Source organism: Bidens hawaiensis, unplaced genomic scaffold (genome assembly GCF_021521415.1).
Source record: "Bidens hawaiensis isolate Kalapana, Puna unplaced genomic scaffold, B.hawaiensis_p1.1 tig00003698_1, whole genome shotgun sequence".
In the NCBI taxonomy this organism is placed as follows: Eukaryota; Viridiplantae; Streptophyta; class Magnoliopsida; order Asterales; family Asteraceae; genus Bidens; species Bidens hawaiensis.
Genome location: NW_027491212.1, coordinates 1474914 through 1547002, shown reverse-complemented (window position 1 = coordinate 1547002; position 72089 = coordinate 1474914). Strand labels below are relative to the sequence as shown.

Below are 72089 nucleotides of genomic sequence, written 5' to 3'. Positions count from 1 at the left end.
GAATCACAAAGTCATCGGAACTAATCTTCGCGAATATAATACAAAGTTCCATGAGTACTGTCGCTTGGTTCCCCAGCTGGTTACCCCTGAGTCCAGCAAAGTAACACGTTATATATGGGGATTACCGCGAGAAATTCGCGACATGGTGAGGTCTCACTTGCCACAAACTGCCGACTCCGCGATGGAATTGGCTGGTTATTTAATGAGCGGAATGATCCGCAACAAGTAGGAGGATAAGAAAGTTGTAACAACTCACGATTCAAGAAGAATGGAAGGAAACAATCGATTTAAGGGCAAAGGCGTAAATCAACAAACTAGATTCAACTCAAATTCTACGCCATGCAAAACATGTAAAAGATATCACAAAGGTCGATGCAACTACGCTCCAACCAAAGTCTGTGAATCGTGTAATAGACCCGGCCACGTTACGGCTGATTGTTGGAAGAAGAAGATGACTTGCTATAACTGTAAGGAGCTAGGGCATCTTAGCTTTGAATGCCTTAAAAACAAACCCGCGACTAGTGGTGCGGGTGGTAGTGGTCAAAAGAATGAGCCCAAGAAGGGCAATGCAAGAGTTTTCGTTCTAGACACCAAAAAAGCGGCTGACATGCCTGAAACCATCACCGGTACATTCCTAGTTAACAACACATATGCTAGAGTCTTGTTTGATTCGGGTGCCAATTTAAGTTTTATAGATTATAACTTTTGTAGTCTATTAAACGAACCTTTAATCAAACTTAATAAAACTCTAAGCGTCGAGACCGCTAGTGGCGAAATTGTTAAGATCTATGAAGCTCTAGAAAACGGAAGAATCTTATTAGCTGGTTACGTTTTGCCTATTCAACTATTGCCTATGAATCTTGCTGGTTTTGATATTGTATTGGGTATGGATTGGTTATCCGACAACCATGCACGTATTCTTTGCAATAGCAAAACTATTGAACTACATGCCCCCGATAAACGAACCATTCGAATTGAAGGGGATAAAGACGCTGGCCAAGTTAGCCTAATCTCCATGATAAGGGCTAACAAATGTTTAAATCAAGGATGCTTAGCATTCATGGCCTACGTCACTAAAGAATCTAAACCCAAATAAATCAAAGGCGTTCCTGTTGTTTCCGATTTTGCTGATGTCTTTCCCTATGAACTTCCTGGAATCCCTCCCGATCGTAAAGTAGAATTTAGAATCGATCTCATTCCCGGTACCTCTCCGATCGCCGAGGCACCATATTGTCTAGCACCAACCGAGATGAAGGAATTAAAGAAACAACTTGACGAACTTCTTGAGAAAGGATTCATACGACCAAGTTCATCACTATGGGGTCCAATTCTTTTTGTCAAAAGGAAAGATGGATCAATGCGCATGTGTATCGATTATCGTGTCCTAAACAAAGTCACAATCAAGAACCGTTATCCACTCCCTCGAATCGATGATCTTTTTGACCAACTTCAAGGCGCAAGTTTCTTTTCCAAAATCGATCTTCGTTCCGGTTATCATCAACTCAAATTTCAATCCGAAGACTCTTTAGGAAGATAGCAACATATTTTGGACAAAACTTTAAACATTTAGGGACAAAGATGAAAGAACAACCTTCTTTTTCTGCCTAGACATAAACCAAAACATACTCCTTTTGGCCAAAGATGGTGGATTTGGTGCTACTTGTTGATCAAGATTGTTACCACATGGTGTTTCATGATCATCACATACCACCTCCTTTAATTCATCTATGGTGACATTCGGGTTCATTGACGGCAGCTCAATGGCGGCTGCCATTGCCACCGTTGAATTAGGCCTTTCTTTCTTCCCTCTAAGCCAAATCTTGGACAATTAAAAGCTCTCCCTCTTGATACTACCACCATTAACACTTTTAATTGCTTCAATGCCTTTAAGATCCCGTCTAGAATCGCCGCCACATTCCGACATTGCTTGTTTCTTGATTTGGGTCATAATTTGTACATGTAATGATGAATTATCATCCATCACGTACTCAAAAGATCCCATTGAGAAACACCTCCTGCCATCAATGTTACTCTTCTCATCACCACCACCGCCGTCACCACCATGGTCTACATTCTTGAATTTCCCTAGCTTAACTGTCACCACTTTCTCCTTATTCTCCTCTTCTTTGATCTCAAGTTGACCCGAATTAGAACACGTGAATTCGGATTCTTCAACGCTAAATTGTGAATCCACCCTTTGAATTGTGGAGTCAGCCACAATTTCTCTAGAACTCTCAACTCTCCCAGATTCAAGAACAAACACATATGGTGAGGAACAAGTGTTTGGAGAATAATCAAACAGCAAATTACTTCTACAAAGAGGGCAAGTAGAATGCGACAAAAGCCACGTGTCAATACAATCCATATGAAAAGCATGGCTACACTTAGGCAACAATCTAAGACTGTCATCACCTTCAAACTCACACAAACAAACAGCACAATCAAAAGGGTGTTTCACACCTTTAATTGTTTTGTAAGTAAAAACCGGAAGCTGGTCAATGAAAGATTGGTCAACTCCGGAATCATGGAGAGTGAAGAGTTGTTGTAATTGACCTTGAAGAGCAGTCACATTGTCAAATTCATCAGGGTCTCTATTTGATGGTTTTATAAGAAATCTAACAAGAATATGAAGTAAACCAGATATGAAGAAGATGATGGCAAGAATTATTATTATTAGCAATACACTTGGACTCACACTGCTGCTTAAATTTGAACCGGCTTCGGTTGACTGAAACGGCGGTGGTGGCGGTGGAGACAGAAGGATTTTTCGATCCATTTCTTGACAAGAATTGAAGCTTTGAGTGAACCCGTGTTTTAAATCATATGAACCCAAGAACCCATGTGTGGATTTTGTTGATTTGAAGGTTTTTGAAGTGAGAGAAACGGAATGAAGGAGACAGTCTGTATGGGTAGAAACTTTGTATTAATGGAGATTTTTTATAATTAATTCCCAGGAAATAATGCATCAGATGAGCTAGCAATGGTATTAATATTATGTTGATGGTGCTGTGTTTGAGTTGACTTTATGAAACCAATAACAGAAAACCACCCACATCAATGCACATGTAGCACACGCTTATTATAATAATGATGCAACCAATAATAATGTTTTCGAAGCAACTCAAGAAACTAAATAAACTATTTCAAGACAACAAAATCTTGGAGTATGCTTCTTTTTTTCTTCCAAGTAAATTCTGTTTTCACACTTTTATCACGTTCTGTGTGATTTTTGTAAACTATAACAATATCAACAAATAAAGTTTTGCTATATGTGATAACCGAACTGTAAAAAGGACCTCATACGCATGTAACAAAAAAAAGTGCTAGGTAGTTCAAGCCCGCCATCTCTTATTGAGATCGAATTTGAATTTAAGACTTTGTGATTTTCAACCCAAATCTTCACTGCCTCTATAATGTCAGTTGAGCTAAAGTTTATTAACACTTCTATGTAATTTACTTTTATTTTACAGCAAATTATTAAAACAAACGGGCCAACGCCCAGAACAAAATCCATGTGATTTTTTGTTCTATCTAAAAAAATATGTAATTTTCAAAAGTTTCAAAATAACGCTTTTTCAAATGGCTTATTTGTTTTTCAGAAAGCAAATAAACAATTTGTAACATCCGTTAAATATTCATATTTGAAAATTAATTTGTTTTGTTATTCGATGTAACCTGACTATTATTCAATCAATAAAGTGTTGGAATTTTATGTTATTATCTACGTTATTTCATAATTTATGCTAGTCATGTCAATTCAAAGTCTAGCATAGTCTATATACAAGATTTATTCATGTTATATTCATTAAATCATCGTTAAATCTTGGTTAATCAAGTTCAGGGACTAAATATGTTAAATTCTAAACTTTCTGAGAGTTCTGGCGTGTCACGACACATAGTACTACTTTTTAACCCTCACGAGACGCAACGGTTTTGACTAGGGGTGAGCACGGTTCGGTTTGGTTATTGGGTGAAACCCAAACCTAAACCTAAGCTATCGGTTATTTTAGAATACTAACCAATCGGTTTTCGGTTATTCGATTATTCGGTTATTCGGTTTTTGGTTATTTTCGGTTTCGGTTTAGGTTATTTTCGGTTTTTTTTATTGCGAGAAGACATTACAAAAAAAAAAAAAAAAAGAATTCAAAAAAAAAAATTAGAGTACCTCATACGTATTGAATTCAAAATATAAAAATAGGCACGTGTTATGTGAAACCAAACAAATACAAAGTTGTTTGAGTAGTAGAGTTTAAAATTCAACAACGTTCTAAATAACAAAAACTAAAAGTTTTCCGAATCTTCATTCATTGTCTTATATCTTCAAAGTTTAGACCCAATCTTGATAATCTTCATAATCTTCATCACCATCAATGGTAGATTATTTTGGTGTTTTGTTTCCGGTCATAACATCTTAAAAAAACACGTAGAAAACATAGGTTCGATTAATCGGTTTGGTTCGGTTTTTTTAAAATGGATAACCTAACCTAAACCCAAAAATCAGTTTTTCGAAAAACTAAAAAATTAACCGTCGGTTAATGCTTCGGTTCCGTTATTTCGGTTATTCGGTTGTGGTTCGATTAATTCGGTTTTATGCTCACCCCTAGTTTTGACCTAGTTAATATTTGATTTCATAATTGGTCCGCGACATGCAACGGGATTAACCCAAATCCTTTGTGCCACGGGACGTGTTGATGAACTCAAAATACAAATGGGTCACGAATGCAATGGACTTAGCCCTCACGCGTCGCATGTCAGTTATGCGAAAATCAGTTTGTCGTCAAGCTTGTCTTCCAGCTTGACCAATTAATACCATATCAATTCATGTTGACTCGCTTATAGCAATGGTATTCATTTTCTAGAAGTTAGACTATGCATTGTGGTGGCTTCATAGGAGCCGCGAGAGGCCGGCACTAGCCATGTCGGTGGCGAACACCACAACGGTGTTCCGCGAGTGGAGCCACGAGCGACCGGCCATGAGTGAGTCGCGATGGGTGAAGGGAACGTTGGGCCTCGGGATTCGTTTATGATCGTTGGCTGGGTGAAAACAAAAAACAAATAATTTTTTTATTTTTTTATTTTTACCTATATAAACCCTACTATTACCTTTAAAAAATTACCAACACTCTCAACTCTCTCTAAACTACTTCAAAAACAATATATTTCATATTACTCATCTACATTTTTTAAAAAGTATGGATCAATAAGGTGGTTGTTACCGACCGGAAATGTCTTTTGGTCAAGACGACGATAACGTGTTTCGCGCCACCGAGATGGAACAAAACTTGAGTCAAATGCCACCACCGTCTCCCGACTTTTTTGTTCTGGAGACACAAGGGGTTCATAAGGAGGCCGGTAAGGGAAAACGAGCCCAAAAAAAAAAGAACCAAGAAGGAACGGGAGGCTCGAGCCGAGCGGACGAGGAAGTCGTTCCAAAATGAAAAACAACTCCTTGGACAAAAGAGGAGAAAAAGGATTTATGTTGTGCCTGGGTTGAAATATCCGAAAATCGAAACGCCGGTGTTTTTTTAAAACTTTTTTTTAGTTTCGCATAAAATTTTGAAAATATGCTTGTAACTTATCTTTATGTAATTGTAGCGGACTATAAAAAGCACCATATATTTTGGGCAAAAGTAACAAAGTTATTGTAACATCACGGAAATTTCAAGCAAAAAATGTCAAATTCCAAAGTCAATGGACTAAATTACCCAAAATCCAAACCTGAGGGTTTAAAATAAAAATTCTGATTCTTCGGCCCATCGAGATACGCGACGGCCTTAAAATCAAGGTCATCGCGTATCGCGGTGACTATCCTGACACGTTGTGACACGTGCCACGTGGCAGGCGGTGGCATCGTGGGTCGCCACGTGGCAACACGTTCGCCACGTGTCGCCACTTGTAAACACGTGGCACAGCACCTACCACGTGTCACCACGTGGCAGGTCTACGTGGTGACTGGCCAGGCCTACGTCGCGATACGCGACGGGCTAGACAAGGAGGCCGTCGCGTATTGCGACGAGCTCTAATTTTTGCCTATAAATAGAAGGCCACGGGTTCAAACCCAAATCACACCAAAACTTGTTCTCTCTCATCTCTCTAGGATTCCATCATCAAGCCCTCGATCCACCTCAAAAAGCGTTCCCCGATTTCCTCGATTTTCACACCCAAGATACCTACGCACCTCGATATTCGTGCCATTTCCCGACGATATTCTAAACAAGAAGGTGGTGCTATTTCGACGTCCCGATGATCATCTCGAAGTACGTGCCGTGAAGTATTGGTGTCTCAACAAGCGTGCCTAGAGAAGGTGTTGATCGAGAAGGGAAAGAATGCAAGGAGACGACGAAGTGCTGCTCATTTGAACAGGGTTTAATAAGCCGACGAAGGTAAGCATAATGCCCGAATAAAATAATAATAAAATATTATAAAGGCTTAATACCCTAAGTCGAGGTTATACTCGATACCTCGATATATAAAAGAAGTATATAACAAAGAAAAGAAAGAAAAAGAAAAGAAATATAAATATATACATATATGTATATATATGTGTGTATGATTATTCTTTGTTATAAATATTATTTAAGTAATAAATGAGTATTCTTAAATAATAAAGAAAAGAATATGTTACTTAAATAAGAAGAAAGGTAGGGTTTTATAAATAAACTAAAGGTTTATAAATATTACTTTTTAACTAAAGGTTTTAAAGTAAAGTATAAATAATCGAGGTGGCGCTTATAAAAATAAGACTAAAGGTCTTAAGCCTGATTGTATATCCGACTAACAAAAAGTTATACTCGTACTATAGGTGCGAGATAGCAAGGGAAAGACCTAGACCCACGGACGGTGTTTGAAGCCGATCCCAATTGAAAAGGTGAATATGCCCCAACTTTTACAAACTTGTTTTCAAACGAGTCAATGTGTTATATGAAAAACTTTACGTGAGACTAAGTGTCTCTAAAACATTTATAAACAAGAGTAAAAGCTTATCCCTCAGGCTGTCGTGTACATTTTTCTGGATCCTTGCATATGTGGTAGTACGCGGTGTGCGCATCGCACCACACCTGGTCGTAGTACGCTTTCTGCGGGGAGCACGACCTTATGTATACGAACGGTACTTAACTAAGTTGAACGTTGCGGTGTTTGCTGGGGGTAAGGTAGAGACTTGAGTTTGTAAATTGTATTATAACTTTGTTATTCCTAAGCCAATATGGGCCGAGGCTTGCGTAACCCTCGAGGGGTAATGAAGTAAAAGAAAATATTTTAGCGTCAACATATTCACCAGCATTCGTTGCTGACGTATTTTCTAACATTTTGCAGGTAACCAAGAACAGGGCTTAAAGAACGAAGAGCTCAAGAATCCGATGGCTCTGATAATTTTTGTTTTAAATATTAAATATGGTGGTTTTGTAAAACTATAAACAAGTAAACCTATATGAGACATTCGTCTCATATTTTGTAATGTAAATATTTATAACTTTGATCCTTATGTTTTTTAAAATCTTCCGCATTAAACCGTAACTCTCATTTACTTACAATTATGGTACCAACTGTTGGTCGCACTCCTAGGCCTAAGATGGGGGTGTGACAGGTTGGTATCAAAGCCATCGATCTTAGCGAATTGGGTATTAAAAGATAATACCCAAGCTCCGATCCAAGCATAGGAAAATAATTTCTATTACTTGTTTATAAATAGGGATATGATTGGTTTGTAACCTTTTCTTTCCCTCTCCTGATTCTAAACCACCCATCAAATATGTCTTTCGAGAAATTAATGGATTCTTATGAACGTGAAGTAAGGAGAGCCAGAAAATATTACAAATGTCCAAAGGATATTATGAGCAAAGATTACTATGAAGCATTTTTCAATTCCGACGAGGATCACAATCAAACTGAGCCATACCATCATCCCGGCACTGAACAAAGTCCAATTAACCTTCCTGATAATAACTTAAACTATGAATATCAAGCACTAAGACACTCAAGCTACTACCCGTCAAGTTTACCCATGTATCAACCATCCGAAGTCCCAATGTATCATCCTTCCGAGGTTCCTACCTACCAACCATCTGAGGTCCCTCCATACTACCCATACAGTGTTTCGACATACTTACCACCAAATCCTCATCCTTCATACACTTTCCTCTCCAACCGACCAATCAAGGAGGAACCAAGATCTCCCTCATCCGATTGGATGCAATGCCACTCAGATCAGCGAAGGTGGAATACCGGAACTTCTATGGATTCTGCTGACTCCCGCTTCAACAAAGAAGGGCCATCTCATAAGCCCAAAATGAGGGTGATAACGCCATACGAGAACTTTCGCATGCCCACAATATCAAAGGAGACTTCCCAAATTATGGAGGAAGAGAATATAGAGGAAGAGGACCCAGAGGAGGAGGATTCAGAAGAAGAAGAAGAAACAGATCCAGATGAGGAATACCCCGACAATCCGAATGAAGTAACCACACCGGTGGAAGAACCATTCTCTCATCAAACCGCAAGTTATGGTTCTACTGATCCCTACATACAGTTTCTCCAAGAACTCAAGGGCAAGACGTCATCAAGTTTCCCACCGTACCAGGGCAAGATCCCATCCGTTGAAGGCCAAGCGAACGAAATCCGAGAGCAGAACGAGGCTGCCGAAGTTTTCTTCAACTACCAATCCAACGTGACTGCATCACCATATCCGAACCCGAAGAACCATTTCGATGTTGTCATGATGGGGTACCGTGATCCACCACCCCGCTATGGATATCCCAACAACATTCCCCAGTCACAGGAGGAACATCTGGGTTGAGCTCTACATGAGACAGATGAATTAAGAAAGAAGATAGCTGTTGATGGGAAGAAAAAGAAGAAGATAGGAGTGACGCTTCTTCGGAAATGCAACAAGTTGACCAAGGTTGTGAAGAAATTCATGAAGGATTGAGATGATGGTGATGAAGGTGTGTTTTCAAGAGATGAAGTTTATGTGTTAATGTAACATATGATGTAATAAGGATAGGAGTTTATATATCGCATAAACGATATATAAGTATGTTGTAAAAAAAATATATATCATTTTATGATATATATATATATATGTGTGTGTGTGTGTTTAATAAAATAAAACTTGTATTTAAGAAATGAAATTGTTTAATTTCAGATTTAAAGAAAAGATTGAAAATAAAAAGAAAATGTCTCATCAAAGCAATAATTTTGAGGCTTCCCGAAAGGAAGCTGATAACAGGAAAGAAAAAGGGAAAGGTCCTGAAAAAGAACAAGAGGAACCAATCCATGATAAGTACATGAAACAAATCCAAAGAATAGTAAAAGATGCCGCGAGGGCCGAAACTGAATTTAGATCTCAATCTAGACAAAATAAACATTCGAAATCTGTTAACCCTTCTCAAAAATCTGTCTCTAAACCTCGTTCGAGACCTTCTCAAACGGAGGAAGGTGTTCATGAGTCAAATGCCGATGGTGGAATCCGTCGAGAGTTTAAGAAATGGAAGATTGGAGGATGTTCTTTTAAAGATTTTGAGTACTATGGACCAAAAGAATTTCATGGTGATAAAGGAGCCAACACAACCGTAAGGTGGATTGAAGAAATGAGACAATTGTCATAACAAGCAAATGTTCTGACCAAGAGAAGATTCAATATTCTGCCCCTATGTTCAAAGGGGAAGCGCTCGAGTGGTGGAATACGATGATCATGAGTAGAGGAAGGGAGGTGTTGTACAATCTAACTTGGGGAGAGTTTAAAGAAATGTTAATGGCAAAGTTCTTTCCAATGCACGAGACTAACCAAATACAAACCAAGTTTCTGAATCACAAAGTCATCGGAACTAATCTTCGAGAATATAATACAAAGTTCCATGAGTACTGTCGCTTGGTTCCCCAGCTGGTTACCTCTGAGTCCAGCAAAGTAACACGTTATATATGGGGATTACCGCGAGAAATTCGCGACATGGTGAGGTCTCACTTGCCACAAACTGCCTACTCCGCGATGGAATTGGCTGGTTATTTAATGAGCGGAATGATCCGCAACAAGTAGGAGGATAAGAAAGTTGTAACAACTCACGATTCAAGAAGAATGGAAGGAAACACTCGATTTAAGGGCAAAGGCGTAAATCAACAAACTAGATTCAACTCAAATTCTACGCCATGCAAAACATGTAAAAGATATCACAAAGGTCGATGCAACTACGCTCCAACCAAAGTCTGTGAATCGTGTAATAGACCCGGCCACGTTACGGCTGATTGTTGGAAGAAGAAGATGACTTGCTATAACTGTAAGGAGCTAGGGCATCTTAGCTTTGAATGCCTTAAAAACAAACCCGCGACTAGTGGTGCGGGTGGTAGTGGTCAAAAGAATGAGCCCAAGAAGGGCAATGCAAGAGTTTTCGTTCTAGACACCAAAAAAGCGGCTGACATGCCGGAAACCATCACCGGTACATTCCTAGTTAACAACACATATGCTAGAGTCTTGTTTGATTCGGGTGCCAATTTAAGTTTTATAGATTATAACTTTTGTAGTCTATTAAACGAACCTTTAATCAAACTTAATAAAACTCTAAGCGTCGAGACCGCTAGTGGCGAAATTGTTAAGATCTATGAAGCTCTAGAAAACGGAAGAATCTTATTAGCTGGTTACGTTTTGCCTATTCAACTATTGCCTATGAATCTTGCTGGTTTTGATATTGTATTGGGTATGGATTGGTTATCCGACAACCATGCACGTATTCTTTGCAATAGCAAAACTATTGAACTACATGCCCCCGATAAACGAACCATTCGAATTGAAGGGGATAAAGACGCTGGCCAAGTTAGCCTAATCTCCATGATAAGGGCTAACAAATGTTTAAATCAAGGATGCTTAGCATTCATGGCCTACGTCACTAAAGAATCTAAACCCAAATAAATCAAAGGCGTTCCTGTTGTTTCCGATTTTGCTGATGTCTTTCCCTATGAACTTCCTGGAATCCCTCCCGATCGTAAAGTAGAATTTAGAATCGATCTCATTCCCGGTACCTCTCCGATCGCCGAGGCACCATATTGTCTAGCACCAACCGAGATGAAGGAATTAAAGAAACAACTTGACGAACTTCTTGAGAAAGGATTCATACGACCAAGTTCATCACTATGGGGAACGCCAATTCTTTTTGTCAAAAGGAAAGATGGATCAATGCGCATGTGTATCGATTATCGTGTCCTAAACAAAGTCACAATCAAGAACCGTTATCCACTCCCTCGAATCGATGATCTTTTTGACCAACTTCAAGGCGCAAGTTTCTTTTCCAAAATCGATCTTCGTTCCGGTTATCATCAACTCAAATTTCAATCCGAATATATCTCGAAAACCGCCTTTCGAACAAGGTATGGACATTATGAGTTCACGGTCATGCCGTTTGGACTTACTAATGCTCCAGCTGCGTTCATGGATATGATGAATCGAATCTGTAAGCCTTACTTGGATAAATGTGTGATCGTATTCATCAACGACATATTAATTTATTCTAAGTCTAAGGATGATCATGAAAATCATCTTCGAACCTTGCTTGAAATTCTAAGGACCGAGAAGTTGTACGCTAAGTTCTCAAAATGCGAATTTTGGCTTCCCGAAGTACAATTCCTTGGTCACATCATCAACTTCAACGGTATTCAAGTCGATCCCGCTAAGATTGAAGCTATATCTAAGTGGGAGATCCCAAAATCGCCAACCGAGATTCGAAGTTTCTTAGGATTGGCCGGTTATTACCGTAGGTTCATTGAAAACTTCTCCCGAATTGTTGTTCCCTTAACTTCTTTGACTCGCAAAAATATCAAGTATGAATGGGGAACGAAACAACAAGAGGCATTCGATATACTTAAACAAAAACACACCCAAGCACCTATACTGGCTTTGCCAGAAGGTACTGAAGATTTTGTAGTCTTTAGTGACGCGTCTCATTCCGGTTTGGGATGCGTACTAATGCAACGAAAGAAAGTGATAGCTTATGCCTCTCGTCAACTCAAGGTTCACGAAAAGAACTATACAACTCACGATCTAGAGTTAGGCACCATAATCTTTGCATTGAAGATATGGAGGCACAATCTCTATGGAGTCAAGTTTGTCGTGTACACTGATCATAAAAGTTTGAAACACATATTTAAGCAAAAATAGCTTAAAATGCGTCAAAGACGTTGGATGGAAACATTAAACGATTACGATTGTGTAATCGTCTATCACAAAGGGAAGGCTAACGTCGTGGCCAATGCTCTAAGTCGTAAAGAACATGAAAAGCCAAAAAGAGTCCGAGCATTAAGATTAGAACTTCAAATAGATCTCATCGAACAAATCAAATCCGCTCAAACTCAAGCGATCAATGAAAACAAAATCTCCGACGAGAAACGTAATGGCACCATTGACTCGCTAGTCAAAGGTGATGATGGTATCCTTAGAATGGGAAACCGAATTTGGGTACCAATTATTGGGGATTTGCGTGAAAGGATAATGAACGAAGCTCATAAGTCCAAATACATGATGCACCCCGGTAGTGACAAAATGTACCAAAATCTTAAACCCAACTACTGGTGGAATGGGATGAAAAAGGACATCGCTTCGCATGTGGCGAAATGTTTAACTTGTTTGAAAGTCAAGGCTGAACATCAAAAGCCTTTGGGATTGCTCCAGCAACCCGAACTTCCCGTATGGAAGTGGGAGTTAATAACCATGGATTTCATCACCAAACTCCTGAAAATGACTCAACATAATGCTATTTGGGTAATTGTGGATCGACTAACAAAATCCGCACACTTCATACCCATCAATGAGTCGTATTCAATGGATAAACTAGAGCGTATCTATGTAAACAATATTTTTGCTTTGCATGGAGTACCGCTATCTATAATCTCTGATCGAGACAGTCATTTCACGTCTCATTTCTGGAATAGCTTCCAACGAGCGTTAGGCACCAAGCTAAACCTTAGCACCGCTTATCATCCACAAACCGATGGGCAAAGCGAAAGGACAATTCAAACGTTGGAAGATATGCTTCGCGCTTGTGTGATAGACTTAGGTGGAAGTTGGGATGATCACTTACCCCTAATGGAATTCTCATATAACAATAGTTATCACACAAGTATTCAAGCCGCACCATTTAAGGCTTTATATGGTCGAAAATGTAGAACGCCCGTGTGTTGGTCTGAAACTGGAGACAATCAATTGTCTGGACCCGAAATAGTCCAAGAAACCACCGACAAAGTCTTTCAAATCCATGAACGACTTAAGACAGCACGTGACCGCCAAAAGAGTTACGCCGACGTCCGTCGTAATCCGTTAGAGTTTAATGTTGGTGACAAAGTTCTTTTGAAAGTCTCGCTATGGAAAAGCGTAGTTCGCTTCGGCAAGAAAGGAAAGCTAAGTCCTCGATTCGTTGGACCCTTCGAGGTACTTGAACGAGTTGGTACTGTTGCATACCGTTTGCGACTGCCCGAGGAAATGCAAGGGATACACGATGTATTCCATATTTCGAATCTGCGTAAGTGTTTAGCTGACGAATCTCTATCTATGCCTTTAAAAGACGTCGAAATAAATGAAAACCTAAAATTCGTAGAACGTCCAATTCAAATTGAAGATTCGAAACTAAAGAAACTAAAAAGACGAACATCGAAAATCGTGAAAATAAAAGGCGATTCGAGAAAAGGGCCCTGTCACACCCTCAAAATCCACTAACGGAGTTTTACCGTCAGAGGGTGTGTACTAACAGGATCGGAATCATTAGTTATAATCAAACCATAAAACAAAGTTTTAAAACCATGAAAACGTTTACGAGTAATTAAATGCGGAAGCGTAAAACCATAGAAACCAATGTTGCGTCACGCAGGACGACTTAAAACCCAATGATAACAGTTTAAAATAAGTTTGCATAATTAAAAGTGTTTCAAGCAATGCATGATCCTAAACCGCGCGCCCGCCTCGGCTACCTGAGAATAACATACTAAAAGTGTCAACACAGGGTTGGTGAGTTCACGAGTTCAAATAAAATAAAGCGTTAGCGTTCAGCGTTTTGCGTTCAGCGTTTTGCGTTAAGCGTTACCAGATAGTGTTATGTCAATTATATATCTATAGGTAGCTAGCCTATAAAACAAGTATTACTAAGTGTTCGACACCGAAGCTGACTGTTTATCATTTGCCTTGCCACCAGGTCTATCCCGACCATGGTATGTGTTTAGCCAAGATTACACCCACTTGACCTCCAGTCGAGTTTAGCGTTGGGTGGGGTTTGTCAAACCCAGTAGTACTACTCAACAATGACTCGCTATTATCCAATATTAAACGGTTCGATGTGAATGAAGGACTTTAGTTAACGCGTTTGCCACTTAGTCTTTACAAGTGATATATAATTTACACTAACAAAATCTTAAATGCGTTTTTCGGAGTATGTTATCTCCCCCAAGTGAAAAGCGTTTGAAAACAGTTTAGAAGGGGTAAGTGAACTCACTGTTTGCGAAGTATTCCCAAAATAATTCACCAAGATGCGCGTCACAGAAAAACTCTCTCTAGCGTTCTAAAACAACAAAGAGATTTTTCTAAGTGTCGGAATATTATCGAGTCTCTAGACCCGGCACATAATACCTATGCACACAACATGTTTCGTGTTTCATTTGTGAATCGTGTGTGACTTTAACAAGTGTATTTGTGATACGTTACATGTGTGAGCAATTATTTACGTGTCATGTATTCATAATGTACATCACTAGCAATTACTCCCCGTAAGGGCAATTTGGTCAACACATAACAATTAACTAGCAATTATTCCCCACGAGGGCAATTTGGTCAAATCATGACAATCAATTAGCAATTATTCCCCGCAAGGGCATTTTGGTCAAAACACGACAATTAATTAGCAATCATTCCCCTCAAGGGCAATTTGGTCAAAACACGATAATAAATTAGCAATCACGTTGTTTCATGCAACTTTCACAAAATTCAGCAACTAGTTTCTTAACGACAGAATTTCTACTTGAAAAACTAGTCTATCCCACCGATCATAGCATCACAATTAATTTACCAAAAATCATCACAAAAGCATATATGTCCTAGGTTTCCAGAACATATTTTATTATATTTTTATTCCACATAGGTTTCTCACAATAATCAAATCATTACAGCAAACTCATAACAGTCAAATTCATGTGCAACAGAATTTTATTTGAAATTCCCGTTAAATGAAAAATCCAACAAATGCAAGACCACTTGGGTTAGGTTCCTAACTCAATAAGTCAACTTCCAGAAGTGGAACCAACCCAATTGGTCTCGTAGTTCATGAGATATAACATTTACAAAACAACCTAACAGCAGGTCTAACAACTCAGCTTTGCACAACGTTTTTGTAAAATCATAAAAGTTAACTTTTACACGTCCAAAAATTGCAAATTTATATTCTTTAGAAACTAAACTCGACTTAGTTTACTGTAGTATCAATAATCTCAACCAATTTTCACATTTACACCCCGTTACAGTCAATTAAACATCAATAACACAATCTGTCCAGAAACTGTTTGCATCCAAACTCAACATATTAACTATCTATGGACCATAATTCATTCATATAACACTCTAGACTCCATAATCACTATCCATGCACATCAATTACACATTACATACATGATTAGGGTTTTTGTTTGAACTCAAATCAAAGACACAAACAATTAACATGTAACAATATCAATTCTAGTTATCAAATCATCATCAATACACCATCAAATCAAACAAAATCATATGAACACAATAACATATAGAAATCGGACCTAGGGTTTATAATTAACCCATGAAAATCGAAAATTAAACATAGAGGATGCATAGAATAGTTGTTTATACCTTCCTAGCACCTTAATCTTCAATCAAAAGCTTGAAAGATTGTTTGTATGTGTGTATATGAGGCCGATCGCAAGGGGGGGGGGGGGGCTTAGAGCTGCCGCTGGGTTTGGGAGGGAGAGAAAGAGTGTTAGGGTTTTAGTTTATGTTATTATTTATAATAACATGTTACACTTTAGTCCCTAAACTTCCAAATGTTACATCTCTAGCTTAATTAATTGGGTTCTTGTTTCTTGTTTAGCATTCCACATAACATAATCAAGTAACACATATGTCTAACACATAATTATCACATAATTATTGTTTTGACGTTTTTTGTTTATTCACTAATCGTTTGCGTCAACTCGTTTGCGTTTCGGTGCAATTCCCGAAAGACTACACATGTAGTAAGTGTTAAGCGTCATTTAAACCCTAGTTTAAATGTAATGAGGTGTGCGTTATAGATTCCGTGATCTTTAAGTTTGAATTGACGGAGTTGAGTTAACGGAGTTAACGGAGTTAACCAGAAATTGACGATTGTCACAGGCCCGAATATACTTAGGAACTTGAGTCCAAGGTGAAGAAGAAATACCCCCACTTATTCACGTAAAGCAATCTCGATGACGAGATTTATTTCAAGGTGGGGAGGATGTAACATCACGGAAATTTCAAGCCAAAAATGTCAAATTCCAAAGTCAATGGACTAAATTAGCCAAAATCCAAACCTGAGGGTTTAAAATGAAAATTCTGATTCTTCGGCCCATCGCGATACGCGACTGCCTTAGAATCAAGGTCATCGCGTATCGTGATGACCTTCCTGACACGTGTGCCACGTGGCAGACGGTGGCATCGTGTGTCGCCACTTGTCACCACGTGGCAGGTCTACGTGGTGACTGGCCAGGCCTAAGTCGCAATACGCGACAGGCTAGCCAGGGAGGCCGTCGCGTATCGCGACGGGCTCTAATTTTTTCCTATAAATAGAAGGCCACGGGTTCAAACCCAAATCACACCAAAACCTGTTCTCTCTCATCTCTCTAACATCTCTCTAGGATTCCATAATCAAGCCCTCGATCCACCTCAAAAAGCGTTCCCTGATTTCCTCGATTTTGGCACCCAAAATACCGACGCACCTCGATATTCGTGCCATTTCCCGACGATATTCTAAACAAGAAGGTGGTGCTATTTCGACGTCCCGACGATCATCTCGAAGTACGTGCCGTGAAGTATTGGTGTCTCGACAAACGTTCCTAGAGAAGGTGTTGATCGAGAAGGGAAAGAATGCAAGGAGACGACGAAGTGCTGCTCATTTGAACAGGGTTTAATAAGCCGACGAAGGTAAGCATAATGCCCGAATAAAATAATAATAAAATATTATAAAGGCTTAATACCCTAAGTCGAGGTTATACTCGATACCTCGATATATAAAAGAAGTATATAACAAAGAAAAGAAAGAAAAAGAAAAGAAATATAAATATATACATATATGTATATATATATATATATGTGTGTATGATTATTCTTTGTTATAAATATTATTTAAGTAATAAATGAGTATTCTTAAATAATAAAGAAAAGAATATGTTACTTAAATAAGAAGAAAGGTAGGGTTTTAAAAATAAACTAAAGGTTTATAAATATTACTTTTTAACTAAAGGTTTTAAAGTAAAGTATAAATAATTGAGGTGGTGATTATAAAAAAAAGACTAAAGGTCTTAAGCCTGATTGTATATCCGACTAACAAAAAGTTATACTCGTACTATAGGTGCGAGATAACAAGGGAAAGACCCATGGACAGTGTTTGAAGCCGATCCCAATTGAAAAGGTGAATACGCCCCAACTTTTACAAACTTTTTTTCAAACGAGTCAATGTGTTATATGAAAAACTTTACGTGAGACTAAGTGTCTCTAAAACATTTATAAACAAGAGTAAAATCTTATCCCTCAGGCTGTCGTGTACGTTTGTCTGGATCCTTACATATGTGGTAGTACGCGGTGTGTGCATCGCACCACACCTGGTCGTAGTACACTTTCCTGCGGGGAGCACGACCTTGTGTATACAAACGGTACTTAACTAAGTTGAACGTTGCGGTGTTTGCTGGTGTACTTAGGCAGAGACTTGAGTTTGTAAATTGTATTATAACTTTGTTATTCCTAAGCCAAGATGGGCCGAGGCTTGTGTAACCCTCGAGGGGTAACGAAGTAGAAGAAAATATTTTAGCGTCAGCATATTCACCAGCATTCGTTGCTGACGTATTTTCTAACATTTTGCAGGTAACCAAGAATAGGGGTTGAAGAACGAAGAGCTCAAGAATCCGATGGCTCGGATAATTTTTGATTAAATATGGTGGTTTTGTAAACTATAAACAAGTAAACCTATATGAGACATTCGTCTCATATTTTGTAATGTAAATATTTATAACTTTGATCCTTATGTTTTATAAAATCTTCCGCATTAAACCATAACTCTAATTTATTTACAATTATGGTACCAACTGTTGGTCGCACTCCTAGGCCTTAGATGGGGGATGACAATTATTCTATAGTATGGTGGGAAGTACGGACCGTACCGACAATATGATATCGGGAAAATGGTATGAAACCCGCAAAGTTGTCGGACTTTTACAAATTTACATAACAGAAACAGTCGTCGAATGCGACCCGGCAGGAGCGATGATTTTCAAGTCAACAAATTCACATGCGACGAATTGAAAGCCGAAGTGTTCAAAAAGTACGGAATGGTAAAAACGTGGGACGAGGACAAGTTGTGGCAAATAATCAAGTTGTGCTCGAAATGGATCGAGTTGTCTACATCGGACATTGATGGTGGCTCAATGCCAAAGCGTACGAACTCCTTCGTCCCGTGCATATGTCTCATTTAGTAGCTCGGATGCTCATGTAGGGATCGACCTAAACGTGTCCGGGTAAGAAGATCAACCACAAGTCCTACGTCGACCACCCGAAAGAGGCCGGGGAAAAAGATCAACCACAAGTACCGATGTTGATCCGGCACTTGTCGAATACGTACACAAAATATCGACTATTATCGAGGCGGCGGCCGGGGTGAAAGTTTTAAAAGACAGTTTTAGGATGTTAGATTTGCTTACCAAGGACATTAGCAGCCTCAGCCCCATGCGCCGAGAGGTATCCGAACAAGAACAAACGCTTGTTCTTGAGGAAATCAAAGAAGATCAAAAACGAAGACAAAGAGCTGGAGGCGGCGGATATCAGGAATAATTTGTATTTTTATTCTTATTTTTTATATTTTTTATATGTTTAGGATGTTTATTTTTTTAAGTTGTATTTTTTTATATTTTTAGGATGCGTAATGTTTTTTATTATACAGATTAGCTTTTAGTTATATTGTTATGCTATACTAAAAAAAACAGATAATTCGCTGAAGTTACCACTCACCTGGACCACAACAGGCTCAGACGACTTCAGCGAGTGTCCAGTCAGCACTGCATAGCACAATATTATTTGATGAATTCGAAGTCCGACTTCAACAACAACACACTGTCTTATGGTCAATACCAGATAACTATATCCATCAATTCTTGATCAAGAAACTCCCCATTTGTTATAATACCTAGATTAAGACCCGTTGACTCATTAACACAATTTGACCAATAGTTGAACGAATTGAACTATATAAACCCATTCAATCGTTATCTCTGAGTTTACCATGCTTAATCACACTCTCAATTTGGTGCATTTGCTATTCGAAAAAACGATTCAAGTCTTGTTCAAGCCAAAGTCAAACCGAGTCATTTTCCCTTGAATTCCTTGAACAAATATTTGTTGTTTCTGATGAATCTTCTTCCCTAGAACTAAACTCCTCCGTCAATTTCAATTAACAGAGATGTTTACTTATTCAATTTGAGGAATTTCTAAACTAGGGTTGTTAGCAATTTGGGGTTTTTCATTTGAGTTGTTTATAAATTTTCAGAACCAAATTATGATCAAGTGATAAGATAGTCCAGTTGGTGTACACTCATGTGGTTTGATCTGAACTAGACAGACTCGGTTTGAGTCCCACCACACTCAAATTATTGTTTTCACTTTTATACTTAATTTTAAATACAATTAATAAATCTCTAATATATAAATACATCATTTTTAATCATTTTGTTTAATTTTAAGTAATCCCTTGTTTAATTAAAACGAACCGAAACCGTTCACACTTTAGTATATATCTTGGCTCGTTCGTTAATAAACTATATACCAATTATTAATCAATCGGTCAAAACTAATAAACGTTCTTTTAATTCTAAGTTAAATTGTTAAATATTATTTGTAATAATTATTAAACCATTCTAGATTGTTTATACAAGGTCATCAAAAACCTGAAATCGCTAAACAAATCCTAGACATCCCGAATCCAGTACGTATCTTGTTTCATTTAGACTTGCTATTTATTCTAGCATACTTATATTTTTTAGGATAAACCGAAGCGTCTCTCCGCTTCGCTTATTTCAATTTGCCTTAGTTTAATTCTCTACCACTTTCATATTTTATGTGAGCAATCATACCCCTATCATTGTGACCAATGACTTGTTAAGTTAATGATTCACATTAGATTGATTGTTTGAATACCAACTTGAAAAAAAAACCCAACAAATATAAAATAAATAAAATGCATAAAATTAACTTGTAAGACCCCGTTACCGGTAGCCCTACTTTCGTGTTTGATTTACTCATGAACACAGTTCTAAATATCAGAGTTAATTAAAACCTTCGCGGAACATTAAAAACATTCAAACCATTACATTCCATAACCATAATTCTTGTCTTATCGAGCATTCATAGTCATTTAAAAACAAAACATAGTCTTTTAAAATAAAACATCATAGCAAAATCTTCAGATGCCAGCTTCGTCCAACTCTGCCATGTGTCCTCTTCAAGCTACCTGCCTCATTCTACTCACCTGCGTGCATACTAAAAGTCAGCTACGCTGAGTGAGTTCTAGTTAATCACGTACTCATACAATACCTTCTTACATTTCATACTTAACCTCTTAACTTTCTTTCATACACACATAAGTGCATATACTTTCATTCTTACCTTCATACTTTCTTTACATACATAATCATACGTTTTAAAGAGCCTTTCGCCCTATAACCTCACAGATATTATAAGGGTCTGGTCCCTGACATCACAGATATTATAAGGGTCTGGTCCCTAACATCACAGATATTATAAGGGTCTGGTCCCTAACATCACAGATATTATTAGGGTCTGGTCCCTAACATTAGGGTCTGGTCCCTCTTCGTTACCATACAACCATGCCTTTCCTTCATTTGTTAACCTTATCGCATTCATACATATAAGCAAATACATTATACTTACCTTATACGTAACACTACAACCTGACAGTACGTGCAATATCCGAAGATCGTTCACGTACTAACAAGCAATCATTCATACATTTCACATCATTCATATAAGGCATACGCTTATCACTTAGGATAAGTGTATTAACAAACATATAGAGTATGCACACAGCCCCGAAAACATAACACAGAAGTGGGGCTAGAAACTCACCCGAATCCTGTTACGCTCTCCGTTAATCGTTATTCCCTTCTTGAGCTGTGCACGGCTAACTGTATAATATTTACATGTATCAATTAACTACTACTACTCATGTTGTATTTCTATCTTTATATAACCCACAACGAACGGGGGTCCGGGGGCAGCGCCCCTGGCAGCGGGGTCTAGGGGCGGCAGCCCCTAGCAGGGTCCAATGGGCAGAGCCCCTGGCTGGGGTCGAGCTGCCAGGTCAGCTTGGAAAAATTTTATTTCCATTAACTGTCTTAACACATTTTTCATTAGGTTTTTAATTTATTTTCTAATTTGCTAACTCCAGCGAACTTATCATTAAGCGAACTTAACAATAAGCGAACTTACTGTAGGCGAACTTAGTGTTAAGCGAACTTAACATTAAGCGAACTTACTGTAAGCGAACTTAGTGTTAAGCGAACTTAGTGTTAAGCGAACTTAACATTAAGCGAAGTTAAGCATTGAGCGAACTTATCACCAGGCGAAGTTACAGTTAGGCGAACTTGCTTGCAAGCGAAGTTAAGCTTGCAGGCGAAGTTATTCAGTTCAGCTACGGGTTTGGTTTTTATCAAGCATTTTGGCGATTTTAATACCCTTGTTATGGTTCGACATCACCCACTAACGTTCCCTAACCGTTTTCGTTCGTATATATATCCCGTATATACTATAAAGCTTGGACCTTTAAGCTTAAGGACGTTCAATACAAGATCTACGGTTTATCTTAAACGAACCGTACATGTTTAAGGGTTTATTTGGTTCGTCCTAGCATCAAGTTCGCTACTTTACGCTTCGTTTAGATCCGATCTATTATCGTTTCAAGTTTCATGGCCAACTGTCTATAAAAACATGAACTTTAAGATCGAAATCTTACCTTTATGTGTTTGGTTTGCGTGGTTATCTCGTATCTAGCTCGTATGTCGAAGATCTAATAATGGTTGGCTCGATTTTGGTCTCGGATCCCGTTCTCTCTCTCGCGGCCGTGTGAGGTGGAGGATGTGTGTGTTTTTTGAGTGTGTAGAGATTAGGATGGAAAGAAATGAGGGTTTAGGGTTTTAGGTTGGTTTAAGAGAATATTTATATTCCCCAAGGCCCATGGACCTAAAGCCCATTACCCTTTAATCCATCTTATTTAATCCCAATCCATGATCTTTTCTTTATTTAGCACAAATTAATTATTAACACTCGATAACTAAACGCAACTTTCTTTATTTAATACTAGAATCATTTTAGGATGTTACAAGTCTTCTCTCCTTAAAGAGGTTTCGTCCCCGAAACCTAACTATTACATAAACAGACTAGGGTAGAACTTCCGCATCTCATCCTCAGCTTCCCAAGTAGCATCTGATCCCTTGCGATGTTTCCATATCACCTTTACCAAGGGTATAACTTTGTGACGAAGCTGCTTCTCCTTGCGGTCAACAATCTCTATTGGTTGCTCGATGTAGTTCAATTGTTCATCAACCTCAATGTCTATCAATGGCACGTGAGACGTGTCATCAGCTAGACACTTCCTCAGATGAGAAACATGGAAGGTTGAATGAATTCCTTCTAACTCATCGGGTAAATCCAGCTTATAAGCTACTCCCCCCACACGATCTAAAATTTTAAACGGTCCAATGTACCTCGGACTCAACTTCCCCCTCTTTCTAAAACGGATAATTCCTTTCCAAGGCGAGACCTTAAGCATCACATTGTCACCAACGTTAAACTCAATCGTTCGTCGTCGCTTATCGGCATACGATTTCTGTCTGTCTTGAGCAGCCTTCATTCTTGCTTTGATCTGATCGAACTTTGAAGACGTTTCTTGAACCACTTCTAGGCTTCCCATTTCTTTCTGACCAACCTCACCCCAACACACCGGGATTCTACATCGTCTACCGTAAAGCATCTCAAATGGTGGCATACCAATACTTGAATGGTAACTGTTGTTATAGGAGAACTCTGCCAGGTGCAGATGATCATCCCAACTTCCACCAAAATCTAAAACACAAGCACGCAGCATATCCTCAAGGGTTTGGATCGTCCTTTCAGACTGTCCATCGGTTTGAGGATGATACGCCGTACTGATGTTCAACCTCGTTCCCATAGCTTCATGGAATTTCTTCCAGAACCTCGAAGTAAACCGTGTATCTCTATCAGACACGATCGATAACGGTACTCCATGCTTGGTTACAACTTCTTTAATGAACAAGCTTGCTAACGTTTCTGACGAGATGGCCTCTCGTATGGGCAGAAAGTGAGCACTCTTGGACAAACGGACCACAATCACCCAGATAGTATCATGATGCTTAGCTGTACGAGGTAGCTTAGTTATGAAATCCATGGTGATGTATTCCCATTTCCACTCAGGTATCTCTAGCGGTTGCATCTTCCCATAAGGCTTCTGATGTTCGGCTTTGACTTGTAAGCAAGTTAAGCACTTAATGACATAATCTACTACATCATTCTTCATTCCCGGCCACCAATAGTCTCTTTTTAAATCTTGATACATCTTTGTAGCTCCTGGATGAATCGAATATCTTGACTTATGATACACCATGGCTTGGGATCCACATACGGTCGAACCTAATCTTAACTCCATGAGTGTTTTCCATCAACTCATCTTGCTGCCCATAAATCCTTTCTTTCTTTACTAACCCTTCATCTACTAACACCTCTGACTGCACCTTGATGATTTCTTCAAAAAGACTTGAGTTCATGATCAACTTGTATGACTTTACTGTTGCAAGGACTTCCTCATTCTTACGACTTAACGCGTCAGCGACTACATTAGCTTTACCGGGATAGTACTTAATATCGCAGTCATAATCCTTAATCAACTCCAACCATCTTCTCTGCCTCATGTTCAATTCTTTCTGCTCGAAGAAGTACTTTAAACTCTTATGATCTGTATAGATAGTACACTTAGTACCGTACAGATAATGCCTCCATATCTTAAGAGCATGCACTACAGCTGCTAACTCTAAATCATGCGTCGGATAAGTACTCTCGTGGACTTTCAACTGTCTAGACGCGTAAGCTATCACCTTTCCTCGTTGCATCAACACGCAACCTAATCCCTGATATGAGGCATCTACACAAACAACCAAATCCTCATCACCATCGGGTAGAGTAAGGATTGGAGCTTGTGTGAGTCTTTTCTTCAACTCATCAAAAGCTTCTTCTTGAAACTTACCCCAACTGAATACTACCGACTTTCGGGTCATACCGGTCAATGGTGCGGCTATCTTGGAGAAACCTTCGATGAATCTCCTATTGTAGCCAGCTAACCCTAGGAAGCTTCGTATATCAGTCGGATTCTGTGGAATCTTCCAATTTGTTATCGCTTCAATCTTAGCTGGATCCACGGTAATCCCTTCAGGATTTATCACGTGACCTAGAAATTGCACTTCTCGCAACCAGAACGCGCATTTCGAAAACTTAGCGTACAACTTCTCTTTCTTCAGAACTTCCAATACCTCTCTCAAATGCTCAGCATGATCAGTCTCGCTCTTTAAATAAATCAATATATCATCAATGAAGACGATAACCGACTTATCCAACATCGGCCGACACACCCTATTCATCATGTCCATAAATGCTGCAGGAGCATTTGTTAGACCGAATGACATTACGAGGAACTCGTAGTGTCCATACCGCGTTCGGAACGCTGTCTTAAGAATGTCTGCCTCCTTCACCTTCAGCTGATGTCTTAGGAACTCGTAGTGTACATATAACGAGGAACTTGTGTTATATGTATTTACCATTGTGTCTTTTTTCGTCTTTGTGTCTTTCTGTTTGTCAATGTGTTTTATTTCGCCATTGTGTTTTTTTAAATACTAATAACACCGTTGTGTAATAATATGTAAATATAATGAAAAATACCAACAAATTATCTAATACATAAAACACAATGATGAATACGTATTCCACAATAACGTGAAACGTAAAACATGATAATGAATACTTATAACACAATGGTCAAAAATGTAAGATACAATGGTAAATACATATAACACAATGACCTGAAACGTAAAACACAATGAAATCTACATATTACATAATGACTTGAACGTAATACACAATAAACATAATACTATTTTTCTCAACCTAAGTAAACGCTGATCACAATGACTAAAACACAATGATAAATAGAAAGACAAATGTTGATCATAAATACACAATGACGAATAAAATACACAATGACGTAATCTTTATTTTAATTTTTAACTTTAATATGAGTATCAATTGAAAAACACAATGACCAAAATCGATAACTCAATGCATAGAAAAACTCAATTAAAAAACACAAAGGACAACCAAATAACACAATATAAAAAAACTCATTATAATAATATGATATTCATATTAAAGATAAAACGTTTGTTATTATTGTAAAAAAAATTCTAAAAAAATGTCATATGAAAAAATTATAGACGTTTTAAAATGATGAGGAATTAACATGTCTTGCATATGGAGAATGTAAGAAATCATAAGTAGGTTATTATCTTCATGCTATTTTCATCAATTTTTATTTTTAAATTAATCTATACCATCCAAATTTAAGATCAATAAATTAGATTTATTTTCACCCTTCTCATTTTTATTATACTTCATATTTTTGTATCCTCAGTCACCATCTAAATGTAGTTTGAACTTTGAACTATGATCGGAAATTTGAAATATTTGAAGTTAACTATAACTAAATGCATGTATAACAAAAATAATATTAAAAAAATACAATAACAATCCATATATTTTAACATAATTTCTTGTTTTGTCTTCCTCGTTTTTATTTTCGTGTATTAAGTTGATATGTAGAAATATATAATTATAACTTAATAGCATAAAAGGTGTAGGTGGTAAATTTTAATAAACTTAAATTTACAAAACATTATACAAACTTTATAACTGGTGAACCCAAACTTGTCTTTAATAACTATTTATTTGTGTCAAAGATATCAATCGTTTTAAGACACATGTAGAATCGTTTATTATCTCTCATACCCAATTAACAAGTTTGAGTTAATATATTTAGCTTAAGAATGGTGAAGGATCGGTTGTTGAATAAAAAAAGGACGAGTTACTATCACCAACACGAAAAGAACCTCGGTGTCTTTCCTTGTTGCGGTTGGTATTTTATGCTTGATCTTTACTCCCCAAAAGCTCACTCACAATTTATGGATCACTTAGGGCCTATAAAGATGGCCTCTTCGTTTCGGTGACATCACAAGGGTTGGTTTGAACGCTTGGGCTATTGGTAGGTTTCATCCGTTATCCGCGCTAGAGTGCTTCGTATATCAGTCGGATTCTGTGGAGTCTTCCAATTTGTTATCGCTTCAATCTTAGCTGGATCCACGGTAATCCCTTCAGGATTGATCACTTGACCTAGAAATTGCACTTCTCGCAACCAGAACGCGCATTTCGAAAACTTAGTGTACAACTTCTCTTTCTTCAGAACTTCCAATACCTCTCTCAAATGCTCAGTATGATCAGTCTCGCTCTTTGAATAAATCAATATATCATCAATGAAGACGATAACCGACTTATCCAACATCGGCCGACACACCCTATTCATCATGTCCATAAATGTTGCAGGAGCATTTGTTAGATCGAATGACATTACGAGGAACTCGTAATGTCTATACCGCGTTCGGAACGTTGTCTTAGGAATGTCTGCCTCCTTCACCTTCAGCTGATGATAGCCTGATCTGAGATCTATTCGTGAGAACCAACTTGAACCTTGCAGTTGGTCAAACAGATCATCAATCCTTGGCAAAGGATATCTATTCTTTACCGTAAGCTTATTCAACTCACGATAGTCTGTGCACATTCTCATACTTCCATCCTTCTTCTTCACGAACAACACTGGTGCGCCCCACAGGGAAACACTTGGTCTTATAAAACCCTTTTCGAGGAGTTCTTGCAGTTGGGACATTAATTCCTTCATCTCGGACGGAGCTAGACGGTAAGGTGCTTTCGCGACGGGCTGGGCTCCTGGTATTAAATATATCTGGAATTCTATCTCTCGCTCCGGTGGTAACCCCGGAAGATCGTCAGGGAACACTTCTGGGTAGTCATACACGATGGGAACATCTTTCATTTCTTTCGTCTCAGCCGTAGCGTTGACAACATACGCCAGGTAGGCACCACATCCTCGTCGTAATAACCCTTCGGCTTTTATCATCGAAATGACGTTAAACCCTGAACTTTCTTTATCGCCGTAAACCGTCACCGCACTACCATCTAAACGCAACTTTCTTTATTTAATACTAGAATCATTTTAGGATGTTACATCCTAAAATGATATCCTAAAATGATTCTAGTATTAAATAAAGAAAGTTGCGTTTAGTTATCGAGTGTTAATAATTAATTTATGCTAAATAAAGAAAAGATCATGGATTGGGATTAAATAAGATGGATTAAAGGGTAATGGGCTTTAGGTCCATGGGCCTTGGGGAATATAAATATTCTCTTAAACCAACCTAAAACCCTAAACCCTCATTTCTTTCCATCCTAATCTCTACACACTCAAAAAACACACACATCCTCCACCTCACACGGCCGCGAGAGAGAGAACGGGATCCGAGACCAAAATCGAGCCAACCATTATTAGATCTTCGACATACGAGCTAGATACGAGATAACCACGCAAACCGAACACATAAAGGTAAGATTTCGATCTTAAAGTTCATGTTTTTATAGACAGTTGGCCATGAAACTTGAAACGATAATAGATCGGATCTAAACGAAGCGTAAAGTAGCGAACTTGATGCTAGGACGAACCAAATAAACCCTTAAACATGTACGGTTCGTTTAAGATAAACCGTAGATCTTGTATTGAACGTCCTTAAGCTTAAAGGTCCAAGCTTTATAGTATATACGGGATATATATACGAACGAAAACGGTTAGGGAACGTTAGTGGGTGATGTCGAACCATAACAAGGGTATTAAAATCGCCAAAATGCTTGATAAAAACCAAACCCGTAGCTGAACTGAATAACTTCGCCTGCAAGCTTAACTTCGCTTGCAAGCAAGTTCGCCTAACTGTAACTTCGCCTGGTGATAAGTTCGCTCAATGCTTAACTTCGCTTAATGTTAAGTTCGCTTAACACTAAGTTCGCTTAACACTAAGTTCGCTTACAGTAAGTTCGCTTAATGTTAAGTTCGCTTAACACTAAGTTCGCCTACAGTAAGTTCGCTTATTGTTAAGTTCGCTTAATGATAAGTTCGCTGGAGTTAGCAAATTAGAAAATAAATTAAAAACCTAATGAAAAATGTGTTAAGACAGTTAATGGAAATAAAATTTTTCCAAGCTGACCTGGCAGCTCGACCCCAGCCAGGGGCTCTGCCCATTGGACCCTGCTAGGGGCTGCCGCCCCTAGACCCCGCTGCCAGGGGCGCTGCCCCCGGACCCCCGTTCGTTGTGGGTTATATAAAGATAGAAATACAACATGAGTAGTAGTAGTTAATTGATACATGTAAATATTATACAGTTAGCCGTGCACAGCTCAAGAAGGGAATAACGATTAACGGAGAGCGTAACAGGATTCGGGTGAGTTTCTAGCCCCACTTCTGTGTTATGTTTTCGGGGCTGTGTGCATACTCTATATGTTTGTTAATACACTTATCCTAAGTGATAAGCGTATGCCTTATATGAATGATGTGAAATGTATGAATAATTGCTTGTTAGTACGTGAACGATCTTCGGATATTGCACGTACTGTCAGGTTGTAGTGTTACGTATAAGGTAAGTATAATGTATTTGCTTATATGTATGAATGCGATAAGGTTAACAAACGAAGGAAAGGCATGGTTGTATGGTAACGAAGAGGGACCAGACCCTAATGTTAGGGACCAGACCCTAATAATATCTGTGATGTTAGGGACCAGACCCTTATAATATCTGTGATGTTAGGGACCAGACCCTTATAATATCTGTGATGTCAGGGACCAGACCCTTATAATATCTGTGAGGTTATAGGGCGAAAGGCTCTTTAAAACATATGATTATGTATGTAAAGAAAGTATGAAGGTAAGAATGAAAGTATATGCACTTATGTGTGTATGAAAGAAAGTTAAGAGGTTAAGTATGAAATGTAAGAAGGTATTGTATGAGTACGTGATTAACTAGAACTCACTCAGCGTAGCTGACTTTTAGTATGCACGCAGGTGAGTAGAATGAGGCAGGTAGCTTGAAGAGGACACATGGCAGAGTTGGACGAAGCTGGCATCTGAAGATTTTGCTATGATGTTTTATTTTAAAAGACTATGTTTTGTTTTTAAATGACTATGAATGCTCGATAATACAAGAATTATGGTTATGGAATGTAATGGTTTGAATGTTTTTAATGTTCCGCGAAGGTTTTAATTAACTCTGATATTTAGAACTGCGTTCATGAGTAAATCAAACACGAAAGTAGGGCTACCGGTAACGGGGTCTTACAACTCTAATAGTGTTCGATTGTACAAGTACATGGTTAAATAAAAATAATGCAACTTCTAATAGTGTCTAGTGTTGTGAACAATCGCTCACGCCCCGACATATAATCTGTCATTGGTTGGGGTGTGACACAATTTCTAAAGCCAAGCACCCCCTTACTGTTATAATTTTCTTAATGGTAGAATTATATTCGAAAAATAAAACCAGACTAGCAAAATGTCATATAGGTAGGGTTGTCCAAACTTTTCGCCGCTCGCTCAAAAGCTGCTTGAAAAATGCTCGTTCGATTTCGGCTCGGTCCGGTTTGAAAACAAACCAATCACGAGCAAAACCTCGTTCGATTTGGTTTGGTTTGGTATGTTTTTGCTTGAATTATATACATATATATATATATATATATATATATGGAGAGTTAAATTATCGTACAATAATCCTTAACGTACAAAAACGCACGCGAATTACGCTCAAGGCAAAAACAAAACGCTCAAAAACCAAAATACAAAAAACGCTCAAGTCTAAATGAAAGTGGTAGAGAATTGGACTAAGGCGAACTGAAATAAGCAAAGCGGAGAAACACGGCAGTTTATCCTAAAAAATATATAAATATGCTAGAATAAATAACAAGTCTAAATGAAACAAGATATGTAATAGATTTGGGATGCCTAGGACTCGTTTAGTGATTTCGGGGTTTGATGACATTGTATAAACAATTTAGAATGGTTTAATAATTATTACAAAATAATATTTCTTAACAATTTAACTTAGATTTATAAGAACGTTAGTTACATTAACATAACAATTTTTCTTTTCGTTATGGGTCCCAAACGCTTAACAAATTTTGATATCTTTGCTTTGTGGAAAGGAAACACGATTTTCAATCGTAATCGCCATCACCCGAGATTCACTAACCATTCAAGCTTAATTAAATGGCAGCTTCGGAATCCACTTTGTGGTAGGTTTTAATCAATTCAAGGCTTACTCCAGCGGCAAAGGAAATATGATTTTGCTTGAAGGATCACTTCGATGTGTGGAACGTATTCAAAACCATGCAGCTCTCGTAGACGAACAACTGATGTGCACACAATTATATATATTTTCACACAATTTATTACCCATTATAGATTGTTTTCTTGTAAGTCATGGTAAATTAGTTGTAAACTTGTTAACTTTTGATTTATTAGGACAATCGGCCAGGAAAATAACAAAACAAGCGAAAAAACGAAAGGGGAGAGGGGGGGAGGAGAGGGAAAAAAAAGAACCTCTTCTGCCACCGTCCGTCCAAAACAACGTCCCCGAAAGACCTAACATCCCTAAAACCAATCAAATAGCTAAATGACCCGAGAAACCCTTAAAAGCTATCAAAAACCCGCTACTGTTGATGTCAAATATGCATATAGTAATAAACAAATAGTACATATATAGATACAATAACATACGTAAGTAGAAATATGTTAACTTTATTGTTGACGTACATGTAAGAAAGCACAAATGGCAAAACCCCACCCATACGTGTAAAACGCTGAAAATGGAAAAGCACAAATGGTATAATTTTTATTGGGTAGGTTTACCCGGAAAAGAGAGGTCTGATGGTAAAATCTTGAAAAGAATAGAGAGTCAAAGTAAACAAAGTTTGGTGGAAAAAGAAGTCATATGAAAGTCAACGGGAACCACAAATGTCAAACCACACGTCAAGGGAAGATCTCCAACTTTATGTCTTTTTATGGCAACAAGTTATGATAGAAACATATAGTCATGCTCTGAAGTGTTAGTTCAACCAAATGTTGAAAATATTAGCTAGAGTAGCTTTGTTTTCGGACCGGATTTATTTACTACACAAAGTAAAAGAAAATATACGCTTGCAATATTTTACAAAATATTGTTGCGACTCATTACAAAAGAAAGGTATATACTATATATATATAGACAAGGTGAAGGTCACATGATGAATAGCAATGACATAACTCGTTGTGGTGGTGTTGTAAGATATACTGGTGACAAAGTTAACTCTTTAATAAATTATATGAAAAGGAAACAACCTGATTTGAGGCTTTCACCTACGACTTTCTCACCAGAGAAAGAGCAGTGCTTCTTTTTTTAAAAAGGGGGAGTGAGGGTTTTCCAAGCCTTTCCATGATTACTATTTGATACAATTTCTTATAAAAAGGAAAAAATAATAGTAAAGTAATAAAATACCCCTTTTAGTCTCATAAAAAAAATTAAAATGTATAAACGAATTACAAGAAATATAAATAAACATTACACAAAAGTAAAAGTGATCTAACCTATTGTCTTCGATAATGTTAAATGATGGATGTGACTTCATATTTAACACAGGCCCCTCAGAACATTCGAGTCTCCTTTAAAAGAGCTATGTGCCTCAGGCTATAATAGACGAGCTAGCATATATTGCCATAAATGACTCGCACACCCGTGATAGTAATAGGCTTTTTCAGTGTTTTAATATTTGTGGAAATACAAGAAAGTAGTGATATGGGGAAATGATTTTGTGAAGCTTCTCTCTACTTTGTTGAAAAATTAGCTAAATATGTTTTTTGCAAGACGCGCTACAATCTAGTTATCTAACATATATCGTTTATGATACCAACAAGTATATTATTTTTGAATAAAACTCCGATTTCGATAAGATTTATTAGAAACGTGTGAGAAAAAAAATCTTATATACCATTAGTAACTAGCTTGGTGCCCGCACGATGCTGCGAGGTACACGCTCAAACACGACATCGATCGCATAAGCGGTGACCTCACTATAGTACGCACGCAGCCTGACTATAGTATGCATGTAATGCTGCGTAGGACATGTAACAATTCGTCGGTGAACGGGTAACTCGGTCTGAAACATGACCCAAGCCCACCAGACCCGTTGCGGCCTAATTACATGTCACGTAACATGTTATCTTTTAAAATTTTAAAAAGTATAGCAATATCATACTCAATTTAAAGATAATAAAATATTCGTTTTTATGACGTAATTTTTTTATAAAAATATTAACATGTAAAAAAATTAATTGTCATTAATACTTTGTGGGGTTGTTGGTTTATAATAAGAGGGTTAATATGTAACTATTTAAGAAGTTAGCAAAACTTACTCTTAACTTTAAGGACCATAATTGTAAGTTTGAAACAAACTAAATTGTTAAAACTTAACCGTACATGACCATAGTAACCAAAGATTATATTACTCCTAGATTTTCAAAATTGATTGCATTAGTAATTATAATTAAAGTAATAGTGATTGTACCTCTTAAAATTCAAGAGGTCCTTCACTAATGCATTATATATAGTATAGATATGTCAAATTGCAAATATACATACATAAAATCGACGTCACATCTCACCGGCCAACCCTACCAGTTATTTTTAAAACCAATTTGATTTTCATATTTTAGTACCTTAGTTTAATTTAGCCCATGATGAGCCCAATTTAAACATATAAATCACAGATTTAGCGTGTAGCAATTTAGCATCCCAATATTGTTCAAACCAATTTTATCAATAAATCAGAAATTCACAAAGGGTTGAATTATTCTATAAAAACATATAAAAATGAGAAGTGTAAGAATCTATAATTAGTTGACATGTGTAAAGTAGAGATTAAAAGAAAAATTATATAAAAGTAATAGTAAACATTTTATCTCTCCACATGTTAATTCCCTTATCATTTTTAAATGTTTATAACTTTTTCATATACTTTTTTAAATTTTTTTTACCATAATAACAAGCGTTTTTATCTTTAATATGAGTATAATTATGATATATAAAAATAAAAATAAATTACGTCATTGTGTCTTTTTGTTTACCATTGTGTCTTTTTTCGTCTTTGTGTCTTTCTGTTTGTCAATGTGTTTTATTTCGCCATTGTGTTTTTTTAAATACTAATAACACCGTTGTGTAATAATATGTAAATATAATGAAAAATACCAACAAATTATCTAATACATAAAACACAATGATGAATACGTATTCCACAATAACGTGAAACGTAAAACATGATAATGAATACATATAACACAATGGTCAAAAATGTAAGATAGAATGGTAAATACATATAACACAATGACCTGAAACGTAAAACACAATGAAATCTACATATTACATAATGACTTGAACGTAATACACAATAAACATAATACTATTTTTCTCAACTTAAGTAAATGCTGATCACAATGACTAAAACACAATGATAAATAGAAAGACAAATGTTGATCATAAATACACAATGACGAATAAAAGACACAATGACGTAATCTTTATTTTAATTTTTAACTTTAATATGAGTATCAATTGAAAAACACAATGACCAAAATCGTTAACTCAATGCATAGAAAAACTCAATTAAAAAACACAAAGGACAATCAAATAACACAATATAAAAAAACTCACTATAATAATATGATATTCATATTAAAGATAAAACGTTTGTTATTATTGTAAAAAAATTCTAAAAAAATGTCGTATGAAAAAATTATAGACGTTTTAAAATGATGAGGAATTGACATGTCTTGCATATGGAGAATGTAAGACATCATAAGTAAGTTATTATCTTCATGCTCTTTTTATCAATTTTTATTTTTAAATTAATCTATACCATCCAAATTTAAGATAAATAGATTAGATTTATTCTCACCCTTCTCATTTTTATTATACTTTATATTTTTGTATCCTCAGTCACCATCTAAATGTAGTTTGAACTTTGAACAATGATCGGAAATTTGAAATATTTGAAGTTAACTATAACTAAATGCATGTATAACAAAAATAATATTAAAAAAAATACAATAACAATCCATATATTTTAACATAATTTCTTGTTTTGTCTTCCTCGTTTTTATTTTCGTGTATTAAGTTGATATGTAGAAATATATAATTATAACTTAATAGCATAAAAGGTGTAGGTGGTAAATTTTAATAAACTTAAATTTACAAAACATTATACAAACTTTGTAACTGGTGAACCCAAACTTGTCTTTAATAACTATTTATTTGTGTCAAAGATATCAATCGTTTTAAGACACATGTAGAATCGTTTATTATCTCTCATACCCAATTAACAAGTTTGAGTTAATATATTTAGCTTAAGAACGGTGAAGGATCGGTTGTTGAATAAAAAAGGACGAGTTACTATCACCAACACGAAAAGAACCTCGGTGTCTTTCCTTGTTGCGGTTGGTATTTTATTCTTGATCTTTACTCCCCAAAAGCTCACTCACAATTTATGGATCACTTAGGGCCTATAAAGATGGCCTCTTCGTTTCGGTGACATCACAAGGGTTGGTTTGAACGCTTGGGCTATTGGTAGGTGTCATCCGTTATCCGCGCTAGAGTGCTTCTTCTTTGGGCCTATATGGGTTAGAAATATAAGCAAGGTATATATCTATTTTATCATAGTTAAATCGATCATAAACAAAAAAATTAGGCCTTTGGGTTGGTTACAAGAGAAATTAGCTTTTATGAACAAATAAACAAATTAATGAAAATTTAAAATAAGAATATCGTACTTTAGAAGTTATTTATTATTTGAATAACCCTCTCAAAATCGAACTACTTTAGAATCACACAAAATCAATCAAATTTACCGGCCAGCCCATATATTTTACGAATCGTGTTCGGGTTTACCCATTTTAAAGCGTCATGTTTAGGTTGGTACTATATTAGTCGACCCAAAAAATTGACTATTTCTCATATTGTTTACCATGTCATTAATTAAAACCTCTTAAGTATTTTATATAAAGCACACAAAGAAAATTTATTGGGGTTTGCTAAATTACATAACGGGTTAATCTGAGTCTTCTCAATTATTAACTTATACAATAAATCAAAGTGTAACTTTTATAAAAGGAAAATAAAAATAAAACAGATGAGTCACGATAATCATAGTTAGCATGCATGCCAGCAAAAGTAATCAAATTATAAATAGGTTAAAGTGAAGCATGCTTGATCGGCTAATAATGAGTACCAATCATGCAAGCCATGCTTGACTTGCGTTGACCGTTGACATTACCACAGTAAGAAAATATCTCCAGTAGACCCCTTTGATTTGAATACAGGACCCCAATCACCTTAAACTTTGAGACATTTCTATCTTATACCCCAAGAAAAATTGACCTCTTGTACGTTATGGTGGATGGCTAATATATTATTGAAGTTGATAGCTTCATTTGTAAACATTGTTTTCTTAATCTCTGATAAACAATTATGTGATCAAATATTCCGGTGTGGAAACAAACTTAGGCCGATGCCACTAATTGTTTCAATAATTAAGAAGCACAGACTAAGCTAAACTTAAACATTATCAAGAATTAGCTACATCTTTCCTTTATTTATGTTGGCTAATCAACATCAATGCCACATCATCTGACCGTTGGAGAATTAGTCTTGCTGCATGTTTTTATTTTGTTAAATAAAGTTGTTAGTTCCTACTTTTATGTTTTGGTTAATCGTTTGTAGTTGGTCAAATAGTGGCCGTTGCTTTTTCCTGTTATTTCTTCTTTTCAGTTGTTGGCTCATGTATTTATAGTACTAGAAGTCATGAACTGTTATTATCTAGAAATAAAAAGTTCAGTTAAAGAGCCTTTGACTAAAAGTGTGTGCTCTTGATTTCTTTTGATTCACTTGATATAAAGTTAACGGGTGATATCAAAGCCACTCTCAAGATGTCGGAATTGTAGCTGGTAGGAGGAGTCAAGAAGTTAAACCATCAAAACTACAAGTCATGGTCTACCTGTTTAAGTTCTTATTTACAGGGCCAAGATTTGCGGGATGTGGTTCGGGGAAACAACACCTTGCAACATGTAAGAGAGACACAAGATGGAGCCTTGAGAAAGCGGAGAATAAAGGCTGGTAAAGCCTTGTTCATTCTGAAGACGACGGTGGAAGATGATTTTGATTTGCTTGATCACATCAAGGATTCATCCAGTCTAAAGGAAGCTTGGGATACCTTGGAGTTGTTACTGCCAAAGAAGAACGATGCTCGGCTACAACACTTAGAGAATGAGCTTTTGTCAATTAACTAGAAAGACATGTCCCTTTCACAATACTTTCTCAAAGTGAAATCACTATGCCGTGAAATAGGAGATCCGGACTCTGAGGCAAAGATTGGTAATGCAAGGATTAAACAATAATCATCCATGGGCTCAAGACTTAGTACCATAGCTTCGTTGCTGTAGTTCAAGGCTAGCCTACTCAGCCGTCAATATTGGAGTTCAAAAATCTTCGTGCAAGCCAAGAGTCCCTAGTCAATCAATTTGCTGGAGTTTAAGTGAAGAAAGAAGAAGGATCCTTGTATGTTGAGAAGTCAAAATACAAGAACAAACGAAGTATTATTCTGGACGTAATCACGACAAATTCAAACGGTCAGATAATATGAAAGGCACTAAAGCATATGAGAAGGGAGAAGGATCCGGAACTTAGAAGCAAAGAAACCAAGATAAAAGATTCCCCTTTAAATGCCATAAATGTGGAAGGAGGGGACATATGGCAAAGTACTGTGATCAGGCCAACGAAGAAAGGAATATGGCGACAACTCAGGAGGAAGAAGGATGGGAAGCGAATGCCTACGTGCCTCAAGTAATTGGGGAGAATAGTAGTCCATGTGAAGCCCAAGTAACAAGTCGTGTTATTAATTCAAAATCCTAGATCGACAAGACCCATGTGGATATTGTGAAAGAGAACCAAATGACTCCACAAGCTGTTGCATCAATGAAAAACAAAACAAATCGGTTAGACGACTGGATTGTGGATTCCGGTTGCTCTAACCATATGACCGGAGAGAAGATCCGGTTGACTAATCCGGTCAGATATGACGACAACCAAGTGGTGGTGATTGCCGACGATTCTCGCTACTCAATTGCCCACGTCGGGGATGTAATATTTCCCACTAATTCTGATCAAAACGAAGTAACATTGGAAAAATTCTTTCATGTCCCTAGGATGGGGAAGAACCTGTTCTCAGTTATACAAGTGACTTCGACCGGAAAATATGTGTTGTTTGGACCCGAAGAAGTAAAAGTCTTTGAAGAGTTCGAGACCCCCTTTATTCCATTTCTGAGTGGTCAAAGACGAGATTTAGTTTATGTACTCTCAGCTGAAGCAACCCACATTGAAAAGACAAAGAACACTCAGAGTTTCAACCTATGGCACACATGATTAGGGCATGTGAGTTATTCCAAACTGGATTTAATGATGACTAACAATTAGTTGCAGGGCTTCCTAATTTGCCGGTAGTCAAGGATGTGGTATGCATTGGATGTCAGTTCGGTAAAGCTCATCAATTGGAGTTCCACTCTTCAAATTACAAAACAAAAAAACCCTTGGAGTTAATACACATTGTAAGTCCCGAATCTGGATCACGACAATATGATATCAACCCAAACAAGATGTTAGTGCGGAATCCTAACACCATGATGATTCAAGAACAGTGTAGAAGAACAATATAAATATAATGAACACGAAGTACTATGGTTTCATTGCATACGATTCTATTATCAATAAATCGTCAAATACATAAACCAATTCACACAGAATGTTATGCTCTCTAGATGTGGTAGCTATCAACGTGTGTGAGAGATCTCTAGTTCTGCTCAACAACCACTAACCCTAAAATGATTAAACATGCTTTATATAGTTAGCATTTACAAGAGACCCAATGACCAAGCCCAACTAAGCCCAAATAGAAATCAACATGATTTCTGTATTGCTAACCCATGCAAACCGAAATCCCTATGGATTTCGTTATTACATGCTCCAAGCCGTAAATTCCATCTTGTATAATACTTTGACTCTTCTAGATTATTTCTCTTTTTTCTTGATCATGTCATGGTCTTTTGATATGTGTCAGTCTAACCAAATCGTGACCCAACAATCTCCCCCTTAGACTGATGCTTTCAGAACCTTCAGAATCTTTACTTGAACATGATCAGCAACTTCAGCATCTACATCGAATACTCTACCATCTCCCCTTGAACATGATCAGCAACTTCAGCATCTGCATCCAATAGTCTACCAGCTCCCCTTTATTGACAGTATCATCCAATGTGAATCTCAGATACTTCATATGTTTCCGTTGCAAGATATCAGTCTTGAAAGAACAATCAACTTTGATAGAAAGAACAACCAAAATATTTTGAAAACAATTAAATAAAAAAAAATAAGACAGACATATTTTTTTTAATTTTTTATTTTTCTGATTTTTATGATTTTCTTGAAAAGACTTGAAATGGGATCATACCAGCTAAACCAACTACAACACAATAACCGATATCATATTTCATTAGCTGAAGACAAATTTTGAAATGATTTCTTAACACATTTGTTTCGAAAAGAGTAATCAAGAAGTAAAAATAAAATAAATGAAATAAAATAAAACTAAAAACAACAAATAAAACAAATTTAATCACCCGGTCTTCTTGTAATTTAGCTAATTAGGGATCAAATTTCAGTTTTGATAAAAACGCCGGCTGTATATGAAAAGATACGAACATGGAATCAAATTGTTTAAGGTGTTGTTACAACGCGTTATTATGACATAAATAAACAGGTTGATAGCAGGTATAACGAACTTAGCATGATTTTCATTGCATCAGTGATATGAATTAGGTTCAGTTCGGCATAAAGCTTAGTTGGACATCACTCATGGACCTGTGATGCCTCCTATCTCTTCTCAAAACGTATTTGGCTTTCCCCAGATCACCCCAATTTGACTCCAACCACCTAGTGCTTGATCAAAAGATTTTTATTAGGATAAACAAACAATAATTTAAGCTTTAAGGTTGAACGTTGGACTTACAAGTCATCCGGACTTACATGCCTTTCATTCAGAGTGTTTAGAACGTATTTGAATGCCCCACCATTGTAGTTCTAGTTGGACCCTTTAAGCTTTTGAAATACGAATTTTTTAATAACACAATAATCAATTTATATATATATATATATGTTATAATTTTTTTATTTTTATTTTTTATAACTTAAGCAATAACTTATAAACATAATATTTTTGGTGATCAAAACACTAACGGGCTCATGTATGATTGGGTAATTGCTTTTCTGTCTATCCTTCGGAGAGATGTATATGGAGACATGCACATTTCTTCAAAATGACTCTCCACAGTACGTTTAGCAAATTTAGTTTATATCACTTCAACTTTTATGCACCATGGAAAGCTACCATACAAATCAATGACTGTTCTAGTGCCTTTTAAGCTTAATAACTTCACCTATTAGGCACACAGAAATAATTTACCTATCACTTTCCAAAGGTTGGATCAATTTTCATTTAAAAATGTTTTGAAACTTCTAAAAAACTGTTAACTGAATAATCATATCATTTCCCATAAAATTACAGAAGACAGTTTAAAACTCAGTCGCCCCGGTAGCTCTTAGTTCTCAGGTGAATGGCTATCCCGTATATCCACAAGTGGTTAACAGGACCAAACACATATGTAAATACATGTCCCTCAAACTTAGAATAACCGACATAATTTTAAGCAAAAGAATAAAAAACACAACACATTACAATCGCCCCGGATGCTTTCAGTCTTTAGGTGAATGGCTATCCTGTGAGTCTACGAGTAGATGACAGGACCAAACATATACAAGTATATGTCCTTCAAACATAAACAACCGACATAATTTTAAGCGAAAGTGTGTAAAAACATATTTAAAATCTTTAATTTTATAAGAACACACGCACACTCTTTTTGATGATTTTTTATTTTCTTCCCCTAAATTTGTGCAAAAATTTTGACCGAATGGAAAACTTTTATGTACAAATTTAACCTAAAAAAGACTCAATTGTCAAAACGTAATATTTAATAATAATATACGATGAAGTGTGATAGTCAGCCAACTGATGTACTGTCATTTCTCATGTACGTTCAAGTCATTTTCTCCTTTTTTTGAGAAACAAAATACACTATACTTGAAAAACTATACGTGAACATATTTTTGTAATTTTCTTAAATATTTAAAATTTTTCAATCTTTTTGACTGATCAATCTTTCATACCAAAGTGATACGGTTACCTTTTATCTTCAAGACATCATTTTCCCATTTGTGAGAATCTCCCCCTAAGAATAAGTTTGTTTTGGGATTCTGCATCCTTGCGAGTTGAATGTCTGGAACAAACCTTTTAATATGCAATGTATTCCCTGATTTGTTCCTACACACTTAGATAGCAGATTAAAAACGTCTATCATCCTAAAGTCCCGTCCAGGCAACAAATAATCCATTTTATGGTTTGAGTATTTTTTTTAAAAAATGGATATTTGCCCTGTCATGTGCCTGGAACAACCCATTTAATAAACAATGAACTTGTGGTTGTTCCTACACGCATAGCGGGATCAGTTGGACATAGGAACCCAAGTCATAAATGTCTTGGGGTTCCCTTGAACATCAACATATGTGACCTCTTGACAAGTCATATCTTTCCCATCTTTAAAAGAATCATTTGTTATTACAGATTCTATTTGCTGAGTTTTAAGTTTCCAAGTCTGTCTTGGATTAGTGAAGTTGGAAAGAACAGACTTTGGAGTGGAACAGTTCGAATTTGAATTCTCATAGCTCTTAACACTCTTTGATTTCTGAAAATTTATTTTTCTTATTACAGTTTCTAAATCATTTGAGCGCAAACATGTCATATTAACTGTGAATCCTTGAGTATTTGTGACCCGTTGTATAGATACTCGTGGTTTTGTAAAATAAGCATTTTGTTTAACCACTAGATTTGGTGGAAACCTATTACCTTTCACTTGAGGAGCTTGTCTATTAACAGGACGGTAGTGACACTCCTTTGCCAAATTCCCTCCGTTCCCGCAGACGAAACACACCTTCATCCTTCTTCTAATGTCAACAGAAGCACTTACCTCATGTTGGAATTCCTTCTTAGGAAAGGTTTTTCCATTATTCTTGCCCATTGGTGCAGCCTTCTGATTTTGCTTGTAATAAGGAACATATAGACGATGAACACAATTTCTGGCTATATATCCTGGGGTGCCACAGTGGTAACATGTTTGCCTCTTAATATAAATAGCACCCAATGATTTATCAACACATGGAGATCCGGGGGATCTATGAGGACGAGATTTTCCTTGTTGTGCTGATTTCTTATATCCCTTCCCTTTGTTGCCACAATTCTGTGTATTATTATTAGTACAATTTTGTGTTGTGGTGTCATCTGAGTTTGATGACACGTTAGAATAAGATTCATTTTCACTAGCCTGAACCCCTTTACTATCAGAAGCAACAACATTTACTATATCTGCATATGAAGTAGAAGCATCAAAATTGTTCACACATTTAAAAACAGGCTTGATTTCCTCTAGGGATCCTGATCCAACAATTTCATATTGAACCTGCTTACCATACTTCATGTCTTTTACCTTTTCTTCCTGCTCTTTGGTAAGAGGAAGACTAGTATAGTTGTCATTGTATGGTGGGGGTACTTGACTATATCCTATATCCTCACCTTCGTTTTATTTCCACTATAATTGATTTTTAATCATTAAATTGACTACTTTACTGGAACCATCGAATTTTTTCAGCCCTTTCAAATATACTAGTTAGATTCAAAATTTCTAACTTGGAGGCTTCCAGTTTAGCAGTTAATTCAGCGATTTCCTGTTTGTCATCTAGGTGGTGACAACATTTTATACTGAATTCAGATTTAAGCTTAGAAAAATCCTTTTTATGTGCTTCCATCTTATCTAAAAATGCTTTTTCATTTTTCTTAATTTTAAAGTTTTCAGAATTTGCTCTTTCCGTGTCTCTAATCAAGTTATCATTGTGGAGCTTATATAAATTAATTTTATCAACGCAATATTGAGAACATGATTGAAAACTTACCTCTGTAGACGAACTCAGAAATACTACTTGTGAGGGAGCAGACTGATTAAGAATACTTCTAAACATTGAGATGGGTTGTGGATAGTCCATTGAGTAATTAAAGGAATTAATATGATTTTCCTGCCAAAATTTTTCGAAAAAATATGATCGCCAAAATTCTCAAGAAAGATGTCCCACTCAAAAGAAGCGTCTAGGAAAAATTTTGTTCAAAACAAATTTTTTCCGATTTTCCCGCCAAAAGTTCACCTAAAATCACCAAAAAAAATATATATATTTTTGCCAAATTTTTCAAAAATAAATTTTTACTTATAAGGAGTATTCAGGAAAATTTTGTTCAAAAAAAACATTTTTTTACCGAGAACCCTTGACCGAGATCTCTGTATGACCGAAAACTATGGTTTGGTTTGTCTGAAACTCTGACCGAGAACTAACTTAGACCGAGAACTCGCTAGAAGTGTTGACTGAGAACCAAGTATTCTGATCGAGAACTAAGTATTCTGGCCGAAACTAGTGTAGTTGACCTAAAACGATCAAAATGGACTCTTGTTTGTAAACCAAAGATGATCAACTTTGGCCGAAAACGGTGAAAATCTGCCGAGAACACCCAGGAGCAAGTTTGACCAAGTAATTTTGGTAACAATTAAATACCTATTTTTGTGGGATTTAAACTGTTTCCAAAGATAAGGCAATCTTTGAGTAAGAATAGCCTCGTCCTTTTTCTCCGATCAACACCACGTCGGAAAAACTCGATTAACACCAAACAAGTCAAAAACTTGAATCCGTTGATATCAAACCGAGCCTTGAAAGGTTCAAAAGGCTCTGATACCAATTGTAAGTCCCGAATCTGGATCACTACAATATGATATCAATCTAAACACGATGTTAGTGAGGAATCCTAACACCGTGATGATTCAAGAACGATGTAGAAGAACAATATAAATATAATGAACACGAAGTACTATGGTTTCAATGCATACGATTCTATTATCAATAAATCATCAAATACATAAACCAATTAACACAGAATGTTATGCTCTCTTGATGTGGTAGCTATCAACGTGTGAGAGAGATCTCTAGTTCTGCTCAACAACCACTAACCCTAAAATGATTAAACATGCTTTATATAGTTAGCATTTACAAAAGGCCCAATGACCAAGCCCAAACAGAAATCAACATGATTTCTGTATTGCTAACCCATGCAAACCGAAATCCCTATGGATTTCGGTATTACATGCTCCAAGCCGTAAATTCCATCTTGTATAATATTTTGACTATTCTAGATTATTTCTCTTTTGTCTTGATCATGTCATGGTCTTTTGATATGCGTCAGTCTAACCAAATCGTGACCCAACACACATTGATGTATTTGGACCTGTGAAGTAGACTTCAATTGGAGGTATGAAGTTTATGATCACTTTTATAGATTATTTTTCGTGGTTTGTGTGGGTATCAATTATGAAGGAGAAGACAGAGGCACTAAGCAAGTTCACGTCATTCATATTGAAGGTTGAAAAACTAACAGGTCACATAGTTCAAGTGTTGAGATCGGACAATGGAGATGAATACCGATCTCAAGATTTTACCGATTACCTGAACGAGTATAAAATTAAAAGGCTGGTGACATGTCCTAATACTCCACAACAAAATGGTGTTTTAGAACGAAAGAACTGGCATTTGGCAGAAGTTTGTGGGAGTATGATGCACTCCAAAAGTGTTCCTGGGCAATATTGGGCAAAAGCTATGCAAACTGTTGCGTATGTAATCAATCGAATTCCAGAGCAACAGATGAAATTTGTCTCGCCATTAGAGAAACTGCTAAAAACTAAGCCCAATGTAAGTTATTTCCGAGTTTTTGGTTGCATATGTTTTGTTTTTATTCCCAGCTCTCAAAGGCATAAGCTGGAAAAGAAAGCAACTCGGTACATATTTGTTGGATGTGACAATGAAAGGAAAAGGTGAAAATGTTATGATCCGGTTACGAGAAAATGTCTTGTCTCACGGAACGTTGTTTTTGATAAAACATCATCATGGTGGTCGAAGTCAAGTGAAGCGCTTCCATACATAACCAAAAGTGATGTACACCCGATATGTCTTCCATTCTTTGGCATGAGTGATGATGACACTGTTTCTGTGAGTACATGTGATGTAGAATCCGAACCGAATCAGGTAATAGGCAACAATTCCAATCCGAGTCCATGGAGCATGGGTGTTTTCACTCAAGGGGCTGCATATGTAATGTCACCACGAAGGTCAACACGTATTAGAAACACTGATCCTAGATATTCCTATGTAGCAACTGTGGCTGAGGAAATTAAAGAACCAAAATCGTTTGATGGGGCTGTAACAAAAAAAGTTTGGAAAACAGCCTTGACAGAAGAAATTGAGGCGTTAGTCAGAAACGAGACTTGGGAATTGGTGCCTAAACCAACTGAAGCGAGACTGATTACGTGAAAGTGGGTGTACAAGGTGAAGCACGATGGGTCAGTGGAAAGATGTAAGGCCTGGCTCGTTGCTCGTGGGTTCACTCAACAACAGGGGTTCGATTACGAAGAAACCTTTAGTCCCATAGCTAAGCTTACTACGGCACATGTTCTTCTAACAACGACAGTCCATAATGGTTGGCCACTATACCAAATGGACATCAATAATGCATTTTTATATGGTACGTTAGATCATGTCATTTATATGATGCAACCGATGGGTTTTGAAAGACAAAAGCATCCAGAGTTTGTGTGTAAACTCAAGAAAGCCATGTAAGGTCTCAAGCAATCCCCTAGATCGTGGTTGGGAAAATGGCTGAATTTTTAATGCATAACGGATATGCGAGTACTAACTCTGATGCTAGCTTATTTGTTAAGAGTTATGATTCTCAGTTGGCAATAGTATTGGTGTATGTTGATGATTTAATCATCACAGAGAATGACAAAACTGAAATACATCAGTTGAAGGAAAATTTGTGTACATGATTTCTAATCAAAGACTTGGGCAAATTAAAAAGGTTTTTGGGTTTGGAGTTAACTTATGAACTGATGGGGCGTTGTTGCATCAAAAGAAGTATACTGTGGATTTATTGCAGCGGTTCGGTATGCTTGACTCAAAGCCAGCCTATACTCCTATGGATCCCAATTCGAAGCTGCACCTGAATGAAGGAAAGGAGTCGGAAGACGCCACGATGTATCGAAAAATGGTGGGTAGTTTGATTTATCTCACTCTAACCCGTCCAAATTTGGCCTATTCAGTAGGTGTGTTGAGCCGATTTATGCAGTAGCCTAGACGTCCTCATCTTCATGCGATTAGAAGGGTCCTTCGTTATGTGAAGCCGTGAAGGCAACCATTGGCCTGAGATTATCGTTCAAGAGGGAGCCGTGTTTTAAACTCTCCGGGTTTTGTAACGCTGACTATGGCGGGGATCAAAGCACTCGGCGTTCGACCACCGGGTATGTGTTTTCACTTGGGAATGGGCATGTGTCATGGTGTAGCAAACTGCAGCCTACCGTGTCGTTATCGACTACGGAGGCGGAATATAGAGCGGCCGCAATGGCGGCGCAAGAGTGCAGTTGGATAAAACAATTGCTAGTTTATTTGAAGCAAGATGTTGAAAGTAAAGTTTTGTTACGCTGTGACACCATGTCTGCAATACAACTAGCAGGTAATCCAACTTTTCATGCTCACTCAAAGCATACTGAAATTCATTACCATTATGTAAGGGAGAAGGTTCTGTTGGGGGAAATAGATTTGGTGTATGTGGACACTAAACAACAAGTAGCAGTCATGGTTATGAAAGCTCAACTGAGACCAAAGTTAATGGAGTTAGCTCTATGATGGGAATGAAGAAGCTTGATGTTGAGAGGGAGTTTGTTGGCTAATCAACATCAATGCCACATCATCTGACCGTTGGAGAATTAGCCTTGCTGCACATTTTTGTTTTGTAAAATAAAGTTGTTAGTTCCTACTTTTATGTTTTGGTTAATCGTGTGTAGTTGGTCAAATAGTGGTCGTTGTTTTTTCCTGTTATTTCTCCTTTCCAGTTGTTGGCTCATGTATTTATAGTACTAGAAGTCATGAAAGTTATTATCCAGAAATACAAAGTTCAGTTAAAAAGCCTTTGGCTAAAAGTGTGTGCTCTTGATTTCGTTTAATTCAGTTGATATAAAGTTAACAATATATGTGTAGGAACCTAAAGAAAAGACTTAAAGACATACATCGTCAAGTATTAATGATAAGAGTTGGATAAATATGTAGCCAATGTGTTTAGTTGTTGTGATGACGAGCAGTTGGATGCATTAGACCACTTAAGAATTGTCGCAACAAGTGAGATTGAAGAGGAAGTCCTCCCTCAAAGTTAAAAGTAGGGAAGCATGTGTATATGCTTTAAAAGAAGATACAATAGTCATAATTAGGAAAAAAACATCACAACGGTTATACTTTAGATCATTGGTCCTCTAAGGGGCGGACCTAGTTCCTCTTTATGAAAAAAAAATATATGTATAGTTTATATGCTAAAATGCCGCTCACCCCACATAAAATTTTGGTTAAGCACCCTAATCACTATCTATGGATAAAAGTTCTTGGGTGTGTCATTAGATCCTCTTAAACATGAATAATTGATCATTTGGATTGGTAGCCTTGAAATGGCCCAATGATAGGTAACTTTTTACAGCTTGTTTGTTTTTTAAATAAAACTCAAGATACTCGTGTTTATTTAACTATATAATAATATTATTATAGAACTAGTCAACAGATTAAGGTCACCAAAGTACAAAACAGGCCATGGACGACTTAAGTATCTTACTCTGTCAATCATTATACAACTCTTAAGTCGACCTCAATCCTCATCACCAAGGAATAGTTTATTAACTTGAATTAGTTATACCCAAAACCACAGTCAAAGGTTAAGGACATAACATGTAACATTTAAAATAACTAAGGGACTGTGTTTGTGTTGTGTTTAATCTATCAACTTGCACAATACACGCCCAACTTTATGGAGCCTTAAGATCCTCATCAAACATTGTGTGGGTCATCACTAGACTGTTGTCAACACTCATCAATGTCTTTCTGGCTCTTCATCCCCAAAACAAGATCATGTTAATGTTCATGTCCATGATCACAACCTGTATATGTGTCATTCAACAAAAAAAATTTCAGAGCAATTTGGGAATTATAACTCAAGAAAACATTTGTCTTTTATTGTTTTTCTGTCTCAAAACATTTCCTAGTTTTCCACGAAATTTGGGTGTTGGCTATTTCAGAATCTAGAGTCAAAAGTTTCAGTCTTTCTGGATTTTGAGGAAAAAATTTTAGTTAGATTTATGTTAATTTGTTCAAAGGCTCATTTCTTGATGAATATACATACAGTTACACAGTCAATTTCATTAAGAACCGGTCGGTGTAAACAAGATTTTTGAGTATTTTTTTAATATGTCTCTATCTTGTTTTATATTAATGAAAGTAATTGATTCATTGGTTGTTATTAGTTTCGTAAAAACAAGAACAACTTGTTAGTTGTGTGCAATTAGAAACAACAACCACCTGAAAGCTATGACAACATCAGCATCAACATCATCATCCATATTTTAATCAGGCTTACCACTATTAGTTCAAGAAAATTCAACAAAGAATCTTGATTTGATGCAGGTAGTTGTTCTTGTTCTACCAAATAAAAACAACACACTAAAATTCACACACTTTTCATTGTTTCTTTGTGGGATTTTTATAGTTGCGTTAAAAGAAACGTCATGGAATCTTTGAGCGTTGTTGGGAATGCGTTCGGGTGCTCAGCCTCCGGTGAGCGGCTTGTTTCGGCTGCTAGAGATGGTGACTTTCAAGAAGCCAAAGCTTTATTGGAATATAACCCGAGGCTTGCTAAATATACCACTTTCGGGGGCCGAAACTCGCCACTTCATCACTCTGCTGCTCGAGGTCATCATGAGGTTGCATATATACCAGCTCTCTTGTTCATAATATTATCAATCTTGTTTAAAAACTAATTAAATTGTAAGTAATTGACAACATATGTTTTAGATTGTCTCCATTTTGATCGAGTCAGGGGTTGATATTAATCTCAAGAACTATCGCGGCCAGGTTAGGAATATCTTAACTTTCAATCTCTCATTTTCATCTTTCAGTTGAAACATGTTAGCAGATATTAAGGTTATGTCATATGGTTTTCATGTGAACAGACTGCTCTGATGCAAGCATGTCAATATGGTCATTGGGAAGTTGTGTTGACCCTCATTCTTTTCAAAGCCAATGTATGTGTTTTGACTTTTGACTGTTTCATGTTTTGGCTGATAAAATTATTCTAATGATTAACCATAAAATGTCTTAGATACATAGAACCGATTGTCTAAATGGAGGTACTGCGTTGCACTTGGCTGCTCTCAATGGACACGCATCTTGCATTCGGATTCTACTCGCTGATTACATTCCTAGTATTCCTACATTTTATAAACTCGTAAAGAGAAGATCAAGAATTGGAGGATTTGTCTGTGAATCAAACGACGGGTAAGTTTCAACAAATCTTGATATTCTTCTGAGTTCTTTTTTTTATACGGGTCTGATAAAAATATAAACTTTGTATGCAGAACATCACTTTTTGAGGTAATCAATAAACCTGCTGATGGTGGTGTGACTGCTCTTCATATGGCTGCATTAAACGGGCATGTTGATTGTTTGTGTTTATTACTTGATTTGGGGGCGTCGGTGAATGAGGTCACTATTGAAGATGGTACTATTATTGATTTAATAGGTGATTACTTCCCCATTTTGGTATGTACAAAAACTAGAGGTCACGATTTGTCTCAAACGGGTCAAAACAAAACACCGGTTTAAAAGACGAATGGGTCAAACGGGTTGAGAATCATCCAAAGTTTATCTTCAACCTGTGTTGACCATCTTCAACTTGAACCCGTTTTGACATATACTAGTCGACTTATTTTTTAGCCAATAAACAAAATAAGACAGAGCCCGAAAAGCCCATATATATTATATAAATAATATAGGAAACAACTTATATACTTGTGAATTCGTGTTTTTTGAATCAAATTGATTCGAGATATTTAAATTTATATTTGAATTAGAAATTCAGTTCGAATAACCCAAAATTTAAATTCAAATTGGTTCGGTTCGAATTTTAGGTTACTCGAGTCCGCTTTGATTAATTAACATACCTGCTTAGAACTGAAAACCTTTTTCTGTTATCACTTATCAGGAGCCGGAAGCACACCTCTCCATTATGCAGCATATGGTGGAAATCCACATTGTTGTCAAGTATGGTTTGTTACTATAATAAAACTATAAATAACCAAGTGTTTTTATATATAATTGATCTTTGGCTGATGCATTGTTGTCTGTTTCCATATGTTTTAGATTCTAATAGCTAGGGGTGCGAGTCTAACAGCAGAAAATGAAAAAGGGTATGTGTTTCTCAAACAATCCTATGTTTTCTTTGTAATATCTTTGCTAGTTATAACTCGCCCGGTTTGTTGACTTTTCTTTTTCTATGTTTCAAAGTTGACTTTTTGGTCATGTTTGTGTTTTCAATATTGTAAAAGATGGAGTCCATTAGAGGTTGCTCGTTTATGGAATAGAGAATGGCTCGAGGAAATTTTAAGTGCACGCCAACAAGACCGAACAATTATTCTTCCTTCTCCATATTTGTCACTTCCACTTATGAGTGTAGTCAAAATCGCACGGTAAGTGTTGACTTCAATTTTTGTACTTTGTTGCAGCTTTTGTAACAATAGAAAAAGTATTTATTTACTTAAATGAACTTGAACCTTTTATTGCAAAAAGTTGAACCAATTTAAAAAAAAAAATATTTGACTTTAGAAGTCGACATTTTTAGGATTACTTATTTTTTGCGACAGAGAATATCAACTGGTTATTTTTACAAAATCCCTACCAATATGCAAATAGTTCATGAATCATGAACTAATCTACCTCTACGTATATAAATTTGACCACTTTTGGAAATAAACAATTTGACTTTTAAAAGTCAATGGCTGCAGTTATTTTGCCTAATGGAGAATATAAACATTGTTTTCTTCAAAAAATACACCAAATGAAAAATGGTTCATGGGTATATTAGCTTAATATACTTTCATAAAGAACATAGACCACTTCCATAATAACCTGCCTATTTTGACTTCACAAGGCAACCTTCATAGTCTTTTTGTTTCTGAATAACCAGAGAATGTGGCTGGACCAGTGATTCAGTTTCAAATTGTGCCGATCCATGTGCTGTTTGCTTGGAAAACAAGTGCACAGTTGCAGCATCAGGTACATCCACCTTCTGAATCCATGATCATCAGGCGACCGTCCCGAGCCCACTTACTCCAGGGGCCAAATTTGTTTTAAAAATCTTTATATATGTTTTTTTTTTAATTTTTGTATACGTTCTAACCTTTTTTGAATATATTAGAGGCCCATTTTTGTACTTGCCACAGACGCCCCCCCCCCTTTTTCGGGAATTATCAGGAACGGCCCTGATAATCATATATCACCTGAACTCACTATCTTCATGACAGGTTGTTTACACGAACTATGCACTCGATGTGCATTATACCTATGTTCGACTAGCAACACGTCAAGTGCACCCCACGCACCACCAGGTTCAATCGCATGTCCGCTCTGCCGTCACGGCATCATTATATTCAAGAAGATGACAACCACAAAGCCACTTGCTCAGCCATTAAAGCATAGCTCAACCCTGTCATGCTGCTCGTGTTCTACAATGCCCAAAACTGACACTCCAGTTATCAAAGAAACAATCCCATTATCCAACAAGTTTCCATCGTTGAAACTTGATAACACTTTGTGTGTACGAGGTACGGACACCATTGCGTCGATAGTTAGGCAATCGCATGTAAAGAGGTACCCGAGATCCAGTATCGGGTGGTCTAGTTCACATGTGAAAGGAAGGTCTTGGTTATGTGCTTCAAGTCAATCTGTGGAAAGTCCTGGTGATTATTGATCTGAATGTTTGGATCAGTTTGAAGATTTGATGGTTAGCTAACATGAATGAAATACAGGGAAATCAATGAAATTGGTGTTCTCTTTTGAGATTGTTTTTAATACTTTTCTCAAATTTGTTTTTGTTGTTCATTTGATTTTGGATTAATCAACCAATGATGCTTATGTGTATAATCTGGCCATGTGTTGTTTTGTAGATATTAAAGGAATGAAAAAAGAAAGATTTTTTGTTTGAAGTTTGTAATGCCGTGTATAGTATTCGGTTATTATCTTTATCAGTAACTAAAACATTTGTTTATTGCAACCTTCGATTCAAGAGCATTCATATTGAAATCTTTATTTTCATCCATATAACTTAACTAATGTGCATTTTAAAAAAGTGTCCATGTAAGATTTGTTCATATTTAAAAAGAACGTGTATATCTTATTCCTCATATTTGTCTATATTCAATTAAATAATACTTATTTTTTTCTTTTTTCTTATTACATATTATCTTTCTACCGCTCACAAAAAAATGTGAAATACTTAGTATCACTCGTTAATATTTTTTTTATTATAATGACTACTATTATTTTTATTATTTTGTTCAATATCATTATCTTAATTTCGTTAATAAAAGACTAGACAACTTTTCCACGACAGATTCGGTATATCTTTTTATTACACATGGACACTTTTCCGCAACAATTAACGGAAGAAATTTACTAGTTAGACACACATTTTATAAAGTAAACCAGTTATTTATAAAACAATAACAGTTTTAAAAAATCATTTTATCAAAAGATCTACTAAAAAACCATTCTAGGAAAACTTGAAAAAAAATCAAACTATTTATAAAATATTAAAACTTCTTGATGCTTTTTGATAACAAGTTTGGAGTGGTGGCGCTAACACTTCAATTTTTGTCTTTAGGAACATTCTCAACAAATCTAAATCGATCAAATTGTGTGAGAGAAACTTTTATAATATATGAAGTGCTTTAGGGTGTTGTACTGTTGTGAGTGAATGAGATAGAAAATGTTATGATATTTTTGTATATTTGAAAAGTTATTGTAGCACTCTATAAACTTTTTAGTATTTTCTGAAAGTAATTGTGAGTAGAGGAGAGAGAAAATATAATAATAAAGTTATAGAAAAGTATTATTTAATTGAACAAGATAGAAAATGCAGTGAGGTTTAGTGTAGTTTTGAATTTATGGATAGGGGATTGAATGTGAATGCTCATCAAGTCAAACCGAGTCAAGTTAGGTTTTGGTTCATGACTGATATGTTTACAAACCAAGCTAAGCAAACTTGACTTATCTATCTTTACTAGCTGAAATTTTAAGCTTGAGCTCCAGTTATGAAAAAATCAAAGCAACTCATTCTCTTCGAGACTGCTCGTCTACTCGAAAAAAAAATTAAATGTTTCTACACATCAATATACAAGAAACAAAAGTTATATATTTCAATATACACGTAATGCCGAGCATATAAACTATTAAATTGTATATATTTTTAAAAGATAAAGTGTGAAGTTTAGTTTATTAGACTTTTGTCTCTCAACTTTAGTTGCAAACTTTAGCTCATTAAACTCTTACCATAAAAGTTTTATACATATACTTTCGGACCCCTCAACTTTGGTTATGCAACATCTGTAACCAAATTTTTACCATAACAAATCCAACTAATACCGACCGACTCCCTACCGCTTATCTACCGCAATGCACAATAAATTTCAAACATGTAATACATTTAACCAGCTCCATAGCATGACGGGGAGAAAAATACTTGTTTATTTTTAAATATCAAATTTGGGTTATAAGTTATAACGGTCCTTAGCCCATACTATAGGCCCATTAGACACGCTGCTGCTGCTTTGAAGATAACATCCAGCATTTCAACAACCAATGGCGCGCAGAGGATAGAATAATAATTATGGCGGTGCTTACATGTCTTCCGTTGCAATCGGTCAACGTCCGGAGTAACCGTACACGCTGTCACAACAACGGTGGCCGTCGGCTGTGCACGGTGGCGTCACAGCAGCAGCAAGAACTCTGCACTGAATTCGAGAGAATAAAGATTAACAAGTCTGCTTTGAAGATAGAAGAAGCATGTTCGGATTCAGAGCTTTGGGCCACGTCAATTCTTCGAGTTCGATCGTTCTATGATTTCAAGTCAACCTTTGGCATCCAAGTGAGTTGACTTTTTATGCCTAGGAATTATCGAACAACAATTTTGAGTTTACAAACTTATGATTGGATCAAATAGAGTTAAAAAATTAGTAACATCGTGAAATTCAATATTATATTATATATATTCATTTAAATGTTAAACAATAGTTGTTATGAAATTTGTTTTTGATGACATACAAACTTAACATATGATAAGCTGTTAAAAAAAGATTAATGATAAATCAAATAATAATAACTATAATTGATGATAAACGAAGAGTATATACGGTTTGCAACGATGACATCTACTTGTAATTTAAGTGTGTCAACATTGGGATCGACCGAATGAATGAGTCACAAGGTGTAAGTGGCAACAACGAAGGAACCTAGACGCGCGGGGCATTTTGGGGGGCTAGCCTCCCTCTTTATTTGGCTTCTAATTCGACTCTTTTTTATATTATTGAATTTGAATCATTTTATGAATCTATGCCTATGGATTCTCTTTATTTTTTGATGTTTTACAAAGGTTATAGTACATATGCATGCATATTCTTTTTGTTGGTTTTTTATGTAACAATACTGATGTTCTTTTCTCTTTTTTAAGTTTTCTTAGGATCATAAAAAGTACTTGGCGGAACGTGAGTTTGAAGCTTTGAAAGAACGCGTTGCTGGCACAAAAGAACGGGAAAAGGTGTCTTGCATCAATGCCACATTACCGTTATCACAAACAAAGAGTTTTCCAGAGGAGTTATGTTCTTCATGTAAGGTACCATAATTCTAAATATTTTTTTGTTACTTTTTATAAAAATTTGTTTTATGTTATTCAAATTTCTTATAATTTGTAGCATATTTTGACTATAAAAGTCTTGTGCAGTTTTCACACGAAGGAGAGGATCGAATCGTTGTAGGGACTCTGGATCTTAATCAATGTTTGAGCCTCCCAAATGAAATTACAGGAATGAAGCCAAAGGTAATAATATAATTTCCATTTCCAATTTAGTATTAAACATGTATGTTAGTAAACTTGTATTGAACAGGGAATTGGAGGAGATTTTGCAAGAGCTTATTTAAGTAATGTATGTGTCGCCCACGAATGCCAAAGGAACGGGCTTGCTTCTCTTCTCGTCGAGAAATCAAAATTAGTTGCTCAAAATTGGGGTAAAATTTTTTAACACTCATTAGGTTGTGTTTTATTTCAAACGGGTAATTAGAAATATAATCATTCCCTATCAGATGGGTAACTAAAAATAATAAATGCATATAAATAGAAATATTTCAAACAGGTAACTAAAAAGATGCATATAAATTAATCAAAAAATAATAAATGAGCTAGTCGACCTTGAAAAACCTCACCCGAGCCGAGCTCTGGCTTTAGAAATAGAGCTCGAAACAAGCCAAGCTCTAACTCTTATAAGTTAAACGGGCTGAGCTCAAGTCTAGTCGAACTCGGGCTCGGCTCATTTACCCCCCTAATAAAAATAGACAAAAAAACGCTTAATAAACAAACTCGACCTCTTAAGGGGCTGTAACTTGTAACCATTGTGGATATTTGGGTAACTTTCAGGGATTAGTGATTTATATGTGCACGTTGCTGTTGACAATGAGGCGGCAAAGAATCTGTACCTGAAATGTGGTTTCGTTTACGAGAGTGAAGAAGCTGCGTGGCAAGCAAGGTTTCTTGACCATCCACGAAGGCTACTTCTCTGGATGGGTATTCCCCATAATTATGATTGGTGATCAAACCACCATTGTTTAAGCTTCTGGTTGGTATATAGTTATTTGTGTATAAAGTTGGTATCTTAAAATGTTTATTTTTTCTTTTCTAATGGAGACAATTTGGTGCACCTAAAAGGTCGACGTGAGGACTAAGTTTATAAAAGATTCCATCAACAAATCAGCCACCCATAGGAAAATCAGACAAGTTGATGATAAGTTTTGAATCTTGAACATATTCCATCAACCATTCCATACTAAACCAATCCTCGACCAACAACAAATCAGCCACCCATAGGAAAATCAATCCCCGACCAATAACTCATCAGCTGTCCTTAAACACGCCAGAACCCACTACCACTGGCAGAACATCACTCAAACCCGCTCCCCCCACCCATCACTCTCTCCTTTCCTTCTGGATCGTATCACCCAAAATCAATACCTGGAAAGCAAAATGAGGAGGTGTGGTGGCAGGGATGGGATTTTTTTTCCAAATACCAGTATCCGGACCGGTACCTGTACATGTACCCGTCTATTCGGTACGGCACAGGTACCAAGATTTACTGATTTTTGGTACGGGTACTTTCGGCTATAGGTGCAGCCAGTGGCGGACCCAGGATTTTTTTTATCAATGGAGTCCCAATTTTTACGGTTTACAAAGGCCGGTCGTTATTCGGGTCGGGTCGAGGCGATGGACATAATAAAACACGGACTTATGATGTCATTGGAAACGAGTAAGTAGAAAGAATTAAGATAAGAAACTAGATAGAACATATACTTTTAATTCATTTTTATTCATACCCGAAAAACATAAACGTAAGCTATATATATATGGTCTTACATACATGACCAAACATGAAAAACTAACTCTAACACAATTAAATGATTAATTATAATATGCATACACAAGATAAATAATAAAAGAATATGCAAAATGTTGGGTTCGTAGGCCTTGTTGGCCTAGTTTATTATTTGAAGTCTAAAGGGATGACGGGCTACGGTGGCCAGACCTCAGCCCGGCCCGGTTTAGATTTCTTGTTCAATAATTTACAACCCCAAGACTAGTCTCTATTTAAACAATGCTATGTACTTGTAATCATTGTCACTCAATAAAGATATACCTAGTTGTCACTCGTGGACGTAGGTCAGTTTAGACCGAACCACGTTAAATCCTTGTGTCCGTTATTGCTTTCGCGTGTGTGTTCGGTTCGTGTGTGCATTTAGTCCTAACACAAAACCCATGGTGCCATTATATATGTTGCATGGTGATAATGGCTATATGAGAGAAACTAACGAAAAACACAAATACCCCAACTAAATAACTAATATTGACTAGGATATAAAAAAACAACAAAAATAGAGTATGATGAGGCTTGAACTTGCAACCTATCAAAGGAAAAACAAGGGGCTTTACATTAGACCAACTCAGCCTTAATAGTATGGGTTCCATGTATTAATTTTTATGAGTTCCTTACTAAATTTAATATACCGTCTCTTAGTAATTTTAAAAAAACATAGGTGTCTCGGGACCCCGATTGGTTCTATGTGGGTCCGCCCCTGGGCACGGGCACGAGTATTACGGGTACTCAGTACCCGTTAGGAATATGCAAGGGTTTATATTGGGATTCCAAAACTCATAACTCTAACCGTGCTTTTATTGGGATATCCTCAACTCTTCAAGCGGGCTTTACAAAACCACTGATAATCAAAATATTAAGTACTAACAATTCTGATTAAACCAATCCAACCCTAGTTCTCTTTTCTTTTTCTTCTTCCGGTCAGTTACTAGTAACAGCTATCATTAATGGATTATATTATGGTTGATTTGTTTCATTTTAGTTTTAGTATTATGTTTTGGTTGTGGCATTACAGTTTTGATTTTGGTATTATAGATAATTGATTGTCAATATACTTGTATCCTACCAAGTTTAGTGAAGATTTTCTTTCAAAAAGAAAAAAAAATAGTACCAAAGCGAGTACCTGTACTCGTACCATAAAATTCAGGTACATGTATGAGTACTCAGATTTACTGATGGTACGGCACTGATCTCGTTCCTATACACGAACATAGTTGCTTTTAAGGGTAACTAGGTAAATTTCAATTTTTTTATATCAAAATTTAAACCCGACAATGTTAACCTTTTAATGATAAGAACTTAACAACTTGAGATAAGAAAAATATCTAAGCAACCGAATCTAACATGTGTCGAGAGAATATTAAATTAACAATTAAAAATAACTAAATATTAATAGTGTTTCAACTTTCAATTACGTGACTCAAGTTTAGAAAGTGATCAAATTAGGCCATTTAACTTATATTTGATTAAATTAAAGATTTTAACATATTTTTTTAGTCTTTTTTTTTGTTTCACATAGAAAATCTTTTTATCTTTTATTTAATGTTGATGTTGAACGGTGATGTGGATTTTATTTATTTTATTTTAAATTTTAATATAATTAACGTTTTTCTTATTTTAATTTTTACATATATTGTAAATTCTAACCCTCACATCTGATCTTCTATTGCTTTTTTGACGAACAAAAGAATCGGTGAGGCTCGATTCGAAGATTTAGTCACCCGATTTAAGAAAAATTTACATGAGTGACATAATCGAAACACTTTTAAAACGTATTACTATTTTATTACATTTTCCCTCTTTAAAAGTGGCAGCACCAACCCTATAGTGAATTTTATATTGATTTTTCGGTTTTTCCTTGGTCTTTCACTGTGGCAGCACCAACCCTGTAGTGAATTTTATATTGATTTTTTGGTTTTTCCTTGGTCTTTCACTTTTTACAGAACCGGCCAAGACGATTGATGAACAATGGGGTTGGTATTAGGGATGTATGATGTTGGCTATGATTGTTGTCTTAATGGAGGTTAAGTACAACTTAACGACATAAAAATCTGTGTTTAAAGAGGTGTTTGGGATCGCTTATTTTCATTAACTTATAACTTATACACTTTTTGAAAAGTAACAATGTGTTTGGGATTGTTTATGTTGTGAGAGGAAAAGTTCCATAAGTTACACTTTTGTAACTTATTAATGAAAAGTTATAAGGAAGTAAAATAAGGAATCCCTAACACCCCCTAACTTTAAATTTAAATTGGTTATCATAGATTGGCGATACGTATCTTCTAAACCTCGTGACCTAAATAACAGACCCATTTGACCATTTCAAGTATTCCTTAAAAATTGGGAACTTCATGACTTAATTTGCTAGTGCTTATCTTGGAGAAACGGTAAGGTTTGCTACCATGTGACCTGTAGGAAACAGTTCGAATCATGAAAACCACCTCTTACAGAAATGCAGGCGCCTCAGGCCCAAGTCGGCCTGAATATTTTTATTGGTTTGCCATGACTGCAATGGCAAACAACAGGTACACAACTTGAAACTATTTGTGAATCCTGAAAATGTTCCATCAACCATAGCATACTAAAGTATAAACAGATGGAGAGATTTGACATATAGTCTATCCAATAACATTGTAAAACGGGAAAAAAACATGGCATATTATTCATACTACTACATACACTCACATATGTCACCCATCAGAATTTCCCAACACATTTAGTCAACAATATCCCATTTTCTCATTTGCGTTATGACCGCCTCCCTGCTTAATCAACCATTTACACACCAAAATATACACACTTCAGATTCAAAACGGATTTTATTTGACCCGTTATCGATAAAGCACAACCCAAATGGAAGAAGTACCTGTGCACTAATAGGGTGATTATGGCAAAGATGGTATGATCTTCCCTGAGCAAGTACCGAATCCAACATTGTAACCGTTCCCCTGCATCAACTCATTTTTATCAGCATTCCAAAGTTAATAAGAATAGAAAAAAGAGTTGAAATGAAAAGGATAAGTTACTTTGCAGCAACCACTGATGATAACTTCATCTCCATCTTCCAAAAATTTACGAGTTGTTTTACCAACAGAAAGCTCTTTTGTTCCATTCCATGTTAACTCTAACAAGCATCCATAAGATTCAAATTCCTGTAATAAAAATTAATTAGGTTTTGGATTTTCATCTTTTAACCCGTTTAATAAACAGAGCATGTTTGAGCTGGACCTATTTAACCTGTTTAGCCAACGTGTTTGGGTTGACAATTTAGCATGTTTAACACGTTTAATTAAACATGCATTGGTCGAGCTGTCAAGTCGTTTAAAATTAGAGCAAGAAATTATTTTTTATAAGGTCAACCTGCCAACCCATTTACGTCTAGTTTAACCCATCTATTACAACTCGTTTACAACTTAAATGCAACCCATTTACAACCTTTTTTGACTCAACTAAATAAACGGGTTGCATGGTCGTGTTCTGGTTACAGAATTTAAAGTATCTCAAGGTTCGGGTTGATGTTTTTGACATAAATAAACAGATCACGTTCTGGTTGACCTATTTAGAATGTTTATTTAACCATTAAGTTAATCAGGTCTACCAGTCAAGCCGTTTAAAGATAGAACAAAAATCTAAAAGGCAAACCATTGGCCCGTCGACACATTTATTACAGCCAGTAAACAAACCTGCCAACCTGTTTACAACTTGATTGCAATCCATTATAACCCTTTTGAATCATATAGATAAATGGGTTAAACAGGTTGTGTTTGGGTTACACGATTTTTATTTTATAAGCGTGTAAGGGTAGGGTTGATCTCTTTGACACGAATAAATATATGAGTCGTGTTTGGTTCATCAAACATTGTATAAACAAAGAAAACATCTTACAGGTCCACTTATTGTTCCAGTTCCAAGAAGATCTCCGGGCCTCAAATTACAACCGTTGATAGTATGGTGTGCAAGTTGTTGAGTCAGAGTCCAGTACCTAACAAAAATAATGATTTTGACTTTTTAAGTAAAAGCTTAAACAATTTAAACACCATTCTACTTATTTGGTGAGCAGAAACATATCAGAAAACAATAATATTGAAGTATTGAACCACTGCATTTTCTTACAAGTGGTTGAAATTGGTCTTTGTGACAGTGAATGATTCTTCTTGTCCAGCTGGTTTAATCCGAACCTTGAAGTAAAAAACGAGTTAAATCTGAGTTGGGAGTTGGATATTATAGAAAGTTAAAGCATATAAACAACACCTCTAAAGAAATATCATAGTTCTTGGAAACTTTTTCTGCAAGATATGGCAAAGGCTGAGGGCTCTGCAATTTTAAAAGGTAAATTAGCATGCAATAATGCAAAGTCTTTCAAAGTCAAGTAGAGCTGAGATCAAGTGGCTACCTGAGTGGGAGCATCACAAGCAAATGGTTCAAGCGCATCTAGAGTCACAATCCACGGGGATATTGTAGTCCCTGCAAAACACCAACAAAAAGTTGGATACTCGGGTTGTCGGGTAATTGAAAATTATATTCCCCAAACAAAATCGAGTTCTTACCAAAACTTTTCCCTAGAAACGGACCAAGAGGCACATACTCCCATGCTTGAATATCTCTTGCTGTATGAAACAATGTGTAATGTATATGTTTTAACCAATAATCATGTTTAGTATATGAATTAACTAATAATCAGATAGGGTAACAAATGGTAATGAAGTTTGGTAAAAAAATGCATACCACTCCAATCATTCATTAATACCACTCCAAAAATGTGGTCTGCAGCCTCATTAACATCTATTGGCTTTCCTAGTTCATTTCCCGGGCCAACTACAGCAGCCTTGAAGCAATATGCAATAGATATATTACATAGAATAAGATGAAGAATTACTCATAGATATGGTGTGAAATTATTACCATTTCTAACTCAAAGTCCAACTTTCTTGAAGGTCCAAAGTATGGTGGAGAGTTGGGACTTGGATGAGCTTGACCTCTGGTGAAAAAAAAAAAGAAATGTGTTTTAAGAAGAGATTATGAATCCTTATGATGAGTCATCCTAAATCTTGAAAAACTGAGGATTTATTATAGGGAACAAAAGCATATATAGAAAAGAACAATAAACAAAGGACATCCAGTTTCATGACTGGTTCAAGGCATAGCATAGTTGCATGTGTCTCTACAATCTATGTACAGTATGTTTGCCACAACTACATGTCATATAAAATCAGAGTGGTAAATGTTGAAGACTGTCTATAAACATTAAATACAAATAAAATATAGATAAGAATCACATTAGGTGTGTAAAAATTGCACACTGAACTGTGTAACTAGTTCCAAATCTTGTAAAATGGAATACATACCTATGCTATAGATCTAACAATCTTGTTAGCAGGCAAACGTGCAAACAATAAAAAAGAGGGAATTGCATATATCCCCTAAGAAACTTGCAAAATTCCATATATACCCAAAGCACAAGTTTCAAAGCACAACATGCAATGCTCTTGATGCATGTTTTGGGTCTATATACACAATGGCTCAGTAAAGAATTAAAAAGAAAAAGAAAAACAATTCTGCATGATTCAAAGATTGGTTATTTTAGTATCTGGTGCAGTTTATTTAGAAAGTATAGCATAGGTAAATGGTTGAGTGGCATGATATACATGCTCATTATTAGATAGGTAACAACAACATTTAGATTTGCCTTTTCTTTTTATTTTGGTTAACACATAGCACAATAATACCTCACAAAGTTAAATTAAATCTTCTTGGTTGAATAGATTTGTGTTACCTTGGTCTAATTATATCAGTGCCAGATATAACAATAGATGATGCTCTCCCATGATAGGCGATGGGGAGATGGAACCTGAAAAGCCACAGATTTCAAAACATTAAGCTGAATGACTATAAGCAAAGAATGAGTATATATATACACATCTCAAATACCATACCAGTTGGGATTAATTGGGTTCTCTGGACCCCTAAATATGGTCCCACAGTTCTTAGCATGATGCATGGATGAAAAGAAGTCTGTGTAGTCCCCTATAGAAATAGGAAGAAGCATTTGTACCTCACCCTGAAAGAATTATGCATTAAATAAGCTCTAGTACAACACAAAGCTAAAATATGTGTATCCACATATGCCACTTACCATAGGTAAAAGTGCCGCCTGCCTTAAACTTGGATTGTTTTGCAAAGCTGGTTCATCAGCTAAAACAGGAAATAACAGAAATTAAAGATTAATATGCAAGTCAACTGAAATAAAGATATATTTCATGACGTATTGTACATGATAATAGCTTTTGCAATGTAGCACGGGCTTCCTTCCAAGCTGGTCTTCCGAGTGCAAGAAACTTATTAAGATTTGGCTGCAATCAAAACAAATAACATTTGAGGAACACGTTAAAATAGTCTTCATATTTCATTTTCAAAGAGTTCATAATGTTTGTTGCTACTGCAACCTATATGAGACATAAGAGTTCATAATATTATGTTCACGATGTAGGACTACTGTTCTGCAGGAGTCTCCACATCAATGCCAAATAAAAGAAACTGTTTTTCAGTAACTTAGTAACATATACAATGGTTAAATTTTGAATCTCAAAACCGTATGAAAACAAACAAATGTCTACTTTAAAATATCTGCATGCATCAATCACACAACACACTTATACAGTATCTGTTTTGCATTTTCTTTATTTTTTTGCAATATTCTTTTTCAAGAACAGGAAATCGAGAGCATGATCCTCCTTTATAAACTGATTTCTACAACTCACCATCAAAATCCCTAGACGTGACTCACATGGGAAAAAGACCAAAATGCCCGTTTGACTTCTAAAATCCAACATTTTGTCCATATGAAATGTGTTTTCCCAAACTATCCACACCCAAACCAGTCGATCAACCAGGATCATAATCATCACCTGTAGATTTTAATCCAACCAGAAAATACCACGTGTTAGAAAAATCCAGTCGAACCATCTGTATTTTTTGACACATGGCATTTCTGGTAGGATTAATATATATCCAGTCTGGTGATGACTATATTCCCAGCTGATCGATCGACTGGTTTTTAATGAACATTCTTGAAAGATGACTGATCAAATGTTACTTTATTAAAGTTAAATGGGCATTTTGGGAATTTTCTTAAAATCATTACACTCACTTTCATGAATTACATCTATATCATATCTATCTCCCAAAAACATTACTCTCAACAGTAGACATATTATTTTCTAGATAAAGTTCAACTTAATCCAGTAAGATACAACATTTCATAACCAGAAATTCTCTAATAAGAAATAACAAAAACACCTTCTAATTATTAAGTTAATAATAATAATAATAATATAACCTAAAACGAATAAACGATACCTGAAGGAAACAATCGGAACCGGAAAGCAAGGGACCGTCGAACAGACCGGCAGAAGAGATCACCGAGAGATCGAGAACGTAATCTCCGATTGCAACAGCAGGCCTGGGAGCAGCAGCAGATGCAGGATGCGTGAAAACACCGTAGGGAAGGTTATGTATGGAGAAGTGCGAATCCGGTTTAACTTCAACAAAGCTCTTCAACGCCATGGTTGATCGGACGGAACTCCTCCTCCGATGATATCAAGAACAAGACTAGTGATAAAACAAAACAGGGTAGTAGTGATATCAACGGGTGGGTGTCAATATATAAGGGAAATGGTCCCTCACTAAACGTCACAAATGGCAACCAAGCATCTCACCAACTTAATATTTATTATTAATTCTTTTATTATTTTTTTAAACACATACACATGCTCTAATCCTCAACTCTTAAGTTAAAACCAGTTTAGACATTACTTATATAAATAACAATTCTTTCACTATTTTCTGAGAAAACCATAATTTGCATTCCGGAGCAAGTTGAACCACTGATTATGAAATTACGCATATTGAATTCATGTGTTTTTTATAATGCTGATATGAGCTGCTGGTTGCGCGTATTGAACCCATGTTTTTAAATTGACCGTTTGGTTCAATGACACTTTAATAATAATAATAATAATAATAATAATAATAATAATAATAGGGCAGATCTTCAACAATCATCATCATTTTTCCTATGAACACCGTCATCATCACCATCTTCTCAACTTCATCATCAAAAACACCATATTCATCATATTCTCTCTATCATATATCTCTAAAATTACCACCAAATCTAAAAAAATTTATATGGATCTTGAGTGATTTTTAAGAAGAACAAAACCCATGTGTCGATTTTCTTCCAGTTTGCAAGAGCCGTGAACATTCATAACCTAGGGTTTCGAAATAATTTGGGGTTTTTCAAATTTTGTAGCTTGGAATTATATCTAAACACTAAGGAATCATGGAGGTGGATGAAGACGGTGGTGATTGTGGCGGAAGAAGACGGTGGTGGTGGATGAAGATGACAACAGTGAAGGATGTTCTTGATTTTCCGGCGGTCACCTCCGTCGAAATTATGTACGGTGGTGGTGGTATATAAGATTTATGGGTTTGTATGACATACCCACTTGGGTTTAAGTGGTTGATGATGTTAATTTATGTGTTTCTATAAGATTTATGTGTTTTCTGGGTTTGGGTTAGGGTTCTTAGCCGGAGATTTTCTGCGTTTGTGTTCGTGTTAGGGTTCTTAGATGTTGAATGTTGATGATGAAGATGAAGGGTATATTGGCCATTTAACCACTAATTACATGGTAGGGAGCATACTGAGCCCCCATGGGTTCAATATGCGTTATTTCATAATCAATGGCTCAACGTACTCCCGCCCATATTACACAGGGATGCAAATCATAGTTTTCTCTTATTTTATTTTGGATAAAGAGGTTAACGTCGGTTAGACCGTGTATGGTGGATAATGTCCCTCCCAATCATTACCCCACTGGTTATTGATTTGTGCGCGTCACGGGTAGAAATATAGACAACATCAATTAAACACATACACATTCGGTAATCCTTATACTTCTTTAAATGTGTTTTTAGTCATTTTAAACGACTTTAAGGGTTTTTGAACGTAGTTTGACGAGTTTGGAAGTTATGAGAATATAAAATAAGTTAAACCAAGTTAAATACTAATAACTCCATGTTTTTATTAATACAAATTATCTGAATTACATTCTCGAAACATGTTAAACATAAACGAATACATATACAAAAATTCCGAGATGTTATAGGTTAAACATACTTTACAAACTTCAACCAAAGCTTCAACACACATTCCACGTTTGAGTTTAACTTACCCCTTTGGTACATTTGGTTTTCCAACACATGAAGCAGATGGAAGACTTAACAAGAGTGGAATAAATCTTTTAAATATTTGAAATTCAAAAATTTTATATATTTAAATAATTATGTTTATATATATATATATATTTTATAAACTTATCCTAAGTTCATAAAAATTAACAGCCTATCTTAAGTAATTTGTTAGTTAGTTTTCAATGAATTAGTCTTGTGCTTTCTTCATCTTCATGTTGGTGTAGAAATCTTGATTTAATCATTGGTAGACATGAACTTGATAATCTTTAGCTTGAGTGTGTGTAGTTTTGATTAAGTTTGATGTTGCTAATTGTGACTAATATGATCAATCAAGTGTTAAGGGACATGTGTATGACATATAGTTATTAATGATGAACTAGAAGTATTTTATGTCAGATTGTCTTAATTAAGTCAGAATCAAAACATTTAGGTTGATTAAAGTTTAAATCATTGTTTTTCCAACATATTTGAATTTCTTTGTAACATGTGACAAATGATGAAATGATATAATAAATTATTATCACTTTATTAATGTCATTGTGTTATAAACAATCAAAGTTAAGCCCTGATGTAATCCGTCATTGGTCGGGGTGTGACATGACAGGTGGACTAGGAGCCTATCCCAGTTCTTTTTCTATACCATCATCATTATCGGCTACGAGTAAGAAATGGGGTGGGTCGCATTGATGACCATGGAAGTATTTCTTTGGGCAAAGAAAACAAATGCCCTTGGAATGACACTTTTTTGGTTCATCGGATGTTAATTTATTGAATAATAAATTGGTGGGTGGTTTTGATAGGCTAGGAATGAGTGATCGAGGAAGTGGTATGTGGAGATGTGGTATGCTCGGTTGAGGTTGACGTGTAGGCTGCGGCAGAACTAGAAGTAGCCAACGAGTAATTGGATCTAGTATGTGGGTAATAACTGGCCACACCCCGACTTAAGGCCAATGCGTGTGACCAATAGTTGGTACCTGTTTTGTAAATATATTAGAGTTGCGGGTTGTTTTTAGTGAAAGACTTTGTTTATAATGAAAATATTTATTTATTTTGAAAACTTCTTAGATATTAAGTATATGAGTGCTTGCAAATAAAATATTAATTTATTCCAAAAACTTATCGGATAGTGAATATCCAAGTGTTTGATTTATAAATTTTTGGTAAAATTGTTTACAATATTTTAATAATTAAAATGAGTCATCTCCATATAGCGAGCTTCTAACTCCATAAGTGACTCTAATCCTTTATACCTTTACTATACTTGCTTTCCTGAAATGTTAAGAAAAATACGTCAGCTATATGCTAGTGAACACGTTGACACACAATATTTAATACTTAATTATCCCCTCGAGACATCGTAGGCCTCAGCCCAACGTGGGTTAGGAAATAATAAAGCTAAAAGTTTGAATAACTATTACAAACTCTATGTTAACTTGAAACCGCTCCGCAAACACCGCATCGTTCGAGATCATAGCCACTACCTATATACACAAGATTATCCCCCACTCGAACATCATAGGTCTGGCCCAACGTGACGAAGGCATAATTAGGCGTGGTGGGTGTGCCCACCGTCTACCCACATATGAAAGGATCCAGACAAACGTATATGATATAGCCTGAGGGCCAACGATTACCTATGTTTAAACATTTTAGGGATACACAATCCCATGTAAACAATTAATGACTTGATTTATAAAGTTATAAAGAGTTTGGACGTATTCACCTTTTTTATGATCAGTGTGTCTCATTTATGTATGCTTCTTGTTACCTCGGACATATAGTACGAAAATAACCTTTTATAAATAATAGATCAATGATCTAGCTTTAGACCTTTAGTCTATTTGCATAATCATTACCTTGATAATCATTTCTCTTGTTATAAAATACTTGGATCTTTAGTCCAGGAGGTTTCATTATTTAAATACTATGTTTATTCTTCATGAAGAAATGTATATATTAAGTTTCTTCTCTCTTAAGAAACATTATAAAAATATTTATAATTGTAAAGAAATAATATTTTATCTATACACTTATCTTATGAAAACTGTATTTCACTCATAATATAGTCAAGGTATAGACTATACCACAGACTAGGGTCTAAGCCACATATACTAAAATAATCGGGGCAGAACCCCTACCATGATACGGATATTCGGGTAATAAGCTTAAAAAGGGTTGGGCGGACTTCTACTACACGCCGGTTGTCGGGGAACAAACGTCGGTATTTCGGAGTGGCGTCGGGATTCTAAATTGATGGCACGAACTTCGAGGGATCAAAATAATGGTTTTGAATGACGGGATACACTTTACGAGATTATGGCACACTTTACGAGGCTCGGAGTCTCGTCGGCTTGTTGGGACCCCAGGGCATGCACACCAAGCTAGAGCATAAAGTAGTGATTTTTCGTTGCCTAATATTTGTAGTTAAGCATCGACACCCTTGGCTGGTGATGGTCGGGTAAAAGTCGTGTTTATTATTATATTAATTGTTTGATTTTAGTTTAAATATTATGTGAACTTTGGTACTTCAAACGTGTTTATGTGTTTCAGGGTACAAGACGTTAATGATGCTTATCGGGGTGATTTACGGGTTTGGACTGACGACTTAGAAGAGTCATAATGGTCGGCACACTTTCCTATGCAGAAAACAAGAAGAAAACAAAACCGTTCGCGCGACGCGAACCATTATTAGACGGGAAATTAAACCTAACTTTTAATATAATCAATTTTCAGTTCTCAATCGAGATTCTTTCATTCCATCAATCAGAGAGAAGCCCTAGGATGATTTTTTTGCCATCTCGAAGCTTCCGATTCGTCAGTTCATCGCATACTTTCATCCTTTCATTAGATAAGCGAGTCCTTCATGATGCCGATATCAGGCTAAAACCATTGTATTCACTTTAAGCTAGGGTTTTGTGTATCTAAATTTGATCAGATTCTATGTTTTGAATGATTATAAACTTGACTGAATGTTCTTTAATCTTGTTTTACATTACAAATTGTTTGTTTAAACAGTTTTCTCTTGACTATTAACCTTTGTGTAACAACTTGGGTTTACCGGATTTATATTTTTATTAAATATCCGACTCATTTTGATGTTCGGATTATTTTATTAAAATATCGTGTTTATCTAGAAGATCAATTATTATTATATTACTATTTAATTAATTATATAATATATATTTATAACTTTCACTTTATGACAAATTTAGCCCAAAGTATAAAGTTTAACCTCTTTTGTATCCAATTCCAAAATTTAGGGTCTAATATGTAAATATAGTTATAACCATATTATCAATTCTGGATATCCTTACCCAGACCCGTATCCGTATCTCTTTCTTGGACCCGATACACAATTTGATTTCTTGAACCATAATTTTTGCTGTAAACATGTTGTTTGATCTCGTAAATATTTTGTTTATGGTATTTTCGGCCTAACCGATGGACTAATCATGTTAACAATATCAAAATTTATCTATTATTCTTTATTAACCTAACCGTGAACCCTAAATCTCATATCATTATTTAAATTAACACCATAATGCAATTATTCTCATTCACAACTCCTTCTATGCATTGTGATCCAAAGCCCTATACCAATTTCACGTTTGTAACCTCATGATATCAGTTCGTGTTCATCCTTGGCCGTCCCCTATTGAATCAAATTAACCTTCGTATAAGCATCATTGCAGGCTTTAACGTTCGCATGTAACTTTTCTCGCCTTCTCATTATCTTAATCACATTTGTTCATCTTCAAGGTGAGTACCACATTCCCCTCTTTTTACTCATTTTCCACGTTTTGGGGACATATGCGTAAATTATATTTCTTGTATATACTTATACTCAAAACTGCAACTGTTGTCTTATGTGTTAACAACTTATACCTTACTTGTTTATGTGCTTACTTGCTATATATGCTTCCGCATTCGGAGAGGTCCAACATATCTTATAATAGTATGATCATACGCCAGTCGTTAGCCTTTGTGCTTATCGACATCTCAGTTATACTTGCTTATTTGGTTAATTTGTTATTATCATATGACTTGTTGCAATACTTATATATATATATACTATATGTACATTTAAACTAGTGTGTTGCTCACGTAACAAGTGTTGTTGACAAAATTCTATTTTATACTCATATGCAAGTTATCGTAGGAATTTAATGCAGGTTGGTGAAGACTTAGTGAAGAATTTAAGTTAGAAAATTATTAATCAATATCATTAGTGATAAAGTTGTATTGTTGTATGATTATGGATTATGTATTTGTTGTATTTGATTTATTTGAAAACTTAATTTAATTAATAGATATTGTCATTTAAATATTGTATGATAGTACCTTGAGAGTTGTGAAAATCAGTTTGTGCCCCGTCATTTCCGCCGTAGGCTGGGGTGTGACAGATTGGTATAAGAGCCGAAGGTTTAAAATAGGTCGTTAGAAATTTCCTTAGACACATGTTTAGGAGCCCTATACGTGCCTACCTGTCTACCTTTATGTGTTCAAATTAAATTGTTTACAACTTTCTTAGATAATTAATTATTTATTATCTATTGTATTGTTATGCACACACACACACAAACTCCGAGGCTATGCCTCAACATTCAGAGAAAACTTTTAAAAAAAAATATATTGCTTTTATTTGCGGGAAATTCCTTAAGAATTCCCACCTATTGTTTTCGCTCGTACACCTTAGGGCTAGGTTATGTGGCATGTCCCTATCACAAATGAAAAGGGGAGAGAATCTGTGAGTTTGGCACTAGCAAAACGGTTCCAAGAACCAAAGGCAAGACACTATTCCTTACCTAGGTGATAACCTGACCACAATACTCAACCCTATGGACCTGAGCGAGATCTAAAAATGCCATATGACCGACACCCTAAGCTATCAACCGTGACCACATTAGTGGTTGCACCCCTATAATATTTTTAGACCGAATTCATGTTGATTCGTGGCTAAACTCGGTTTTTTCGATTATTGTGTTCCGTTATTTAAATGGTTAGTTGGGTGAAAAATCCATGGAACCCATGGGCTCTCCTACTATCCATTTCTTAACTTGTTTTCGTATTTTTGTTGGAGTAATCAAACGTGGTGATTCACAAGATGCTCCGACTACCCATATTTATTTCAATAGTTCGTTATTTAGTTTGGTCGGTTAAAACGCCGTGTAACGCTCATTGGGCCAACAAGCTTCATTGCATTGTTAATTCGTTAATTAGTTGGGACAAACAAATTGCCATGTAACGCTCATGGGCTGTCCAACTCAGTTGTTTTTCGTTAGTTCGTTGGGCCACTTAAATTGCCATGGAAAGCTCATGGGAGGCCAGCATCCACAATTTATAATTCATTAGTTTATTGTAAACTTAATCAACTCTAAATTTTAAAATGACTTAACTCCTCATTTAGTCATCACACATTAACCTTATTGACTACATCATTTAATAACTATTTACGCAATGCACCCCCCTCATCTTATAATCTTTTACATTTAATATTTGTGGTGCAAATCCTCTTACTTCTTAAGACAACATTATTATTTCCACATTGTTAAACATTTTACTATTCTTATGATTTCCTCAATTTATCCTTCATCTTATAAATCCTCATTTTTGGTCCCTATAGAATGTCTCATTCAAGAAACCAACATTATCCCGATATCAATCGTTTGATTCTCAAAATCACCGTATGGCTGCCTGTATCGCCAAAGAGATGGCTGATGCGATCCCTAGGATAGTGACCCGAATTCAGGACATCAATGCAACCGATTCAACTTTTTCTACTAACCACTCTCCTGGTAACGGCAAATCATCTACCACCACTCATCCTCACAACAAGAAACATAAGAACCTTGCTGCAACAAATTCCAACCACCCACAAGTCTCCTCAAACAAGAAACCTTACCTCAGTCCTTTTCCGTTATGATCCATTTGTAACCGTTATCACTCGGTTAAATCCCTATGCCGTCGCTGCATCCAATGCAACCGTTACGGTGATCCTGCTAACACCTGCCGTGTCCCGCCTACTGCAAAAGCTGTCCCGCAACAACCTACCCCTCTTGCTCAACCCGGTGTTCCTAATACCCCTGCTTGCTACCATTGTGGAAACCCAAATCACCTCCATAATGTGTTCCCTCAACTTACCCAAGCTCATCAAGCCCAATCTACGACTACACCCTACTACTTGACCCATGCTTACCAGGCTCAAACCCATCAACCTAATGTCCCTCAAGCTCCTCCCATCAATCATGATCAACCTTACTTAACCCAACACTACCAAACCCTAAAACCACAAGCTCAAGTTTACCAGACATATTTCCACCAAACAACTCTCTGGCAAACCGTCCAAGCTCCAGTTTTCCAAGCAATGCCAAGTCAGTCTACCTCAACTGCTCCTACTCCTACAACTACTCATATTTCCCCAAGTCACTGATAACCATCGTTCGAGTCATGCAAAAAACTAAATAACCTAAGCAGATAGGGTAAATA

General features: G+C 36.2%; 4 protein-coding genes across 4 annotated transcripts; 2 read left to right on the top strand and 2 right to left on the bottom strand.

Annotated features, from left to right (window-relative positions):
- Positions 1 to 1536: 1536 nt before the first annotated feature.
- LOC143624162 (putative RING-H2 finger protein ATL49) lies at positions 1537 to 3087 on the bottom strand. The gene has a single exon (XM_077094888.1). The coding sequence runs from the start codon at positions 2774 to 2776 to the stop codon at positions 1829 to 1831; it is 948 nt and encodes a 315-aa protein (XP_076951003.1). The 5' UTR covers positions 2777 to 3087; the 3' UTR covers positions 1537 to 1828.
- Positions 3088 to 48103: 45016 nt separating this feature from the next.
- On the top strand, positions 48104 to 51860 carry LOC143624161 (putative E3 ubiquitin-protein ligase XBOS32). Its single transcript, XM_077094887.1, has 11 exons — positions 48104 to 48288; positions 48371 to 48584; positions 48676 to 48735; positions 48834 to 48905; positions 48983 to 49158; positions 49239 to 49402; positions 49865 to 49923; positions 50023 to 50069; positions 50208 to 50348; positions 50846 to 50934; positions 51183 to 51860. The coding sequence occupies exons 2-11, from the start codon at positions 48390 to 48392 to the stop codon at positions 51626 to 51628; spliced, it is 1449 nt and encodes a 482-aa protein (XP_076951002.1). The 5' UTR covers positions 48104 to 48288; positions 48371 to 48389; the 3' UTR covers positions 51629 to 51860.
- Positions 51861 to 53521: 1661 nt separating this feature from the next.
- Positions 53522 to 55596, top strand: LOC143624160 (GCN5-related N-acetyltransferase 7, chloroplastic-like). The gene is made up of 5 exons (XM_077094885.1): positions 53522 to 53803; positions 54395 to 54547; positions 54656 to 54751; positions 54819 to 54939; positions 55346 to 55596. Exons 1-5 carry the CDS (start codon positions 53546 to 53548, stop codon positions 55516 to 55518), a joined length of 801 nt encoding a protein of 266 aa, XP_076951000.1. The 5' UTR covers positions 53522 to 53545; the 3' UTR covers positions 55519 to 55596.
- A 3376-nt stretch (positions 55597 to 58972) lies between these two features.
- LOC143624159 (fumarylacetoacetase) lies at positions 58973 to 63922 on the bottom strand. Its single transcript, XM_077094884.1, has 15 exons — positions 63708 to 63922; positions 62623 to 62701; positions 62485 to 62543; positions 62285 to 62409; positions 62125 to 62199; positions 61254 to 61329; positions 61077 to 61176; positions 60899 to 60958; positions 60745 to 60815; positions 60603 to 60665; positions 60465 to 60529; positions 60237 to 60333; positions 59378 to 59503; positions 59218 to 59299; positions 58973 to 59113 (listed from the first exon to the last, which is right to left on the bottom strand). Exons 1-14 carry the CDS (start codon positions 63912 to 63914, stop codon positions 59237 to 59239), a joined length of 1266 nt encoding a protein of 421 aa, XP_076950999.1. The 5' UTR covers positions 63915 to 63922; the 3' UTR covers positions 58973 to 59113; positions 59218 to 59236.
- Positions 63923 to 72089: the final 8167 nt, after the last annotated feature.

Coding starts and splice junctions, on each gene's coding strand:
- LOC143624159 (XM_077094884.1), bottom strand. CDS start 63,914: ATGGCGTTGAAGAGCTTTGTTGAAGTTAAACCGGATTCGCACTTCTCC. Junction 62,544..62,622: donor ATTGCAAAAGCTATTATCAT/GTACAATACGTC, acceptor TTCCTGTTTTAG/CTGATGAACCAGCTTTGCAA. Junction 61,177..61,253: donor TGGACTTTGAGTTAGAAATG/GTAATAATTTCA, acceptor TATTGCTTCAAG/GCTGCTGTAGTTGGCCCGGG.
- LOC143624160 (XM_077094885.1), top strand. CDS start 53,546: ATGGCGGTGCTTACATGTCTTCCGTTGCAATCGGTCAACGTCCGGAGT. Junction 54,752..54,818: donor TTACAGGAATGAAGCCAAAG/GTAATAATATAA, acceptor TGTATTGAACAG/GGAATTGGAGGAGATTTTGC. Junction 54,940..55,345: donor ATTAGTTGCTCAAAATTGGG/GTAAAATTTTTT, acceptor GGTAACTTTCAG/GGATTAGTGATTTATATGTG.
- LOC143624162 (XM_077094888.1), bottom strand. CDS start 2,776: ATGGATCGAAAAATCCTTCTGTCTCCACCGCCACCACCGCCGTTTCAG.
- LOC143624161 (XM_077094887.1), top strand. CDS start 48,390: ATGGAATCTTTGAGCGTTGTTGGGAATGCGTTCGGGTGCTCAGCCTCC. Junction 48,585..48,675: donor CTGCTCGAGGTCATCATGAG/GTTGCATATATA, acceptor CATATGTTTTAG/ATTGTCTCCATTTTGATCGA. Junction 50,935..51,182: donor GTGCACAGTTGCAGCATCAG/GTACATCCACCT, acceptor TCTTCATGACAG/GTTGTTTACACGAACTATGC.